Genomic DNA, 68408 nt, shown 5'->3' on the forward strand with positions numbered 1-68408 from the left:
AGTGCAGGGATGAGCATCTCACCTTGTGACTCCATCTAACTTGCAGAAAATCTTTTCAAACTCTTCCCAACCCATTACTTGCCTTTTTCCAAGTAATTAATTCAAAAAGATAAAGGACTGTGTAAATATAGGAGTACCGCTTTCAAAATTTCTAGAGAGTTTTACGTCTTGTGTAGTCATCCTTTGAAATCAAAACACCCTCCTGCACCCTCAAAGCATTTGGAGCTGTTCTTCTCGAACCGTGCAACTGAGCTCGTGGATATACACAAACACCTCAGTCTTGTTCAGAAGTAACTGGGGGCATTTCAGGCATAGCTGATTTTAATTTATTTGGTAATCATCTGTCTTCCACAGTCCATCTAGAATTTCCTGTGGAATTTCAATCCAGAATTGCAGTCAGAGACAGTAGTAATACCACCTTGAGTTAGTACGCTCAGGTAGTGCCAAGCAACGAGTTTTGCGGGAAGGTGAATTCAGCCGCATTTTCTCTGTCTACACTCCCTTCAGGCAGAAGGGACAGGACAAGAGGAAATGGCCTCAAGCTGTGCTGGAAAGAACAGGGCATTCTCCCAAGAAAGGCATTCTGGTTTCTTCCCTCCCCACAGCCCTGTAGCCTCCCTGCACAGTGCCACAGGGCACATCCCAAGGAGACTGGAAGTGCCCCGGGTTTACGGGAAAGGCAGACAGCGGGCACGTTCTGTGTCCCGTACACTTGCCGATGGCTGCCAAGGCACACGGGGCTGCAGAGAGACACGCCGTGTGCCAGGCGGGATTCGGTGTCGCCCAGGTGGCCTCAGCCCCAGGCCGGCAGGGTTCCCGACCCACGGCACCCGCCCCCGCCCCCTTTCCCGGCAGCGCTCCCGGCTCCGTGAGGGCCACAGGCCTTGCCCAGAGCCAGACGGCGCTGGCAGCTTTACGTACTGCTTTCCAGCATATTAAAACAGGGCTTTACGTGACTGGTTTTCAGCATTTTTCGCTTTCCTTTTCTTGAGTAGAAATGAAATAGCTCATTTAAAAGTAAGACAGAGATGTACCCGGCACTGGTTATGACCAAGCCCGTCATTTCTGGCAGTAATGCTTCTGGGATAGAATAGTCAAGGCAAAAAACCCAACAAGTGTGGCCCAGACGGCCTCCCGAAGAGAGACCACAGTGCCGAGAGAGAGTCTCGGGGAAGTTGCCCCCGCGGATGGATGTGGGGAGGCCAAGAAGCAGGAGCAGGACAGCAGCAGCAATTCCTCGCAGCAGCACAGCGAGCCGAGGGAGCCTCCTCACAAGAGCCGGGTGGCCAGAGCTCCTCAGGACACTCGTCCGCCTCCAAAGGGAACAGCCAGAAGCCTCCTGTGCACACCAAGGACACCTTTTCTTTACGTACTGCAAAGAGGCCAGGAGGAAATGCCCCTTCATCCTCCCAGGAACTCCAGCATTCAGCTCGGGCAAATGACACTCAGGAGTTGACGTCCTTTCAAACAAAACTTTCCAGAGGATGAAGCAGAAAACTTTGTCATCAAACCAAAAGCCAGGGGAAGCGAAATGAAAGCTGTGCTTTTATTCCCAGCGAGTGCAGCACTCCATCCCGAGCGATGGGGTTAGGTGGGAAGGAGGCCGGGCAATAGGCTGGTGTCCGAGTAAAGCCTTTCTCCCTGTCAGTCCTGAGGGCTCCCTGAGCGGCTCCTTCTCAGCTGCTGGGCAGGGCCCTCGGGGACAGCCCGCGTGCTGCCCCGGGGCAGGGCTGGCTTCCCGCAGGGCAGCAGGGGCTGCGGGCACAGGGCGCGCTCCAGCAGGGTCCCGCGCCCTCGGAGCCCCGCGGCAGCCGCACACCGGCCCGGCCGCGCTCGGGACGCTCCGTTGGCCCCCGGGCCCCGCCGACGGCACAACCGTCCTTGGGCAGCCCCGCGGGCCGCAGCAGCACGGAGCGCAGCGCAGCGCAGCAGCTCGGCTCGGGAGCAGCGCTCGGCCACACAGCCTGTTCGCGGCGCCTTTCCTGCCTCTGCCGAGGCATTCCTCGCCCGCAAGGCCGCCTCGGGCCAGGTAATTCTGCGCTTGGCCGCCGGGCTTGGGCACACGGGCCAGCCGCGGCTGTCCCCGCCGCCTTCCAGCGCTGGCCCCCCCCGGCGACAGCTTCAAAGCCGGGCTCCTGCTCCTGCCTCTGCCAGCGCTTTGCGGGGAAACAGTCGCTGCCCAGGGAGATCGCCTTCAAGGCCTCTCTCATGCAAAGAGTTAGCAGTGGCATCGCCCAGCCGGCAGTGGCACCGATTCATGTCAGCCGGAGAGGGCGAGGTTGCAGGAGGGCTGGCTGCTCATTCAGCTTGAAGCCTGAATGCCGCTGAGGAGCAGGAGAGCCAGGCAATCCCTGGCAAGGGAGGGGGACGTGGGAAGCACCAAGGGCCCTTGCCTCTGCCCCGTGTGCTGCCAGAAGGAGCCAGCACTGAGCAGGAGAGGCTTGAGGGCAGAGGCAGCAGCTGTGTGCCAGGGGGAGGGAAGTCCGGCCTTTTCCTGGGCTGCGCCTGCAGCAGCTGCTCCAGCTGGGGCCGGGATTGCCCCGTTGGGAGTGGGAGCAGCTGCCCGGGGCCGCTCTTCCAGTTGACCCGTCACAGGCAGGGACTCCCTCCCGAGGGAGGTGGCAAAGCCCCTGTGGAAACCCCCAGGTGCCAAAGTAAAGCCAAAGCTATGGAGGTGTTCTTTCTCCAGTCTTAGCAATCGAGGCCCTTCTAATTACAATGGCCTTGTCTGTATCTAGTGGTCTGTCGTATGTCTAGAAGTAAAGTGGCCAGCAGAATATTGGAACCATTCAAGGCCACGTTGGACAGGCCTTAGATTAGCCTGGGCTAGTGGAAAGTGTCCCTGCCCATGGCAGAGGGGCAGAACCTGGTGAAATCTAGGGCCCCTCCCAACCTCCAACGTTCCACGCTTCTGTGGTTTTATGGTGCTGTGGTTCTCCAAAGCCGGTGTTTTCTCTGACTGTATGTCGCGCTGTCCCTTCGAACAACGGAGTGTATGCAAACCAGCAAGCTTTGCCCACGAAAATATCCCGGGGAGCCTAGAGATAGCAACATTTCAAGGAAAAGCTCTTGAGATGGGGACACAAGGTTTACGTTTCCAATCAGCTTCCAAGCTTCCTTGCTCCATTAGAGCAGCTCTCTGCCTGCGGCTGGATGCAGAAGGCAGAATGTAGAGCAATGAGATATGTCCTGCTAAGGGCTGCAGAGACGAGCCTGGCCACATCCAGCAGTGTCAAAAGCCTGTTGGAATTGCCATCAGGGTCCCTTGTCTTCTGAATAAGGTGGAGCCATTGGCTCATGCAAACGAGGAGGAGTTATTAAGAAGGGGGGGGAGAAGCTCTGTTGGGGTCTGCAGTTCTTTTGACGCGTACTTTTGTAGTTCCAGTCTGGTTTTGAACCCTTTTCTGTTGTCCCCTCAATCCTCCCCTCTCCTCCTGTGGTTACTGCCTGGCAGCTCTGGCTGCCAGGGCTGTAAAAACGACTGGGGAAGGGCGTGTGCTTGTGGATCTGGGCAAGACCACGGAGTGTGGGAAGTGCTGGGAGGGCATCTAAGGGCTGCTCGTGAATATTGATGAGGGCGGTGCACTCTCATCCTAGAAAAGGCAGCGATGCCATTTTGTGGGCCTGAGCCGGGCTTTGAGTAGTTTACAACCCTTGGGTATCTGCTTTGCTCTCCGCAGTGAGGAAAGCACAGCTTGGTTCCGAGGTTCTGAGCACTGCTGTGTTCACAGGCACGGCTTGGTTGCAAGAGCATTTGTGCCTTGTGGGAATTGTGTCAGGTTAACGCCGCCTGTGCCGCCTCCAAGCCGCGGGGCGTCAGTGTGGGCAAAAACCTGGCCCGGTCAAGGGCATTTGCAAAACTTTTGGGCTGTTTCTTGAAGTGCAGATTTTCCTGCTGGCCACTTGTGTGCTTTGTGGCCGTGTTAAGGAGAAGTCGGTAACAGAGCAGGCTTCCCTGCCACGCTCTTTCCTCGCACGTGTGCGTGCACCTCTCTGTGTCCAAGTTATGCCAGTGCCAAGTCCATTCCAGAGAAGCTGGAAGGTTGTTGGAACGACTTCTCCCTGTGTGCACTTCTTCCTTCTCCCAGCTTTGTTTGTGTTTAAATCCAAGTGGGCACCTTGTTCTTCTAAGGCACTTAATTTCCCCGCCAACATTCTGGTTTTCATGATTGTGAGGAGGGAACAAAGCCGCAGTGTTTGTTTGCTTCCAGGTGTGTCCTCTGAGCCTAGTGTGAGTGTCTGTTCTTGAGCCTCCCAGCTGCAGGGGGAGGTGGGGTCTGACAGGATTCCCATCCCCAGTGGCCCCTGTCTCTCTGTGGCTTGCAGAATGGTTCCCTGCTGGTGCCTTCCCTGGTGTTAAAAGCCATGGCCTAGAGCTCAGCTGCCTCAGCTCTTCCCCCAGGTGTCCGTGCTCCTGTCTCATGCCAGTTGTCCTAAGTGGGGTGCTTCACAAGACTTCAGCCAATGCTCCTGTAGCCTCCTCCCCAGGGAGAAATCATTCTGCTCCCCAGGGAGAAATCGTTCTGCTCCCCAGGGAGAAATCATTCTGCTCCCTCCAGAGTGTGACATGCTGCGGATGAACGTCAGTAATTGAAACGTAAAGGTTTTCAGTCCTGTTTCCACCTGTTTGAGGTTGTTTTCCTCTGCCGAGAGAATCTTGCTACCTTTTCAACTGGAGTCGTCTTTTTAGGGCCTTTTTTGGCCCTCCTTATCTTTCCTTCCTCTTTCCGCAAATGCTGCCATTGATGTGAGGCCCATTTGGTTGTCTAAAGGCAGGGCTCCTAGGGCACTTTTGTCCTTAAAATTGAACCGGATCTCCTGGAGCGTGTAGCAGTGGCCTGGTTTGTCATGCTCCTGGCCAGATGTGGAGTTAAGGGCTGACCTGAACTGCAGCAGCAGTGCTGGCAAAAGGGGAAAATGGATCTCTTGCTTCTCCCATTCTCAGCTCCGTGTAATCCCCATGTTTGGGTGGTTTCTGTTTAGGAACACTGCCGTGACTCCCAGTCGGGCACTCCGGGCTCTGAGTGTAGCAAGGCCCTGCAGATCTTGACCCCTGCTTTGGGCATGACCTCGTGCAGATGGTGAATATCTGTTTGTTCTCTTCCAGAGAAGCTGACTCAGTCTGAGGCTTCGTCATGGAACCGACACACGACCAGAGCAGCGGCAATAGGTAGGAATTAATTGGATGCAGTCTCGGCTTCCCGGGTGCTGGGATGAATGTGGAGATCCATGCAATGTGCCCGCACGCTTTTCCTTCCCCAGTGTCCACAAATATCAGAGCCAGAGTATTCCTCCTTTTGCAGTAGTCTTCCACAGAGCAGGGACAGTTTCAAGAGATCTGGTATTCCATGACAGCTTTATTGGGGTTTTAGTGGGGAGCTGGTGGCATTGAGTACATGCCTGTGTTTCTGAGGAGGAACGGGGGGATTTGCCCTGGTGTTCTCTGAATGTCCGAGGTCTCATTTTTCATTCCATTTATGGGGCTGCTTTCAATGCAGCCACATGACAGATTTCAGTGTTTGAAAGTGGCAAAAGCCTCAAGACAGAGGATTCTCTTTTAGTCAGGGCTAGCAATCCCTGAGAAGGCTGGCTGCTGTCCCCTGTGTGTCATTGCGCTGGGGCACAGCACACGCTGGACAGAACTGATGTGTCCAGTGTCAGCATCCTGTGGATTTCACCACTGCTTTGCTCCTGGACACGTGGCCTTGTGGGAAAGCCCCAGTGTGTGCAGGGAGTATCAACAGGGCTTCAGGAGTTAACTCTCCTTTCTCCGTGTCTGTCTGACAGCTGCAACAACAACAGAGCCTTGCTCCGCATTCTGGAGCAAGAGAGGCGGAGGAGGCAGGTGGCTCCAGAAGAGAAATACCCGCTCTCGGAGAAGACTCCCCTCTTTGCCAGACCCTACAAGGTGATGGGAGTGGGGTGCAGGCTGGAAGGAGAGGACGAGGGAGGCTTGGGGTGGGCCAGGAGAGCTGTGTCTCCGCATGGGCTGTGGCAGACTTGAGCCCGACCCCTGCAAACACAGCAGCTTCCCATCTGCTCCGCTGAGCGTGCCAAGCTTCCCTTGTGGGGCTGCATGGAGATTCCAGGAAGATCCTGAGCAGTGTCTCTTGCTGGGCTGGATCTCTTGCTTGGGCTGTTTCTGCCATTTCCCCCTCTCTGTTCTTCTGCTGCAGACCCAGAAAGAAGATTGGCTGTCAAGGCGCATTAAGAACTTGCTGGGCGATGTGGACTCCAAGGTGCTCCTGAGCCACGAGTCCCCTCTGAATCCCGCATGGATTCCAGAAAAGCCCACATCCCAGTCAGAGAGCAGCAGTCACAGGCCGGCATCCAGACAGACAAACGCATGTGAGGACATAAGGAGAGGATCCTCAGCAGAAGCACGAGACCTCACGCTCAAACCGGGGCAAAATGATGTGGGCAGAGTTGGAGGTCCCTCAAATGAGAGGTCAGAAGGCAAAGCTCCACAGGCCAAAATCCATGCTGAGGCTGTCAGGGTGAGTGCAACGGTTGGGCCCCTCTGTTGCTGGCAGTGCCTCGAGGCCAAGGGAGCAGCACACGCGCCCTGCCTGGCTCGTGGCTCAGCCTGCCCAGAGCTCAAAGGCACTTGCATCCCAGGTGCATTGAAGACAAAGCTCAGCTGCTTCAAAGCACAATTCCATAAAGGGAGAAGACTGCACAAACATACTAAGATTATAAAAATAACAATAATGATAAGTAGCAGTAGAAGTAGTAGTAGTAGTAGCAGTAGCAGTAGTAGTAGTAGTTTAAGAATGGAAACAGTGTTTCCTGACTGCCAGGTCCAAAGGGAACACAGACATTTTTATCAGCAGAGGAGGTGGAAGTGACTGTGGGGATTTCAGCTGGTTTTCTACCTGGCCTCCCTTATTAACTCCCCTTCAGATGGGCCTTTTGATTAGCATTTCATTATTAATGGGCTTGCATGACACTTTTAGAGATGTTGGTAAGCAAATGCCGGCTGAGTGCATGCTTGTTTGCTATCGGTGAGTGAAATGGCCAAAGAAACTCACACTGCTTCCCTCTTTCTTGTTTCAGCGCATCCTGCACGTTAATGTGCACTCTGTTAAAGGAATATTGAAGGTGGGTGCTTTTCCATAGCAGATCTCCACGGGGAAGGCTCTAGAAATCCCTGAGGATTTCTGTCAGACTCTGGGAAGGGTGAAACTCCCTCTGTGTCCATCAGCAAAACTCCTGAGAGCTGCTTCTGCTCCTCTCTTTGCAGGAAATGAGCAGCCCACTGCCACCTCTCCTGTCACCTCTTCGGTCACCTCCTAGAAGAAAGACTTCCAAACTGCCATTGCAGGCAAAGGTAACCCAGCCCATTTTTGCCAGGGCTTCTGAACACTGACAAGAGATCTTTCTGCTGAGCACAAGTTCAGTCTTGGCAGAAGGAGCCTGCTTGGGGGCCAGCCCGAGTTCCCTGACCATAAAGAGCGTTGCTAGTTAGAAACCAAGCACACACTGCACAATGTGTGGCGTTGCATTATACCCAGGTGTCCTGGGTTTTTTCACTTCAGTACAACGAGGAGTCTGATTTTATTTGCATGAATGACAAATATTCCTGTCTCTCGGGAACTGGCTTAGAAGAATTGGAAACTCTTAATTCTAACTAATTTTTTTCTAACTAATGAGGCTTTGTGCGGAATTCTTACATGCAGAGGCAGCCTGTGCCTTTACAGGCAAGGCTCAGCTGCTTCAACAGCAACTTAGGGAAAGTGCGTTTCTATCAACTGAGCAGACTGCAGGAACACATTTATACAAAAATAATGATAATAAGGACAATGATGATGATGATGATGATGATCAAAATCAGAGTAATAAGGAGTAGATGTAGTAGGAGTAGTAGCAGTAGTTTAGAATTGGTAACAGTTTTCCCTGACTGCCAGTTTCCAATGGGAAGACAGACATCTCAGAGGAGAAGGAGTTGACAGTGGTGGCTTCAGCTCTCTCCAGGCCTGGTCTCCATGATTAACTCCTGTTCAGATGGGCTTTTTTAGTACTTACTCCCGTTTTACTTTTAATACATTTGCATGGCATTTATAGAGCTGTTGGTCAGCAAAGGCTTGCAGAGTACCTGCCGATCAGTAAAAATCCCCAACAAACTCCTTCTGTTTCCCTCATTCTTGTTTCAGGCACAGAAGCCCACTGATGTGCCATCAATTAAAAAAATATTGAGGGTAAGTGCTCCTAAATAGATCTCCGTGTTTGCTCATGTTTTGCATACACTAAGGAGATGGTTGGGGACAAAACACATTTAGAGAGCTGCTTCTCTCCCTCTCTTTGCAGGAAATGAGCAGCTCCCTGCCACCTCTCCTGTCACCTCTTCACACACCTCCAAGAGCAGAGACATCCAAACCGCCACTGGTCAAAAAGGTAAGGCAGCCCATTTTTGCCAGGGCTTCCGATAAATGACGAGAGAACTTTCTGTTCTGACAGACAAGTTCATCTCAGCTCTTTGGCAGCTCTGAGAATGCTTTAGAAATATCTATTCCAAAATGCTCATGGCCCTGACATGCCATTGAAGGCTTAGCTCTTTGCCACTGTCTGGTTTATGGAGTTTTATTCAGCACATCCCCGTCCATGGTGCTGGAGGAGCAAGTTAGTGCACGTGGCCTGTTTGTTTAGAGTCAGCTCTTCCCAGGCCAAAGGCCCGACTTTACAACCTCTGGGCAAGAGTCCCTGGGCTCTGGGGAGCTGTGCTAGGACAAAAAAGCCCACAAAGACATCAGTCTTGAATCCTTCTTTTCTCTTTTGCTTGGCAGCCTGAGCCATCAACTTCTAAAAAGCGGCGCCTTGACAACCTGGTGACCCAGACAAAGCGAGGAGCAGTGCCAAGAGAGGGTCCCAGGGGAATCGTCTGTGGGAATGGACGTGAGGAGGGTGAGAAGCAGAAGCAGGGCTCCAACAACAATTCATGCCAGAGGCCCTCCAAGGCAAGGGAGCGTCCTCACGAGAGCTGTGGCCAAGTGGCCAAGAAATCTCAGAAATTCTTTTGCCAAGTGGCCAAGGATCCTAAGAAGGGCTCTGGACAAGTGACCAAGGATCTTCACAAGAACTTTGCCCAAAAAGACAAGGGTTCTCAGAAGGGCTCTGCGCAAGCAGCCAAGCACTGTGAGAAGAGCTCTGGCCAGGTGACGAATCCATTGCCAAAGAGCTCTGTGCAGGTGGCCAAGGAATTTTGGAAGGTCTCTGGCCAGGCGGGCAAGGCTCCTCATGAATCTCAAGTTACAACTACACACAGCTCTCTGAAGCCAGCTGTGCACACCAAGGAGGCCTTGCTCAAAACAGCGGCGGATATGAAAAGGCTCACTGAGACTCTGGTGCACAAGAAATACAAAAGTGTCCCGATGAAGAGTGAGCCTGGTTCTTTGATGGTCACAGACCAGTTTTGCAAGGACAAGCAGAAAGTCCAGGAAGCAGAGAAACCAATATCTGCTTTCAAAGCAGACCTGAAGCTGGGAGTGCATGAGGTGTCTGAGAAGAGAAAGCACAAGAAGCCTGACAAGAACTGTGGCCAAATGGCCAGTCACTCCCAGAAGAGCTATGGCCAAGTGGCCAAGGATCCATGGGAAGCTCATCTTCCCACCAAACACAGCTGGCTGAAGCCTCTTGTGCTCCCCAAAGAGGCCGTGCCCAGGAACACTGTGGGAATCAAAAGGCCCGGGGAGCCCCTGGAGCACAACGAACCCAAGAGAGTGAGGAAGGTGGAGAGCGAGCCTGGTCCTTTGCAGGTCACAGCCCAGTTTTGCAAGGACCAGCTGAAAGTCAAAGCAGGGAAGCCAAAAGCCACAGAGAGTAAAGGCCTGAAGCTGGCACCTCACGAGCCCTCTGGGACGAGAAAGGACAAGGGCTCCCACCAGGCCAACGCCAAAGGCTTTGTGGACCCCAAGCTCCTGGGACATGCTCAGCAACGGGACACTCTCATCCCCAGTGGCCACAGGCCTGGGGATCCGCACAAGGAGAAGGTGCCCTTGCCTCCAGGGGAGAAGAAGTGGTTCTTGCCTGCAAGGAAGGCAGACTTGAAGAGGAAAGCCGTGAGGAGTCCTGAGGAGTCCCCTGGAAAGAAGAAGGTGAGAGGGGCAGGGGGAGATGGGTTTGGCCAATGATCAAGGGGGTGTTAGAAAAACCCATGTGAAGTTTCCCCTTCATACGTTGGCACTAGAGCCACGATCCTTCTCCTCGTAAAGTAATTTCAGTGTGTGATATTTTCTCTTTTCAACCAGAATCTCTCAATCTGAGCTGTACCGGTCTGCATTCTAGGTGAATTTTCAAGACCTGAGTGATTTTTTTTTCCCTGTTTTCTTTCTTCCTCTTAGAGGGAAGACAAGGGGGATAGTCCCAGGAAGAAAAAGGAATGAAAAAAAATGCCAAGAAAATAATTGCAGCTTTCAGGAAACAAAGGCTCCAGTAAACTGAAGTGAGTATGCAGTGCTGAGATGTCAGAAAGATGAGTAAATCTGTCTTCAGAAGGGCAAGACAAAGAACTGTATCTCCTGTCCTGACACTGGAGAGTTTGCTTCCAACATGGTGTGCCTCCTGCACCTTCACTGCTGCAGACTGGCCTTGACATGCTGGAAGCAAGCAGTTCAAAAGCAGCTCTGTAGGTGTAGCTGGGTGAGGGTGGCAGCCTTTCCCTGCTGACATCCTCTGAGAGCACAGAGGTGTTGGGGCTGATGTTTGCCTGGGGGAGGAGGGATGTTCCAATTGCAGTAGGAATGGAAGAGCTTTGATTGTGGAGTTCCTCCCTCCCTTTCCCTCAGGGAAAATGAGCAGCTGTCTTAGTCCTGTGCTGGCTTTCACAGTGGGAAGGGTAGGAGGTGTTTTGGGGCAGAGAGGGCTCTGGATCAGGTCGGGGATGGTGCTGTGCTCTGTGTCAAATCGTCCTCTGTGCAGCATCAGCTGTGCCAAGGCAGAGCAGGTGCAGAGCACGTGTGCAGTGAGTAGGGACCGAAGCACAGGAAAAGTGGGGGCTGAAGGAGGGGAGAGGACTGTGCCATGCACAGCAGAGTCAGGTGAGAAGTGCAGCCTCCCACCTGAGCCTTCTCACTGGGTTTAACTTCATTTCCTGCTCTGCTGGTGCTGCACTCCATGAGCTGGGATTCTCTGCTCGGTGTGTTCTCGGAACCTTGGAGAAGCTGACTAAAACGGGTGGAAATGAGCAGCGGCGAAACAACAGTGGTTGAGCGCTGTTTGGTGCTGCTATTTGCTGCCAGAGTTCCCCGCTCATCCTGATCTCAGATGCTCAGAAATGTGCTAGGCCACTCTGTTACGGAATGGGACAGTCTCGGCCCGTTAAAAGTCTCTCTCACTGAAGCCTCTCAGCTTTGGAAGTGTTGTCTTGTTGAGACACTGGCAAGATTTGTTGCAGGACATAGCCAAGTGTTTAAGAAAAGCCTACATTAGGTGCGCATCAAAATCCTGAATTTGCTTCTCTTGTCCAGAGCCATGAGAAGCTTCATTCCAAGCTGGGAGGAAAAATGTGGAGCTACCGGCCGTGACTGCTGCACAAGGTGCACCCAGCTGACCTTGAGAGCCAAAGGAGAGCCAGAGCCGAGAGTGACGACCCGGAGCTGCCTGCCATGGATAACCCTGCCAGGACCCAGGATCCTCAGAACCCAGGGGAGCTGTGTGATTGTCTTCAGAAACATCCTCTCAGATAAGTGACCATTTCTGTTTGTAGGCAACTGTGAATAGCAGACGGGTGTAGAAGGGATTGTGTTTGTAAAAATAAAGAGTAGTTTGTTTAAAAATAAGAAACAGGAAACCTGGGGGGGGGGGGGGGGAGCTGCAACCTGGGCCTAAGGTTTTACAGGACGCTGACAAAATTGTTGGCCCTTGCAGCTTTGCATTTCTGGGTTATAAAATTGGATTTCATTGGCTGTTCATATAGATTTGGTTGTTTACTGTTGGCTCAGGCTGTGGGGTCTAGGATGTTGAGGGGCAGGAAGGGCTGTGAGTTAGGCCAGACTGTGCACACTGTATTAGCTGACTTCTAATTGCTTTCTTTTTCTTGATCATTTTCCTGCTTCTAGCCCTCACTGCACTCCCAGCCCTCACGGAGCAAGGAAACCTGCTGCTGAATTTCTCGGTGCTTGGGAAGGGTTTCTAGGTACAAAACACTGTGAGCTGCCAGGTGAGAAGCCAAGGTTCCATTTCCATTATTGGAGGGCTTGCTGGGGAAGAAGGCGACAGGGGGAGAGCCTGGAGCATAGACTATGCCTGGGAGAAACGAACATGGTTTTCTGGGCATTTAGGAAAGCCGGGCTTTGGAATTCTGTAGGCATCTCTCTCTGACCAGCTTTCTCTCTGTGGTTTTCCGGGGATCTGCAGGGGATGAGAAGGATCCGTTCCAGTGACTCCTCTGCGAAATGAAGACAAGACAAGAAGACCCGAAGCTGGAAGAGTAAGTGCTCGTTTTACAGCCCTGCCTGTAGTTTCTGAAGACACCAAAGAGGGCTGGCCCTGCACCCATCCCAGTTTCTGCTTCCTCATGAGCACTTCTTTAGGGAGCAAAGAGAGAGGGAGAGATGGGAGAGAGCTGCCCTGTCAGGGCGGCACCTGCTAAGTAGCTTGGCTGCAGCTGAGCAGCACTTGAATTTTGACTCCCCAGTGGGCCTTTGACCAGTACTGGCCAGCAGAAATTCCTAGAGTTGCTGCTGCTTTTTTTGTTGTACATTTTAGTCATGACAAATGCTGTGTCATCCTGTGGTGCCACCAGTGGGGAATACTCAAAAGCTGTAACCTGCCATCCCACGGGACCTTGGCAGTGTCATTTCCCACAAACACAAAGTTTTGTGGGCCCCACTGGGCAAAGGGATGCACTGCCATGATCTGCTGGCAACCTTGCAAAAGCAAATAAGCACCATGTGCCTGGCAGAAGGGCTGGAAGGCTGTAAAAATCCTCCCCCTAAAGAGGCAGCTGCTGAAGCTGAAAAGGCTTTGCAGGTCCTCTTGGAGTAAAGTCACTCCAGTCATTGACTGTCCTCTGCCAGGTGTGCCTGTTGGATGAATCCAACCAAATGTTTTCTCTCTCCCTCCTTCTGTTCCAGAGTTTTCTGCTGAGGAACGCCAAGGAAGATGACCAGGAACTGAAGATGACCGGCCTGACTTTCCACCCCTAATGACACAGAATTTCCTGTGTCCCAGACTGGAACCCCAGTGCCTTAACTGGGTGTTCTGGATGTAAATAGTTCCAAGTTCTCTGTTCTTTTGTTTGTTTGGTTGTTTGTTTTTACTTTCTTGTTCAATGCAGAGATCCTGCATTTTGTTTGTTTGTTTGTTTGTTTGTTGTAAATACAGTTGTAAGTTCTTTTGGTTACCTTTGGAAAACGTTGTGGTTTTTGAGGGTGATGCTTTTCTACCTTGCAAAAGAAAAGATGGGGGGTGGCGGTGGTGGTACCTGCCGTTAAAATGAAACTGTGGGGAGAAGGATGGTATCCCAAAACACTTGTGATTACAAGAAAGAATTACCTCCCTTTTCCACATCACTTTATGATACAGGAACAGCTTAGCCAGGCAGTGAAATAAAGTTACTCTTTGCCACGGGTTTGTGGTTGCTCCAGTTGCCCGCCTGTGCCGACTCACACAGCCACATTTCCCAACAATCTTTTGGATACTGCCACGAACAAAGGCAAGGCTCACGTGGATGTTCCTCCTGAAGGGGAAAAACGAGAACTCTTATCTCTGAGGTGCAAGCATGTGGGGTGTCTGCCTGTATGTGTCACCCCGAGCCTTTCCAAAGCCCGGGCTGCAGAAACCCTCGGGGTTAACAAGCCCTGACAGTGATTCTGGCAGCCAACGCTGCTCTCCAGTGTGGCTAGTTTGCACTCCACTCTCCAGTGGCTTCCATTGGGAGTTGATAAATGCGTTTGGAGTGCAGGGATGAGCATCTCACCTTGTGACTCCATCTAACTTGCAGAAAATCTTTTCAAACTCTTCCCAACCCATTACTTGCCTTTTTCCAAGTAATTAATTCAAAAAGATAAAGGACTGTGTAAATATAGGAGTACCGCTTTCAAAATTTCTAGAGAGTTTTACGTCTTGTGTAGTCATCCTTTGAAATCAAAACACCCTCCTGCACCCTCAAAGCATTTGGAGCTGTTCTTCTCGAACCGTGCAATTGAGCCCCTGGATATACACAAACACCTCAGTCTTGTTCAGAAGTAACTGGGGGCATTTCAGGCATAGCTGATTTTAATTTATTTGGTAATCATCTGTCTTCCACAGTCCATCTAGAATTTCCTGTGGAATTTCAATCCAGAATTGCAATCAGAGACAGTAGTAATACCACCTTGAGTTAGTACGCTCAGGTAGTGCCAAGCAACGAGTTTTGCAGGAAGGTGAATTCAGCCGCATTTTCTCTGTCTACACTCCCTTCAGGCAGAAGGGACAGGACAAGAGGAAATAGCCTCAAGCTGTGCTGGAAAGAACAGGGCATTCTCCCAAGAAAGGCATTCTGGTTTCTTCCCTCCCCACAGCCCTGTAGCCTCCCTGCACTGTGCCACAGGGCACATCCCAAGGAGACTGGAAGTGCCCCGGGTTTACGGGAAAGGCAGACAGCGGGCACGTTCTGTGTCCCGTACACTTGCCGATGGCTGCCAAGGCACACGGGGCTGCAGAGAGACACGCCGCGTGCCAGGCGGGATTCGGTGTCGCCCAGGTGGCCTCAGCCCCAGGCCGGCAGGGTTCCCGACCCACAGCAGCCGCCCCCGCCCCCTTTCCCGGCAGCGCTCCCGGCTCCGTGAGGGCCACAGGCCTTGCCCAGAGCCAGACGGCGCTGGCAGCTTTACGTACTGCTTTCCAGCATATTAAAACAGGGCTTTACGTGACTGGTTTTCAGCATTTTTCGCTTTCCTTTTCTTGAGTAGAAATGAAATAGCTCATTTAAAAGTAAGACAGAGATGTACCCGGCACTGGTTATGACCAAGCCCGTCATTTCTGGCAGTAATGCTTCTGGGATAGAATAGTCAAGGCAAAAAACCCAACAAGTGTGGCCCAGATGGCCTCCCGAAGAGAGACCACGGTGCCGAGAGAGAGTCTCGGGGAAGTTGCCCCCGCGGATGGATGTGGGGAGGCCAAGAAGCAGGAGCAGGACAGCAGCAGCAATTCCTCGCAGCAGCACAGCGAGCCGAGGGAGCCTCCTCACAAGAGCCGGGTGGCCAGAGCTCCTCAGGACACTCGTCCGCCTCCAAAGGGAACAGCCAGAAGCCTCCTGTGCACACCAAGGACACCTTTTCTTTACGTACTGCAAAGAGGCCAGGAGGAAATGCCCCTTCATCCTCCCAGGAACTCCAGCATTCAGCTCGGGCAAATGACACTCAGGAGTTGACGTCCTTTCAAACAAAACTTTCCAGAGGATGAAGCAGAAAACTTTGTCATCAAACCAAAAGCCAGGGGAAGCGAAATGAAAGCTGTGCTTTTATTCCCAGCGAGTGCAGCACTCCATCCCGAGCGATGGGGTTAGGTGGGAAGGAGGCCGGGCAATAGGCTGGTGTCCGAGTAAAGCCTTTCTCCCTGTCAGTCCTGAGGGCTCCCTGAGCGGCTCCTTCTCAGCTGCTGGGCAGGGCCCTCGGGGACAGCCCGCGTGCTGCCCCGGGGCAGGGCTGGCTTCCCGCAGGGCAGCAGGGGCTGCGGGCACAGGGCGCGCTCCAGCAGGGTCCCGCGCCCTCGGAGCCCCGCGGCAGCCGCACACCGGCCCGGCCGCGCTCGGGACGCTCCGTTGGCCCCCGGGCCCCGCCGACGGCACAACCGTCCTTGGGCAGCCCCGCGGGCCGCAGCAGCACGGAGCGCAGCGCAGCGCAGCAGCTCGGCTCGGGAGCAGCGCTCGGCCACACAGCCTGTTCGCGGCGCCTTTCCTGCCTCTGCCGAGGCATTCCTCGCCCGCAAGGCCGCCTCGGGCCAGGTAATTCTGCGCTTGGCCGCCGGGCTTGGGCACACGGGCCAGCCGCGGCTGTCCCCGCCGCCTTCCAGCGCTGGCCCCCCCCGGCGACAGCTTCAAAGCCGGGCTCCTGCTCCTGCCTCTGCCAGCGCTTTGCGGGGAAACAGTCGCTGCCCAGGGAGATCGCCTTCAAGGCCTCTCTCATGCAAAGAGTTAGCAGTGGCATCGCCCAGCCGGCAGTGGCACCGATTCATGTCAGCCGGAGAGGGCGAGGTTGCAGGAGGGCTGGCTGCTCATTCAGCTTGAAGCCTGAATGCCGCTGAGGAGCAGGAGAGCCAGGCAATCCCTGGCAAGGGAGGGGGACGTGGGAAGCACCAAGGGCCCTTGCCTCTGCCCCGTGTGCTGCCAGGAGGAGCCAGCACTGAGCAGGAGAGGCTTGGGGGCAGAGGCAGCAGCTGTGTGCCAGGGGGAAGGAAGCCCGGCCTTTTCCTGGGCAGCGCCTGCAGCAGCTGCTCCAGCTGGGGCCGGGATTGCCCCGTTGGGAGTGGGAGCAGCTGCCCGGGGCCGCTCTTCCAGTTGACCCGTCACAGGCAGGGACTCCCTCCCGAGGGAGGTGGCAAAGCCCCTGTGGAAACCCCCAGGTGCCAAAGTAAAGCCAAAGCTATGGAGGTGTTCTTTCTCCAGTCTTAGCAATCGAGGCCCTTCTAATTACAATGGCCTTGTCTGTATCTAGTGGTCCGTCGTATGTCTAGAAGTAAAGTGGCCAGCAGAATATTGGAACCATTCAAGGCCACGTTGGACAGGCCTTAGATTAGCCTGGGCTAGTGGAAAGTGTCCCTGCCCATGGCAGAGGGGCAGAACCTGGTGAAATCTAGGGCCCCTCCCAACCTCCAACGTTCCACGCTTCTGTGGTTTTATGGTGCTGTGGTTCTCCAAAGCCGGTGTTTTCTCTGACTGTATGTCGCGCTGTCCCTTCGAACAACGGAATGTATGCAAACCAGCAAGCTTTGCCCACGAAAATATCCCGGGGAGCCTAGAGATAGCAACATTTCAAGGAAAAGCTCTTGAGATGGGGACACAAGGTTTACGTTTCCAATCAGCTTCCAAGCTTCCTTGCTCCATTAGAGCAGCTCCCTGCCTGCGGCTGGATGCAGAAGGCAGAATGTAGAGCAATGAGATATGTCCTGCTAAGGGCTGCAGAGATGAGCCTGGCCACATCCAGCAGTGTCAAAAGCCTGTTGGAATTGCCATCAGGGTCCCTTGTCTTCTGAATAAGGTGGAGCCATTGGCTCATGCAAACGAGGAGTTATTAAGAAGGGGGGGGAGAAGCTCTGTTGGGGTCTGCAGTTCTTTTGACGCGTACTTTTGTTGTTCCAGTCTGGTTTTGAACCCCTTTCTGTTGTCCCCTCAATCCTCCCCTCTCCTCCTGTGGTTACTGCCTGGCAGCTCTGGCTGCCAGGGCTGTAAAAACGACTGGGGAAGGGCGTGTGCTTGTGGATCTGGGCAAGACCACGGAGTGTGGGAAGTGCTGGGAGGGCATCTAAGGGCTGCTCGTGAATATTGATGAGGGCGGTGCACTCTCATCCTAGAAAAGGCAGCGATGCCATTTTGTGGGCCTGAGCCGGGCTTTGAGTAGTTTACAACCCTTGGGTATCTGCTTTGCTCTCCGCAGTGAGGAAAGCACAGCTTGGTTCAGAAGTTCTGAGCACTGCTGTGTTCACAGGCATGGCTTGGTTGCAAGAGCATTTGTGCCTTGTGGGAATTGTGTCAGGTTAACGCCGCCTGTGCCGCCTCCAAGCCGCGGGGCGTCAGTGTGGGCAAAAACCTGGCCCGGTCAAGGGCATTTGCAAAACTTTTGGGCTGTTTCTTGAAGTGCAGATTTTCCTGCTGGCCACTTGTGTGCTTTGTGGCCGTGTTAAGGAGAAGTCGGTGACAGAGCAGGCTTCCCTGCCACGCTCTTTTCTCGCACGTGTGCGTGCACCTCTCTGTGTCCAAGTTATGCCAGTGCCAAGTCCATTCCAGAGAAGCTGGAAGGTTGTTGGAACGACTTCTCCCTGTGTGCACTTCTTCCTTCTCCCAGCTTTGTTTGTGTTTAAATCCAAGTGGGCACCTTGTTCTTCTAAGGCACTTAATTTCCCCGCCAACATTCTGGTTTTCATGATTGTGAGGAGGGAACAAAGCCGCAGTGTTTGTTTGCTTCCAGGTGTGTCCTCTGAGCCTAGTGTGAGTGTCTGTTCTTGGGCCTCCCAGCTGCAGGGGGAGGTGGGGTCTGACAGGATTCCCATCCCCAGTGGCCCCTGTCTCTCTGTGGCTTGCAGAATGGTTCCCTGCTGGTGCCTTCCCTGGTGTTAAAAGCCATGGCCTAGAGCTCAGCTGCCTCAGCTCTTCCCCCAGGTGTCCGTGCTCCTGTCTCATGCCAGTTGTCCTAAGTGGGGTGCTTCACAAGACTTCAGCCAATGCTCCTGTAGCCTCCTCCCCAGGGAGAAATCATTCTGCTCCCTCCAGAGTGTGACATGCTGCGGATGAACGTCAGCAATTGAAACGTAAAGGTTTTCAGTCCTGTTTCCACCCGTTTGAGGTTGTTTTCCTCTGCCGAGAGAATCTTGTTACCTTTTCAACTGGAGTCGTCTTTTTAGGGCCTTTTTTGGCCCTCCTTATCTTTCCTTCCTCTTTCCGCAAATGCTGCCATTGATGTGAGGCCCATTTGGTTGTCTAAAGGCAGGGCTCCTAGGGCACTTTTGTCCTTAAAATTGAACCGGATCTCCTGGAGCGTGTAGCAGTGGCCTGGTTTGTCATGCTGCTGGCCAGATGTGGAGTTAAGGGCTGACCTGAACTGCAGCAGCAGTGCTGGCAAAAGGGGAAAATGGATCTCTTGCTTCTCCCATTCTCAGCTCCGTGTAATCCCCATGTTTGGGTGGTTTCTGTTTAGGAACACTGCCGTGACTCCCAGTCGGGCACTCCGGGCTCTGAGTGTAGCAAGGCCCTGCAGATCTTGACCCCTGCTTTGTGCGTGACCTCGTGCAGATGGTGAATATCTGTTTGTTCTCTTCCAGAGAAGCTGACTCAGTCTGAGGCTTCGTCATGGAACCGACACACGACCAGAGCAGCGGCAATAGGTAGGAATTAATTTGATGCAGTCTCGGCTTCCCGGGTGCTGGGATGAATGTGGAGATCCATGCAATGTGCCCGCACGCTTTTCCTTCCCCAGTGTCCACAAATATCAGAGCCAGAGTTTCCCCCCTTTTGCAGTAGTCTTCCACAGAGCAGGGACAGTTTCAAGAGATCTGGTATTCCATGACAGCTTTATTGGGGTTTTAGTGGGGGGCTGGTGGCATTGAGTACATGCCTGTGTGTCTGAGGAGGAACAGGGGGATTTGCCCTGGTGTTCTCTGAATGTCCGAGGTCTCATTTTTCATTCCATTTATGGGGCTGCTTTCAATGCAGCCGCATGACACAGTTCAGTGTTTGAAAGTGGCAAAAGCCTCAAGACAGAGGATTCTCTTTTAGTCAGGACTAGCAATCCCTGAGAAGGCTGGCTGCTGTCCCCTGTGTGTCATTGCCCTGGGGCACAGCACACGCTGGACAGAACTGATGTGTCCAGTGTCAGCATCCTGTGGATTTCACCACTGCTTTGCTCCTGGACACGTGGCCTTGTGGGAAAGCCCCAGTGTGTGCAGGGAGTATCAACAGGGCTTCAGGAGTTAACTCTCCTTTCTCCGTGTCTGTCTGACAGCTGCAACAACAACAGAGCCTTGCTCCGCATTCTGGAGCAAGAGAGGCGGAGGAGGCAGGTGGCTCCAGAAGAGAAATACCCGCTCTCGGAGAAGACTCCCCTCTTTGCCAGACCCTACAAGGTGATGGGAGTGGGGTGCAGGCTGGAAGGAGAGGACGAGGGAGGCTTGGGGTGGGCCAGGAGAGCTGTGTCTCCGCATGGGCTGTGGCAGACTTGAGCCCGACCCCTGCAAACACAGCAGCTTCCCATCTGCTCCGCTGAGCGTGCCAAGCTTCCCTTGTGGGGCTGCATGGAGATTCCAGGAAGATCCTGAGCAGTGTCTCTTGCTGGGCTGGATCTCTTGCTTGGGCTGTTTCTGCCATTTCCCCCTCTCTGTTCTTCTGCTGCAGACCCAGAAAGAAGATTGGCTCTCAAGGCGCATTAAGAACTTGCTGGGCGATGTGGACTCCAAGGTGCTCCTGAGCCACGAGTCCCCTCTGAATCCCGCATGGATTCCAGAAAAGCCCACATCCCAGTCAGAGAGCAGCAGTCACAGGCCGGCATCCAGACAGACAAACGTATGTGAGGACATAAGGAGAGGATCCTCAGCAGAAGCACGAGACCTCACGCTCAAACCTGGGCAAAATGATGTGGGCAGAGTTGGAGGTCCCTCAAATGAGAGGTCGGAAGGCAAAGCTCCACAGTCCAAAATCCATGCTGAGGCTGTCAGGGTGAGTGCAACGGTTGGGCCCCGCTGTTGCTGGCAGTGCCTCGAGGCCAAGGGAGCAGCACACGCGCCCTGCCTGGCTCGTGGCTCAGCCTCCCCAGAGCTCAAAGGCACTTGCATCCCAGGTGCATTGAAGACAAAGCTCAGCTGCTTCAAAGCACAATTCCATAAAGGGAGAAGACTGCACAAACATACTAAGATTATAAAAATAACAATAATGATAAGTAGCAGTAGAAGTAGTAGTAGTAGTAGCAGTAGCAGTAGTAGTAGTAGTTTAAGAATGGAAACAGTGTTTCCTGACTGCCAGGTCCAAAGGGAACACAGACATTTTTATCAGCAGAGGAGGAGGAAGTGACTGTGGGGATTTCAGCTGGTTTTCTACCTGGCCTCCCTTATTAACTCTGCTTCAGATGGGCCTTTTGATTAGCATTTCATTATTAATGGGCTTGCATGACACTTTTAGAGATGTTGGTAAGCAAATGCCGGCTGAGTGCATGCTTGTTTGCTATCGGTGAGTGAAATGGCCAAAGAAACTCACACTGCTTCCCTCTTTCTTGTTTCAGCGCATCCTGCACGTTAATGTGCACTCTGTTAAAGGAATATTGAAGGTGGGTGCTTTTCCATAGCAGATCTCCACGGGGAAGGCTCTAGAAATCCCTGAGGATTTCTGTCAGACTCTGGGAAGGGTGAAACTCCCTCTGTGTCCATCAGCAAAACTCCTGAGAGCTGCTTCTGCTCCTCTCTTTGCAGGAAATGAGCAGCCCACTGCCACCTCTCCTGTCACCTCTTCGGTCACCTCCTAGAAGAAAGACTTCCAAACTGCCATTGCAGGCAAAGGTAACCCAGCCCATTTTTGCCAGGGCTTCTGAACACTGACAAGAGATCTTTCTGCTGAGCACAAGTTCAGTCTTGGCAGAAGGAGCCTGCTTGGGGGCCAGCCCGAGTTCCCTGACCATAAAGAGCGTTGCTAGTTAGAAACCAAGCACACACTGCACAATGTGTGGCGTTGCATTATACCCAGGTGTCCTGGGTTTTTTCACTTCAGTACAACGAGGAGTCTGATTTTATTTGCGTGAATGACAAATATTCCTGTCTCTCGGGAACTGGCTTAGAAGAATTGGAAACTCTTAATTCTAACTAATTTTTTTCTAACTAATGAGGCTTTGTGCGGAATTCTTACATGCAGAGGCAGCCTGTGCCTTTACAGGCAAGGCTCAGCTGCTTCAACAGCAACTTAGGGAAAGTGCGTTTCTATCAACTGAGCAGACTGCAGGAACACATTTATACAAAAATACTGATAATAAGGACAATGATGATGATGATGATGATGATCAAAATCAGAGTAATAAGGAGTAGATGTAGTAGGAGTAGTAGCAGTAGTTTAGAATTGGTAACAGTTTTCCCTGACTGCCAGTTTCCAATGGGAAGACAGACATCTCAGAGGAGAAGGAGTTGACAGTGGTGGCTTCAGCTCTCTCCAGGCCTGGTCTCCATGATTAACTCCTGTTCAGATGGGCTTTTTTAGTACTTACTCCCGTTTTACTTTTAATACATTTGCATGGCATTTATAGAGCTGTTGGTCAGCAAAGGCTTGCAGAGTACCTGCCGATCAGTAAAAATCCCCAACAAACTCCTTCTGTTTCCCTCATTCTTGTTTCAGGCACAGAAGCCCACTGATGTGCCATCAATTAAAAAAATATTGAGGGTAAGTGCTCCTAAGTAGAAGATCTCCGTGTTTGCTCATGTTTTGCATACACTAAGGAGATGTTTGGGGACAAAACACATTTAGAGAGCTGCTTCTCTCCCCCTCTTTGCAGGAAATGAGCAGCTCCCTGCCACCTCTCCTGTCACCTCTTCACTCCCCTCCAAGAGCAGAGACATCCAAACCGCCACTGGTCAAAAAGGTAAGGCAGCCCATTTTTGCCCGGGCTTCCGATAAATGACGAGAGAACTTTCTGTTCTGACACACAAGTTCATCTCAGCTCTTTGGCAGCTCTGAGAATGCTTTAGAAATATCTATTCCAAAATGCTCATGGCCCTGACATGCCATTGAAGGCTTAGCTCTTTGCCACTGTCTGGTTTATGGAGTTTTATTCAGCACATCCCCGTCCATGGTGCTGGAGGAGCAAGTTAGTGCACGTGGCCTGTTTGTTTAGAGTCAGCTCTTCCCAGGCCAAAGGCCCGACTTTACAACCTCTGGGCAAGAGTCCCTGGGCTCTGGGGAGCTGTGCTAGGACAAAAAAGCCCACAAAGACATTAGTCTTGAATCCTTCTTTTCTCTTTTGCTTGGCAGCCTGAGCCATCAACTTCTAAAAAGCGGCGCCTTGACAACCTGGTGACCCAGACAAAGCGAGGAGCAGTGCCAAGAGAGGGTCCCAGGGGAATCGTCTGTGGGAATGGACGTGAGGAGGGTGAGAAGCAGAAGCAGGGCTCCAAGAGCAATTCCTGCCAGAGGCCCTCCAAGGCAAGGGAGCGTCCTCACGAGAGCTGTGGCCAAGTGGCCAAGAAATCTCAGAAAATCTTTTGCCAAGTGGCCAAGGATCCTAAGAAGGGCTCTGGACAAGTGACCAAAAATCTTCACAAGAACTTTGGCCAAAAAGACAAGGGGTCTCAGAAGGGCTCTGCGCAAGCAGCCAAGCACTGTGAGAAGAGCTCTGGCCAGGTGATGAATCCATTGCCAAAGAGCTCTGTGCAGGTGGCCAAGGAATTTTGGAAGGTCTCTGGCCAGGCGGGCAAGGCTCCTCATGAATCTCAAGTTACAACTACACACAGCTCTCTGAAGCCAGCTGTGCACACCAAGGAGGCCTTGCTCAAAACAGTTGCGGATATTAAAAGGCTCACTGAGACTCTGGTGCACAAGAGATACAAAAGTGTCCCGATGGAGAGTGAGCCTGGTTCTTTGATGGTCACAGACCAGTTTTGCAAGGACAAGCAGAAAGTCCAGGAAGCAGAGAAACCAATATCTGCTTTCAAAGCAGACCTGAAGCTGGGAGTGCATGAGGTGTCTGAGAAGAGAAAGCACAAGGAGCCTGACAAGAACTGTGGCCAAATGGCCAGTCACTCCCGGAAGAGCTATGGCCAAGTGGCCAAGGATCCATGGGAAGCTCATCTTCCCACCAAACACAGCTGGCTGAAGCCTCTTGTGCTCCCCAAAGAGGCCGTGCCCAGGAACACTGTGGGAATCAAAAGGCCCGGGGAGCCCCTGGAGCACAACGAACCCAAGAGAGTGAGGAAGGTGGAGAGCGAGCCTGGTCCTTTGCAGGTCACAGCCCAGTTTTGCAAGGACCAGCTGAAAGTCAAAGCAGGGAAGCCAAAAGCCACAGAGAGTAAAGGCCTGAAGCTGGCACCTCACGAGCCCTCTGGGACGAGAAAGGACAAGGGCTCCCACCAGGCCAACGCCAAAGGCTTTGTGGACCCCAAGCTCCTGGGACATGCTCAGCAACGGGACACTCTCATCCCCAGTGGCCACAGGCCTGGGGATCCGCACAAGGAGAAGGTGCCCTTGCCTCCAGGGGAGAAGAAGTGGTTCTTGCCTGCAAGGAAGGCAGACTTGAAGAGGAAAGCCGTGAGGAGTCCTGAGGAGTCCCCTGGAAAGAAGAAGGTGAGAGGGGCAGGGGGAGATGGGTTTGGCCAATGATCAAGGGGGTGTTAGAAAAACCCATGTGAAGTTTCCCCTTCATACGCTGGCACTAGAGCCACGATCCTTCTCCTCTTAAAGTAATTTCAGTGTGTGATATTTTCTCTTTTCAACCAGAATCTCTCAATCTGAGCTGTACCGGTCTGCATTCTAGGTGAATTTTCAAGACCTGAGTGATTTTTTTTTCCCTGTTTTCTTTCTTCCTGTTAGAGGGAAGACAAGGGGGATACTCCCAGGAAGAAAAAGGAATGAAAAAAAAAAGCCAAGAAAAGAATTGCAGCTTTCAGGAAACAAAGGCTCCAGTAAACTGAAGTGAGTATGCAGTGCTGAGATGTCAGAAAGATGAATAAATCTAAGTCTGTCTTCAGAAGACAACGAACTGTATCTCCTGTCCTGACACTGGAGAGTTTGCTTCCAACATGGTGTGCCTCCTGCACCTTCACTGCTGCAGACTGGCCTTGACATGCTGGAAGCAAGCAGTTCAAAAGCAGCTCTGTAGGTGTAGCTGGGTGAGGGTGGCAGCCTTTCCCTGCTGACATCCTCTGAGAGCACAGAGGTGTTGGGGCTGATGTTTGCCTGGGGGAGGAGGGATGTTCCAATTGCAGTAGGAATGGAAGAGCTTTGATTGTGGAGTTCCTCCCTCCCTTTCCCTCAGGGAAAATGAGCAGCTGTCTTAGTCCTGTGCTGGCTTTCACAGTGGGAAGGGTAGGAGGTGTTTTGGGGCAGAGAGGGCTCTGGATCAGGTCGGGGATGGTGCTGTGCTCTGTGTCGAATCGTCCTCTGTGCAGCATCAGCTGTGCCAAGGCAGAGCAGGTGCAGAGCACGTGTGCAGTGAGTAGGGACCGAAGCACAGGAAAAGTGGGGGCTGAAGGAGGGGAGAGGACTGTGCCATGCACAGCAGAGTCAGGTGAGAAGTGCAGCCTCCCACCTGAGCCTTCTCACTGGGTTTAACTTCATTTCCTGCTCTGCTGGTGCTGCACTCCATGAGCTGGGATTCTCTGCTCGGTGTGTTCTCGGAACCTTGGAGAAGCTGACTAAAACGGGTGGAAATGAGCAGCGGCGAAACAACAGTGGTTGAGCGCTGTTTGGTGCTGCTATTTGCTGCCAGAGTTCCCCGCTCATCCTGATCTCAGATGCTCAGAAATGTGCTAGGCCACTCTGTTACGGAATGGGACAGTCTCGGCCCGTTAAAAGTCTCTCTCACTGAAGCCTCTCAGCTCTGGAAGTGTTGTCTTGTTGAGACACTGGCAAGATTTGTTGCAGGACGTAGCCAAGTGTTTAAGAAAAGCCTACATTAGGTGCGCATCAAAGTCCTGAATTTGCTTCTCTTGTCCAGAGCCATGAGAAGCTTCATTCCAAGCTGGGAGGAATAATGTGGAGCACTGCCGGCCGTGACTGCTGCACAAGGTGCACCCAGCTGACCTTGAGAGCCAAAGGAGAGCCAGAGCCGAGAGTGACGACCCGGAGCTGCCTGCCATGGATAACCCAGCCAGGACCCAGGATCCTCAGAACCCAGGGGAGCTGTGTGATTGTCTTCAGAAACATCCTCTCAGATAAGTGACCATTTCTGTTTGTAGGCAACTGTGAATAGCAGACGGGTGTAGAAGGGATTGTGTTTGTAAAAATAAAGAGTAGTTTGTTTAAAAATAAGAAACAGGAAACCTGGGGGGGGGGGGGGGGGCTGCAACCTGGGCCTAAGGTTTTACAGGACGCTGACAAAATTGTTGGCCGTTGCAGCTTTGCATTTCCGGCTTATAAAATTGGATTTCATTGGCTGTTCATATAGATTTGGTTGTTTACTGTTGGCTCAGGCTGTGGGGTCTAGGATGTTGAGGGGCAGGAAGGGCTGTGAGTTAGGCCAGACTGTGCACACTGTATTAGCTGACTTCTAATTGCTTTCTTTTTCTTGATCATTTTCCTGCTTCTAGCCCTCACTGCACTCCCAGCCCTCACGGAGCAAGGAAACCAGCTGCTGAATTTCTCTGTGCTTGGGAAGGGTTTCTAGGTACAAAACACTGTGAGCTGCCAGGTGAGAAGCCAAGGTTCCATTTCCATTATTGGAGGGCTTGCTGGGGAAGAAGGCGACAGGGGGAGAGCCTGGAGCATAGACTATGCCTGGGAGAAACGAACATGTTTTTCTGGGCATTTAGGAAAGCCAGGCTTTGGAATTCTGTAGGCGTCTCTCTCTGACCAGCTTTCTCTCTGTGGTTTTCCGGGCATCTGCAGGGGATGAGAAGGATCCGTTCCAGTGACTCCTCTGCGAAATGAAGACAAGACAAGAAGACCCGAAGCTGGAAGAGTAAGTGCTCGTTTTACAGCCCTGCCTGTAGTTTCTGAAGACACCAAAGAGGGCTGGCCCTGCACCCATCCCAGTTTCTGCTTCCTCATGAGCACTTCTTTAGGGAGCAAAGAGAGAGGGAGAGATGGGAGAGAGCTGCCCTGTCAGGGCGGCACCTGCTAAGTAGCTTGGCTGCAGCTGAGCAGCACTTGAATTTTGACTCCCCAGTGGGCCTTTGACCAGTACTGGCCAGCAGAAATTCCTAGAGTTGCTGCTGCTTTTTTTATTGTACACTTTAGTCATGACAAATGCTGTGTCGTCCTGTGGTGCCACCAGTGGGGAATACTCAAAAGCTGTAACCTGCCATCCCACGGGACCTTGGCAGTGTCATTTCCCACAAACACAAAGTTTTGTGGGCCCCACTGGGCAAAGGGATGCACTGCCATGATCTGCTGGCAAACTTGCAAAAGCAAATAAGCACCATGTGCCTGGCAGAAGGGCTGGAAGGCTGTAAAAATCCTCCCCCTAAAGAGGCAGCTGCTGAAGCTGAAAAGGCTTTGCAGGTCCTCTTGGAGTAAAGTCACTCCAGTCATTGACTGTCCTCTGCCAGGTGTGCCTGTTGGATGAATCCAACCAAATGTTTTCTCTCTCCCTCCTTCTGTTCCAGAGTTTTCTGCTGAGGAACGCCAAGGAAGATGACCAGGAACTGATGATGACCGGCCTGACTTTCCACCCCTAATGACACAGAATTTCCTGTGTCCCAGACTGGAACCCCAGTGCCTTAACTGGGTGTTCCGGATGTAAATAGTTCCAAGTTCTCTGTTCTTTTCACGCCTTAGAAACTGTTTGTTTTCTTTTTATTTATTGTTCAGTGCAGAGATCCTGCAAATTTTTTTTGTCTGTTTGTTTGTTGTAAATACAGTTGTAAGTTCTTTTGGTTACCTTTGGAAAACGTTGTGGTTTTTGAGGGTGATGCTTTTCTACCTTGCAAAAGAAAAGATGGGGGGTGGTCCCTCCCTTTAAAACGACCACATGCAATGACTTGTCTGAATGGCCTCATGTGCTAATGGTCTATAAACGTGTCTATTGCGAATAACTAAGGATAATATTCACACCTATTGCTGACAAGGAAATCTTCACTCAGACTGTGTTTCTGAGGGGCTTTCTGAGTTTTAGTATTGCCGGACACAAGTTTGGGTGGCAAATTGACACCCAAAGTGTGGTTGGACACAGCTCTGCCTGTCTTCTGTGCTGGGGGAATGGGACTCACAGGGAAGATTCATCCTTCGACTGATTTTTGGCATTTGGGTTGGTGAGGGTGGAAAACTGCAATGGGTCCCTGGGATTGAGGGTGGAAAACTGCAATGGGTTCCTGGGATTGCTTGGCCATTGCTGTGAGTCTGAGAGCTTCCAGGGAGAGGAATCTCTTCTTACAAAGAAGGGATTAAGTGGCTGAATGTGGAACAGAAGGCATATTTTGCATTTGGATATTTGACCAGTGGGTGTGAATCAGCACCACAGACGTGCAGAGGGGTGACTTTTACCCTGATGCCAAGGGGCTGGAGATTGCAGTGCCCTGCTATCCACAGGGCTGTGCTGGCTGTTCCTGTGGCCATAGGCTTTACAGAGCTGTGCATGGATTTGCAATTTCTCCCAGCACTGAGTTAGGTGTGCTGATTTGCACTGTCCTATTTCTTTTTTTCTTTCTTGGAAAATGCATGCGGGGGAAGATAATGTACGAGCAATTCTTGGCCCGTGTTAAGTCTTGCCTGTCAATCAGATGTTTCTCACTGGCCCTGCTGTCACTCCCAGGAACAGCCAGAGCTGCACAGTGGCCTGCTTAGAGTGTAGTGGCATTAAAATGCCACAAAGCGGCAGCAACACCAGCCTCGCAGACTGAGCCAAGGCGGAAATAAAAATACAAGTTTCATCTCCTGGCTGCCTGTGCTTTATTTGCTGCCAGTTCCAGTACAGAAAACGTGCAAAGCTTTAGAAAACAAATACAGGTGTGGTAAAAGCAGCCAGAAAAAAAAAAAAAATTGAGTATCTGGAACAGAGTTCTTGGATTTGCAAAACTCTGCACTGCAGTGATGCTGAAAATAGTTCCAAGAACTAAATAAGGACAGAAAGCCCCATTTGATTGTGGCAACAATTTAGAGTTAAGAATTTCCCAGTAATTTGTTCTAGTTAAGCTTGAATGGGCTAATGGGCTGAATTTTTATCACCTGTTGACAACTTGTTTGTGAAATAAATCTCAGTCTCATTTGATGTGGGAGCCACAGGCCCACGACACAAGATTCTGCTGAGCATCCTGCAGCTGTCCCAGCAGACACAGCAGGCAAAGTGCTGCTTCTTGTTCTCATCCTGCTTTGGGGCAATTAGGTTGGGCTGGAGTTGGGAAACCCTGTAGTCCGTGTTGCATTCCTAGCACCTTGATTTTATCTTGGACAAACCTTTATTTACTCAGGAGTTTCCCTGAGTTAGTGGGGCCTGACCCCATTCCTCAGTGATTGCTGTTTGTAGAGTTTTTTTGCTTCTTGATGTGTGTTTCATGCAGCTTGTTTCCAACCTCTAGAAGAGATGGAAACACTCCACAATGAAAATGTTGTTGCAAGTGGAGGTAAGGACACAGAACTGAGCTCCTGCAGCCAGGACATAGGAAGGCACCCTGATTTTAAGTAACTGCACACAAAAAGTTCATGGCAGCAAAATGATCTCATAGAATCTGGTGCCTCAATAGCCTTAGAACTGCTGGACTGCTGAGTGTAGTGAGAAAGAGGCTGCTCACCCAAGTGCTGGTTTCAGAATCTGCTGCCAGCCCTGCTGTTATTTAATTAGCTTCCCACTTCTCTGTAAGAGTCTTACCAGACCACAGGCAAGGTTTCCTTGGTTGTGATGAATAAATTGTTTCTGACATGTTCAGTCTGCCCTATGGGCACAGTCTGTTAACCCTACAAGGGTTACTAACACTGACACTGCACTAACTGCTCCCAAATCCCACCGCATCTGAAAGATCCTGGAGACAGGCAGGGTGTCCCTCCCGGTTTGGGATCACTGTTGCCTCTCCTGCTGCTTCTCCCGTGCAGCATCCCCAGGTTGTGTGGATAAACACACGGTATGAGCAGAGCTCTGTGCCAGGGCAGGCCCGGTTTTCTGCAGGGCTGTATCCCCCTCTGAAGGCAGGCGTTTCTAGTTCAAGTCATTTTCCCAGCCGGTGTTCAAACAGGAGGGAAGTCTGCAGTCTCTCTGATAGGAGTGCACGCATGTATCTGGTCTGTATTTTAAAATATGCAAGTATCACATGCTTTGCCTTCTAAAATTTTCTGTTCTTAGCCGAGTATTTTAGTGGGATGTTGAATCCAAAGAGTTATTCTGCCAGCTTGGCTCTATTGGGAATGAGATTCCATTGGGAAAGAGGAGTATTAAATAGTATTTGAAGCTGGGAAGAGTATAACCAAATGGACCACAATCCCCTTAGAACATAAATAAATAAAGTGTGGGGGGTAGGGCCTCCTACCACTCTGTGGCTACTCTGTTCTGTAGCATGGAGGGGGGGTGGATATTCCTTTGTCATCACTGTCCCCTTGCCAGGACAGGTGTTGAATCACAACAGCTTTATGTGCAGGTAGGTCACTGCAGTTTGTCATCACCATAATCCTGTATTTTTATTTCTTGTTCTACTTTGTCGTCATTAGCACATTTCCAGCAATAGCGATTCTAAAACCAGTTCTGTATAAAATATATTTGGCTGTGGTGTCATCCAAGACTAACAGTGTGGGACACCTCTTTTCTGGGAACCGGGCTGTGCCTTGTAAACCTGCTTTGCAGTTTTCTCGCCAGTCCTTAGGGCTACATCTCCAGAGCCCCGAACGTGAGTGTTGGGGCGGGGGTGTGCATTGAAATACAAATGAGATGCCTGTTTTAGGATCCTGTTCAGAGCTAGTACCATGTGACTTCCAGCTCTTCCCACACGGCAGAGAATCACAGAGCTTTTGCTGTAACCTGATTTCCCTGCTGAACACTTCCCCTTTGGTGCCTGGCAGGTGCTGTGGTCAGTGTGGTGGAGGCACACGAGTCACCAACAGGCTGCACCCACGGGTGTCACACTTCCCCACCAAGAGGAGAAATGCATCAGCTGGCGACCTGCACTGCTGGGCTATCGGGTTTCACAGTCAGGGCCATTTGGTAGAAAAGTCAGGGGTTTTGTTAGCCAGGACATCCATTTGGTCCCAGAGAGGGAACATTTATCACTCCTTTCCACCCCTCAGAGTCAGGTCAAGAGCCACGAAGGTAAGCACATCCTTGTGAGGATGGCAGTGGGGTGGTGCAGCCCATGGCGGTAATGCAGGATTCTCTTTGCTAACAGAAGCTTTGTGTTGAGAAATACTCACTGCAGAAACAAAAAAATACTCAGTGCTGTAATGTTTCCCAGCACCAGTGTGCTCCAGACATACAACAAACGAGATGCTTTGTAGTACAAATGTTTTATTGCAATGTTTCATTATTTACAGTACTGTTCACTTTGTCCCTGGGTGCTACCAAAATGCAAAGCAATTTTGGGCAGGAAAGCCAAAGGATGGAAACTCAGCAGAAAAACACAACTGTGCCTCCTCACTCCCGCTTGTCCTGCCTCTTCCCAGTCCTGAATACAGAGAAGTTTGCTGCTCTCCCTGGGCATTTGGAACAACCTGCTAATTGTGAAACTTTGGTCACAAAGGATTTTCAGTTGTTGGTCTGTTCAAGGTGATGCAGGAACAGGAATCTGCAGTCTTTCCAGAAGGACTTTACTCAGGATTCAAGGTTTAGCAATGGCGTAACAAGACATCTTTGTATGCAGGGCTGTCACGTTGCTATCTCGATTTTTGATGGAAGTACTGGTTTATTCCAAATTGTCTTTCTTGCTGACTGTCTTTGGTTCATTTAAGGTTTTGAGGTTATTTATCTGCTCCCTTAAAAGAGCGAGTAACTCGAGAATGTTACCAGAGTTGCTACTGAATTCTGAAATCAGTCAAGCCTTCTAGAGTTGCACTTAAAAAGTTTTACAGAATACCACAAATTTTATTATGCATTTCCATTTCGTATAAAAATGGTGATTCAAACACCACTGAAACCTACATTTTCACACATTATCATCTCAAAATAGGACAAATTACACTGATTACTTCAGGAAGGACCTCTCAACAGAAACTCTCCTTTGGAGAGGGGGGTAGTAACTACAAATTTTATGGAAGCATTCCAGTGGAAACCGAGGCCAAGATTCTTTCCAGCTTCCTAACAAGTTTATTAGCTTGAGAAAGTACTTTGAACGAGTTTTCAGACAGAATCCCTGCAATTTCCACTGCTGCCAGCACTGCCTTGGGAGGTGAGCAGTGAACTTCTCTGCCTCAGTTATCTCAGTGTGCATCAGGGATGTCGTTACTTCTAAAACTTGAGACACCTTCTGTTACAAAGCTCTTGTGCAATTGGGAAACGTTTAAGACTCCATTCCAGAAAATAAGTTAAATGAAATGGCACTCGAGCCCTCCAGAGAATACGTAGCACGGCTGTTGGGGAAAGCTCAGCAGCAGGAGCTGCTGCTGCTCTCCTCACCACATGCCCGATTGACAGTTCAGGATTGAGTCCTTGCAACAGTTGCCTCAAATGATTCTGGAATTACAGCTTCTCAAAAATGGGATGATTGCAGTTCTTGGCAGGTTTGTTCCTGTGAGTCACACTTTTATTCCATGTTTTCACAGGCTTTTCTGCATCACTATTGATAGAAAGCCACCAAAAGCTTTACAGTTGCAGAAGATACCATTTTCACAAAGAAAACGTCCTGAATTCATTCCTTAACCTACCATACAAAACACAGTGTTTAGAAGCTCCGCCGTGACTCCCTTGTAGCATTCCTTTGGAATTTGGAGGAGGGGGCAGAGCTCACATGCAGTCCACAACGTTGCTGGATCCTTGGCCCACATCCCGGATCTGGCTGCTGAGACAGGAGCACACGGCCACGCCCGCCCCCGCCCTGCAGTGTGACACCGAGCCCACCAGCTCCCACCTACGGGAGAAAAGAAAATGAAGTTTTCCTGCCCTTTCTGAGCATCCTGGAAGTATTTTCTGTGCCTGAAATTCCATTACACTGCCTAGCTGTTCACTCTGCACAGAAATGCACCCTATTTAGTGCAAAATCAGACCGAAACAAGCAGAAGAATGTAGATTGTTACTGAATGAAAGGGCGACGACAAGGGATAGAGAGAAACAGAGGAGGAGGAGGTGCTTAAATATTTACAAGACTGCCCTAGTGATATAAGCAGCAGTCCTGCATTGATAGTCATGGATATTACTCAATTATTACCAGGAAACAACAGCTAGGCTCCTCCTGCACACTGTTTCTGTGCTGCCGTGTTCTCACACAGGCAGATTTCCTTGTCTTATTAGGACAAATAAAACATTTGAAATTACCTGTTCACTATGGGATCAAATGCTTCCACTGTATTCAGGTACACGTTGCCATTATGACCTCCAACTGCAAAAATTTTTCCCATCAGTGTTGCTATGCCAACACCACCCCTTGGAGTTGTGAGCTCTGCCACGTATTCCCATTTGTTACAGCGTGGGTCAAAACGCTCCACCGAGCTCAGGGGCGAGTTGTCATCAAAGCCACCTGCAAACAACCATCACAGGGTCAGCTTTTGGCACTTGTGCAGAGGATATCCAAGACTGACATTATCAGATCATTCTCAGCATTCAGGGGTCCTGTCCAGCTCTCTGTTTACCAGAACTTGTCAAGTTCCTAAATATTAATCCAACAGTTCATGCTCTTCTCACTGCACAAGCATCACCCAGAGCGATAATTTTCTTCTACTGAAGTTGCAATGATTCTAATTTGATTATTTTTCTCCCTGAGTTCATCATACTTCAAATGAAACAGCTTCCCATTTGAAAAACAAAGCAAAAGGATGGTCTCAATCTTGAACTTATTTTACTTTATGCAAAACACACTCTAGCAGTGTTCTCAAATTACAGCATTGGCAAATATTTGAGTAGGGAAAAAAAAATTTCATATAAGACTCAGTGACACATTCCCCTTGCTGGGGAAGCTGTCAGAGGAGCATTTTGGTTAAAACCTATTTAAACGCTCAGGATAATATACAAGTCGGAGCTTTTTAAACTATCACTGTGGCACACCTACCTGGCATCTTCCCCTCTCAGGAAAGCAGGTAAATACAAGGTAGCACACAAGACAAGAAGCTGTGGAATAAGTGCAAAAAAAGCTACTGTTGTCTACACTCAGAACACCACTGGAGTGCTTTGAAAGCATGTGAACTTAAGAATCGTTTCCTAAAAGGAAACTCAGGAGTAGTGAGTCTTGAGAGGGTTTTCTAAAACAGATAGATCGTCCTGAACAGATCAGCCCTCCTGAAATGTGGGTTCAGAGCTGCTTTTCACTTCTTTGCTAACGTACCTTCGTTTAAGCGTGCCCTGGTTGTGCTTGCATTCTTCTCCTGCCCAAGAACACCAAGTACAGGTCAGCTCTATCTGTTCCCCGTTCCTCTAGCAACAACAGCCTCTTCCAAAGCCCAGCACTTGGCAGCAGCAGCAGCACTACAAAATGCCACATCTTTACTCACCCACAACATATAAGCAGCCGTGGAGCTCGCTGACACCGTTCCCAGCCCTTCGCTGACCCATCTCTTTCACTTCTATCCACTTATCCAAGTGGGGATCGTATTTCTCCACACTGGAAAGAGATGCTACACCATCATTGCCACCCACAGCGTAAACATGGTTCTGGAATACAGTTGTGCAAGGATTATTTGTGATGTAGTTGCCTTTACTCAGCTTTTCTTAAGCAGCGTTATAATTACAGGAAAATGTGATATATCCACTTTCATTTAAGAATTCCAACAACAGATTTAATTACCTAACATAAATGCTATCTCTTCCAATGAAAGAAGTGCAACAGTTTTGTAGTGTTGCAGCTGTTTTTCAGAGCTGATTTAATCCCAGAGGGATTAAAGTAGAGCATGCATTTGGTACCTTTAAACATAGTGACCATGACAAACCAGTCAGCTGAGTGAGACAGGAAGCAAGGACATGACTATCCGTGTCATACACAAACTACTCCTCCCAGTACCTCAAATACTGTTGAAACAGCTCAATTTGCTATGAGCATTATCCTAAACACGCTCACTTTTTGCGCAGAATTTTGATGACCAGAGGTGCTCAGACCCACCAGCTGTGTTTTGTCTCAGACCCTGTGAAGGCAGCTGTGCAAAGCAGGGTTCACCAGGTGGCCCCAGCCCGGGAGGAAGCCCAGACTCACCACCAGGGCTACGGAGCCGACGCCTCCGCGGGGCGTGTTCATGGAGGCCACGGTGCTCCAGCGGTCCGAGTCGATGTCGTAGCGCTCGGCATCGCTGAAGCACGTGTTGTCATCCAGGCCCCCGATCGCGTAAATGGGGCCCCCCAGGGACGCCAGGGCGATGCCTCTCCTGGGGAAACACGGCAGCAACACCTCAGTGCCAGGCCTTAACCAGAGGGAGACACGCAGCAGGTGCCATGGTAGAGGAATGGCAGCTGCTTCAAACTGGGGGGGAAAGAGTAATGGAAATTTTGGAAGTGGCGTTTATAGTAAATCATGTCACTGGCCCTCTGCAAGCCTGTGTCCTTCTGACTGAATATCAACTCTGAGGCCAAGTCCTCTGCTCACAGACTTGGACACATGACAATGTCTTAGATATGATTTCTCTATTTCATTAAATCTGAGGAGGAACCAAAACCTGCTGGTTTTAACTGCGTTGGTATAAATGGTTGCCACCATTTGAGAATGACTGGGGGTGATGCTAACACACATTAAAAGGCAAACCTGCGCTGGTTTTAAATAGCTGAACTCTAGCAAGATTTAATTGCAGTTTCTTCCATTCTGGTGTTTTTAAATTAAGTTTTAAAATGGTTGTCAAATTTGTTTCTACTAAATCTACCAATATGAGAGTACAATCAGTACTATAAAATTAAAAGTACGGCCTAGAATGTGAGCATTAAGTTTCTGCTTTAACCACCAAGAGAGGTGATTTACCATGTTACTGACAATATTCTCGTCTCACTAAAGAGGGCAGGTTCAGAGATACAGAGGCAGGAGCAAGGGTGGCACAATCTTTCTACAGAACAAACATTGTGGCAATATTATGGCCTCATCTTTAATTGCCTCAGCAGATAACGCGGACACCACTTAATGGTGGCAGTTTTTTTCTCTACTAAGTATTCCAAGAGCTCAGTGAATGGGAGGAGTGGAGCTGGGAGGTAGCCAAGGCACAGCAGCCCTTTCATTTCCCAGCTACTCGGCAATAAATGTCACAGAAATCTAGGGCTGATTGTTGCTGAGATTATGCCCTGGGGTGGTGGCAGGAGGGAGGAAGTAGAGCCAGCCACTTCTAGGAGTCTGGGTCTTCTACTTTAATTAGGTCACAGCTACAAATAGCTTTTGGACTGAAGCCATACTTGATATTTCACTCCTACTCCATGATGCTTTGAAAAACAACAAACAACAAAATGGAATGCAGAATTAGGGACACTGATTTAAGTAACAGCAGAAACAAAATATTACACATCTCGGAGTCTAGTAATTCCCTTAAAGAATCTTAAATGTCAAGGCAAAAAAAGTCCTCAATCTGACTTTCAGATTGTGTGCTTCTGGCCTTTTGTGTGAAAAACATAGGCAGCTATTTGTTTCCTTGTGAAGTATTTTCACTTTTTTAAAAATTTTAACTCTGAACTATTTCACTTCTCATGTTACACTGGCAGTTACCTTGCTCATTCTTAAAAAGAGCAAAAACCCCGCAGAACCAGTTCATCAGTTCCGAGTTGTTTACTGGGCACATCAGAAAGGCCCTGGATAGCAGAATGCAAGCATAGCTGGAGTACCAGAGGTCCCTGGTCCAGAAGCCAGCTCCTCCAAAATAAGGACAGAAGGGTAGTATATTCATAGCATAAAGTTCCAAAATAGGGGAAAGAAATTCCTAGAAATAGAACAGTTTGACACCCCCCCAAAAGAGGCAGGACAGACACAATGTTTTCCAGCACCAGCAAGAAATAGCACATCACAGACTAGGACTTGGAGCATGGGACACGCATACCTCTTTGTGTTCATTGATGCCTTCATCATCCATTTGTTTGTGAGAGGATCAAATACTTCCATGCTTCCTAAGTGTTCATTTCCATCATGTCCACCTACTGCGTAGACTTTACCTGAACACACAGACATCTTTAGATACAGAGACTGCTTGGCAACGTTTCAGTTTTCATTTATACAATATCCCTGCCTATGTGGAGACAGAGGTCAAATAAAGGTTAGAGGTTTAAAATGTTTTCATATCAGCGTTTTATATGCTGTACTCAACCAGGAATCTGTTCTAATGTGAACTTTTACAAAAAGCCCGAGATTATGTAGACAAAAAAGTCTTTCCATTATTTAAGTACTGCAGGTCAAAACAGTTTGGACACATGTACCAGTCTCTGCAGATTTTCTATGGAGAAAAATTCTCTCTGTTCTGCTGCAGCAACAGAGGGGCTGCCACATAAAAGAGAAAGCTGCAATATTGGTGCTAAGCTGTTCTGGACTGCACAGACCTGTTTTCAGAAGATGGAGACCCAAAAATAAAGTTAAGTCTGCTCTTGGAAAAGTTATGGTCTTGGTAACTTTCCAGGATGGATTTAAATAGGAAGGGAGCTGGTATGCGTACTAGCAAATTCTGAGTGACTGCTGTGTAAGGCCATTTCTTTATAATGGATTTTTAAAAAGTAAATCACCTACTTAAGACAAGAGGCTACATACAGTTCAGTTGGGCTGGGAGGAACCTTTAAAGGTCATCTAGTCCAGCCCCACTGCAATGAGCAAGGACATTCTCATTTTCAGGTTTCTCAGAGCACCATCCAGTCTGACCTCGAACACTGCCAGAGATGGGACATTTACCACATCTCTGTTCCAGGTTTTCACCAACCTCACTGTGAAAAAAAACAAACCAAAAAAAAACAACAAAAAAAACTTCTGCTTCATACCGAGTCTAAATCTACCCTCTTTTAGTTTAAAAGCACTACCTCTTGTCCTGTTACAACAGGCCCCACTAAAAAGCCTATCTTCATCTTTCTGGTAAGCTCCCTTTAAAGTACAGAAAGGCCACAACAGGATCTCCATGGAGCCTTCCCAAGTCTGAACAGCCCAACTCTGTCAGTTCCCAGTAATGTCTTTTCCATAAGCACAGTCTCAGACTGGCTCAGGACCAAACACTCCTTCAAGAGGGAGAAACTTTACTAAATTGAAGACTATCCAACAATTAAGCAGTGAGTTTACTTCTTGTACAGCTAGTAAAGTACCAACTCAGCAAAAGGAGCAAACAAGTGCCTTTTGCCTGGGGTTGCTTGAATAGGCTTACTGACCTCCCACGGAGATCACACCCACGTGCCTCCTCCTGCTGTTCATTTCGGGGCCAAAGAACCAGCTGTTCCTACTGATGGAGTAACACTCGATGCTGCGGAAGGGGTCACCCGATCCACCTCTGCCACCGACACAGAACAGCACACCTGCAGAACACACAACAGGTTTCCAGAGAACTAGCAAGGAGGATGGGCAGAAACAGCTGTACAGCAGAGCAAACTGAAAATTACGTAGTTGGGGGAAGTTGTATTTCACTTCAAGGAGCACAGTCATTGCCCTTCATAACTGGATACTGGATTTTGGCCTTTGCTTGACATGCTGCTATGGCAATCAGCTATCTATGCTCTTGTAAAAACAATGCATATTTTAAATATGCTTTTTGTGATTTGGCTTAAGGAGATAAACCCATTGTTTGTTAAATATAATGATGTAGAAATTATGATCTGTGGTCAACATTCATCATTCACTTTTGGTGAAGGTTAGTCAAAGACTTTAGAAGTTAGCTCAACCTTCAACACCAAAAAGTAACTGTCCACTGTTTTCAGTACAGCTTTGAACAGATTGCCTGGTCATAACACACGTAATAGCTCTGGCTTTAATACAGATAGAGCCAATCAGGATAAATTATTAATGTTTTAAAGAAAAAAAAATGACTGCTAAAGTTCTGCTAGGAAAATGCAGCACATCACCGAAATACCAGAGAGGTACATAATGGCTTTCCCAATTTTGCATTATGTCATGAACAGCCCTCGATATCAAGCTACACCTGCCTGATATCAAGACACCTGCACAGATGTGCTGCTTTCCTCCACACCACTCCCTACTGGGTAACCAGACACACATTTAATTACCAGCAGTCTGCTTCCTTGGTGTTGTGCGAATGGAGTACTCAAAGTCAGGCACTGCCCTGCTGCTCAGGTGAAGGTGGTAGTTCCTTGCTTCATCCAGCAAATCCCTACATTTTAGATTCTGCTTGACAATCTCTTCCTTTGCCACAACACCCATAAGGAAACAAATGGGCAAGAGAGGCAGCCGTACCTGACACAGAAACGAACACAGTTGGAGACAGTGGCTGAACTGCTGAGTGTCACCATGCAGCGCTGCGCATGCACCGGCTGGCAGCTCCGGAGCCCGCCGGCAGCCCCACGCTCCTCAGTAAAGAGAGCAGCTCTCAGAGCTGTTCCAGACAACGGCAACATGAACAGTTCTTTTTGATGGTAATGTTTGCTACAACCATTTGCATTTCAGCCACAGTGGAGAAGTAAGTGTCCCTGGCCCAGGCTGTGCTGAGGAAGGAGACAAGCTGCTGCCCGCGCTGCATGCGCACCTGCCTGGTGTGATGCAGGCAGCACCTGTGGCTTTACCAGGACTTTATCAGGCTAGTGTGCTGTTGGCTGTGAATCTCCAGGTCACTGCTGTGCCAGTGCAAGGGGGCTCGTGCTAAAATGGTTCCTTTTCTTTGGGTGGCAAGTCAAAAAGGAAACACTTAGTGACCATGAACTAAGTGTCCACGAAGGAGGTACTGCTGGTGCAGTAAGACCTTTCTCTAAGGCAGACTCGACAGACTTCAAGCTTAAAGAAAAAGTAATAAATATTGAGAGCAAATTGTTTCTTCTCTAAATCCTTCCTGCCATTTATTTCAGCAAACCTTTCATCCTCCTTTCTAAGACAAACAGTGCAGAATAAAAAGTACAATCAGAGGCAAAGGTGGGACACATGTTAGTGGGGGGAACCGAAGCAAATCTCCACCTGACTTCCTAAGGTTTGGAGTCAACACAGCCAAGCAGCTCTCAGCTGGCTGACAGCAATGGTGCAGAAGTCCAGTAGCTCCAGTGCTTCTCAGAGGAGCAGGACAGGGCTGTTACAGCACTGACAAAGCGTCCCTGTCTTGAAGCAACCAACGTGTCTCTACTCGCTCTTCCTCACCTCCTTGCTTTCAGTCCCACTTCTTCCTTTATTTTGGCCCTGCTTACTTGAGGCTACTTTAAAGCACCACTGTAGCCCTGCTGACAGGCCCCTAAGGTTAGTGATGTGGTAAGAACTCCAGGCTGTTAAATTCAGAACCTCATTATAACAGTGAAACCCATTAGGCTGAATATGACATGGATAATTACTGTCTAGAAGTCCAGGCATGTTTTATGCTAGCAGTAGTGTCCAAGTCAACTGATGACTCCATATGCTCTGGCAAATAACCCAGATTTACAAGAAGGGGTTTACTTTTTCTTTGCTTAAATCTGGTGTCTGATTTCCATCACCAGAATAAAACTGGTAATCTCATCTGCTAGCACAACTGAGAAATAAATATAAATTTCTTTTAAAAAATCTTTAATCATATTGCCTGTAATCTAAGTATAGCATAATAAAGAAGGATTTTTTGTACCAAAAACCTCATGCTGGTCTAGATGAAACTGAAGGTTTTTGGAAGACAGCTAATAGACCATTGTGATCTTTTCCTAGGAAATGTGAAAAATTATTCATGAAGACAATGAAAGCAGCATCTCAGTGGACCTCTCCTTATTTATATAATGTCAATATTATCAATTCAGCCAAATGAAAAATAATCAAGTTGGAGTTTAGTGACAACTACAACTGCACAGCCAATCCTACCTTTAAGACACATGGAATGTTTTGCAGCACATGGCATGCAAATCCTTCCCAGTACAGGCTCTCCACACCTGTCTCAAATACTGTGACACAACTTGATGTGACACATCTCTCTGAGTTTCCCTTCCTAGCCTTGGAAGAAAACTCAACAGCTTTGCCTCCTTTCTTGAGTACAAATACATAACAGCAAGGGCAGCGAGCATATCAGGCTGTTGCAATGGCAAGCCAAGTGAAGTGATGGCTTTATATTCTCCCTGATTTGTGTCAGTATAACACATTTCTGCTCAACCACAGATGTAGCTTATTGTTGGTTCCCCACTTCCCAGCCACAAGCACAAAGTGAATACTCTTCTCTCTACAGGAACAGGAGAATATCACTTCCCTGATATTTCTGAACTCTAACTTGCTTCCACTGTCAACTCCTAACCCTGAATACTGGCTGAGGTACCGAAAGCTAAGAACATTTTTCACCTTGAGATCTACCCAAGCACAAAAAGCTGAGTACACAACTAAACCAGTGATGAGACAGGCAGTGATGCCTCGGCCTGCCCTACCTGTGCAAGGATCTCATCCAGCCACGTAGCATGATGCTGTGGATTGGCCAGCAGCCACTTGATAGCAGCATTGTAAACTTGCTTTTCATTTTCAATATTCAGGTCACTGGAGGACAGGAGTTTATGGAGGTGCTGTGGTGACACACTCACAAAGTCCTCGCACTCCATCACTTCTGTGAAATGCTCGCAAGCAAACTGATCGGCCATGTCCATCAGGTCGATGCGGTTGTGGCTCTCGGCGAAGGCCCTGACTGCCAGGCAGTTGGAGGGGTGGAAGTGCAGCTTCATGTACTCACAGCAGGCCTTTGCCACCAGTTCCACCTGCAGGATGCAGGCGGCGTAGAGCAGGGGCTGCACGTTGTCCACCGTCAGCGTGAGCCGCGAGCAGTACGCGAACTTCACCAGGTCCTCGATGGCATCGCCGTCAAAGTCCCGGATCTCGATCAGCTTCTGCTTGGCCTCAGCCATCTCCGAAAGAAACATGGCTCGGAAGTACGGGATAACGCAAGCCAGCACCAGCTTGTGGCAGGAGATTAGCTTGGAACCAACCTGAAAGAGGAAAGAACAAGAAAAACCTCCAATGTTTTACTGGAATGACAGTTTTGGCTGTGATAGCAAGAACGGTGAACCTGAAGTAAGAATTCTGGATTCCATGTGTTTTGTCTGTGTTTTGTCCACACAAATTAACCCCATTTGTCCTGTACTTCTGACATTACATCCAAGTATCCCAAGGAATTCTAAGCTGTAGCTTGGCCATGAGAGTAGAGGAAAGCTGTAACACAAGGAAGCAACAGCACTGATGCACTGAACTTGCCTTTCTTTAAAAGCCTTATGAAGCATCCTCAGAAATATCCTAGATTCACCTTGGAGACAGGAGGAGACACTTCTAGACACTTGTTTTATATATACTCAGAGACTTTAAGGGGCCGGGGGGGGGAATAGAAAGAGACATTTTTAGACTACTTTAGATTTCTGGACTTTTACTACTGTCAAGGAATTGATGTATAGAAGCAAATTTATGTAAAAGTGTAAGAATAACAGCTATTTCAGGGTTTATTAAAAGTTACCAATCACTTCAATATTTTTAGAATGTTTACCCACAAAAGACAGAGTATTCCCCGTAAAGAAAAGCTATTTCTCAAAATTCTGATCAGAAAATGTAAAACAAGCTTTTCATGTACAAAATTCTAGATTTCCACTACATTAAAAAAACAATCTAAGTATTGAAGGAAAATGAACAATCCACTGTTTATTTGTGTTCCAGGAGTGCTTTCTTACAGCCTTTGTCACTCTGCACTAACATGAAGGGATGGCTGGCTGACATAAGCAACCAGTTTCCCTGACAGACTCAAATTACATGCTCATTTTCAGATGAAGGTGTTACAGAGACCTGTGGTGCACTTAAAACATAAAAAAAACTAAATTACACAGGATATTTTGGATTTTTTTTTTTCTAGCTCTGATTCCATACCTAAAAGCTCTATTTTTTTAGAATATGATCAACATCAACAAGTGTCACCCACCTGGGTGAGCAGCGAATTGAGTACAGAAAGCAAAGACACATGCAAGAGAATGCAGATTAAAAAAGAGGAAAAGATGGATGGTTCAGTGTGATTACTTCAGATCACCTCAGAAGGAACAATTCAGAATTACCAAATGAACAAAAAGCAAACCACCAGGAGAAAAGCAGATGGTATTCATCTGCCACTCTCTACCTTCTAACAGCCTTCTGAGACTGTTCACATGACAGCAGCAGGAGAGTAGGTGAAATTCCTGAATTTAACTCTTTGGAGCAGAGGGAGTCTTCCAGTGTGCTCCTAAGGCTTATCACTCTTACAGCATCAGCACATCAACTAACTACAGTAGTGATACAGAAAGATGCTACCAGCCGTCTGCTGGATCAGGGAAAGCTCCCAGGCCATTTTTACCTTCACACACTTTTATTCTGCCCATCATCCCACTCTCTAATTAAACCTTTCTTTTGAATTAAGTGGCTTTATATGTTACTCAAATCCGCTTAATTTTAAATTACAGAATGGTTTGGGTTGGAAGGAACCTTAAAGGTCATCTCATTACACCCCCTGCCATGGGCAGGGACATCTTCCACCAGTTATCTAGCATGTTCTTGCTATTTTGAAAACATAGTTCCCCTCCAGTTACTAACTATCATATTTTAGGAGCCAGCAGTTAAACCAGCAATTGGTCTGAGGACAGCAATGCCAGAATTTCTCACTAACTCAGGTCACACACAAAAAACAGAAGTTCAGTAGAGATCTGATTATTCTTATAACATGAGTGAGGCCTGAGCACTACAGGAAGAAAAATCAAGCCCCCCCTGAAAATTCTAATTCAAGTACATAGTTAGCAGTTACTTGAAAACCCCTGATTTCGGAAGCCATACAATAAGACATCCATGGATTGCTCTAGCCTTCACTGGAAGCCAAGTCATGCCATCGAATATTCTTAAATTACCAAAATAGCTCCACACAGATCATACAAATGAACATTAATACAAGCCTAACTTAGGGAAAGTTAAACTGCAGCCCCAGTAAAATGTTTTTTCTAAGGCAAGTTTCCCTAGCAGGAATATGCATTTAACTATGTTTATAAAGTAAGACTTTCTGCCTTTTTTTTTTTTTTTTCAAGGGTAGGTGGAAAGGAAGGAAGGTATGAACGAGGCAACAAGAAAAGGGATGAGGAGGGTTGGTAACAGCAGGGACATACATCTTTTGAGGATTCTCCCTGTCCATATCCAACAGTCAAAGTAGCAGGCTAACAACTTCTAATGACATCTGTCATTTGTTCTTCGTTCAGGAACTGTGTTTCATCACCATTCCTTAAATAAGTATCTTGCACTAATAAGTTGTGTAGCTAAAAAAAACCCTTAATATTCAAAGGTGCTGACACCCACTTCTATGCATGCTAAATACAAATTTATTGTAGTCAGGATATAAGTAATATACAGCTGAGTTACAAATAAAGCATAAAAGTAATGCTATGCAAGAATCATAAAATTTGCTTCCTCCCTCTCTTCCTTTGTTCTTTGACCAGCTATAGAACACAACTGTCTGGGGTTTTTTTTTTTTTCTTTCTCTCTTTGAAGACTGCCAGAAGTTAGATTTATTCCAGAAATCCTGTTTGCTGAGAAGAATCTAGAAGAACACCACAAAATACAGACATGGAGGTAAAACTGGGGGTGAAAGTATATTGAGAACAAAGAGGCTACAAGGAGCTGGAATTGCACAGTAATTAGTGACCAACTGTGGGAACTTGCTTAGAAGGTAAGCTGGATGAGGACAAAGTCATGTACTGCCTCTCTCAGACTGTCATTATTTTAAGTGTTTAAATTTCAGCTGTAAACTTCCTAAATAAGGAAAAAAAAAAAAAAAAGCATCACTAGAGATGCCTCAGATCCAAGAGGTATTCTGTGGCTTCCACACCCCTGCCAACATTCACAGCCACCTCCCAACACATTTATCAGCAGCTTAATCCCCTTCAGACTGATACATGCAATGGAAACGTGACAAGTATCACCTTCAGTGTAACATCACAGAGCTCTCCAGCTTCAAAGAAGTGAAGAAGAGAGCTGTGAAAATCCTTCCAAGCCTCATTTGCCTCAAACACGAAGACATCCTCATCCCCATCACTGTTGGAAGGCCGAGGTTGCTGCTGCTGCCGCCTTTTTCCCTTTACAAGATGTTGTTTTGCCTGCTCAGGGACCATGGATTCTGAAGCCATTGGCTGTTTCTTCTCTCACTGCACCAATCTTCAAAAACTCCTGCCAAGATAAAATCCAGCCCATTCAGGAATTAGGTCCTAAAATTCAGGTCTGTTCATCTTCCTGTTTAAAAACACACACACACAAAAAGAAAATAAGACATTAGGTAATGCTAGTACATAACACTTCGATTATGTTACAATACTACCTATGATCTTACTTGGGGAAGGTGAGAGGAGTAGGGACAAAAAGAAGAGGCTCACAGCTAAGAATCCCAGGAAAAGCCATTATTCATGAACTTGTCCACACTTCTTGATAAAGACATGAAACAGAAAAGGCAAATATGTACCACAGAATTGTTTGGGTTGGAAAGGACCTTAAAGATGATGTATTTCCAATCTTCCATTAGACCAGGTTGCTCAGAGCCCCATTCAGCCTGGCCTTGAACACTTCCAGGGATGGGGCATCTGCAGCTTCTCTGGACATTTTCCAGCGTCTCACCACCCTCACAGCAAAGAACCTCTTCCTAACATCTAATCTAAATCTCTTTTCATCAGAACTATTCCCATTTATCCTATGACCACCTGCCTGTGTAAAAAAGTAGCTCCCCCTGGTTTTCAGAAACCACCTTTAAGTGCTGGAAGGTACTCCAGAGTATACTGAGAAGCATGTTCCTCTTCCACTGATTACCTTTGGTTTCATGGTTTTTTAGTTAATTTATGATGCATTCATTCTTCATTCTATGCTAAGAGTTGATGACTGCTATAATTCAGGGATTTCTGCTCGTGGACTCTGGTGTTGGAGGAAGCAGACTGGCCAAAAGAAGAAAAAATTCTTCTGCAATAAAAATCTAAGTCACGTGTCTGGGAGCAGAACCGATTTTCCTTTCGGAGATTTTGAAAGTGTCCATGCCTCTTACTAAATTTACAGCTCCTCATACATCAGTACTGGAGAAAAAGAAGGAAGTGACCTGAGGCAACCGTACTTGTTTCTGCTGCAGGTCACAGGGTTGCTGCCAGCTCCACATCCTGTGTGGTGTGACAGAGGTGGTGGCTGCACTGGGCCAGGCAGGTTAAAGTGAGATCAAACAGGGAATATTTGCCTGTGGTGCTTTAAGCGAGGTTAAGTGTCCTTCCTTTCAAAGGTATGTAAGAGAAAGATCTTAATTCTTCCAAAACCACACACTAGCTCAAAGACATTCTGGATCATGGGATCTTTACACAGTTCATAGCAATGAATACCTTTCTTTGCTGAAAGCTTAGCTTCATTATGCCAGGTTTGACAAATTACTAAGATATTTTTCTAGTTCATCATATTTTGGTTCTCAAATTAATCCTCCATGACTGGTACTCACGTTTAACACGCCCTACAAAGAGGTCACTGAGATCTGAAGCTGACACTGAGCTTCAGACACAATCTCCTGAGGTTATAAAAATTAACATAGACAAACAAGAGGCAAAAGACTGATGTTGAAATGCCGTACAGGGATGTTGAAAGGCATCATGTGTTATTCATTCACATGATAATATAGGTTAGATATAGCATCTCTAGCCCACACTTGTAGGGAACTCATGGTTATTTTGGTCTTTGACTGACACTCGTTTCACCACTCCCTGCTCACTCACACCCAACAACTGCCACAGCGAGTAGAGATGCTGCTTTCACACAGAACTGCCACTGACTGCTAAATTAAAGTTCACAGCTCCCAAGTCATAAGGTTGTTCCATCTGACACACATGCTACATTTATCTTCCTGCTTTAACTGCAGCTGCACACAGACTTTGCTCATCTATTCTGTGTCTCAAGGTAAAAAAAGGCTGATGTGTACATTTTACCTATTCTGGATAGGCCACTGTAAACAGCAACATAAAACCCATGAGTCTTAAGAAAATATCAGTGCTGTTGGGGTGAATTTTTTATGCTACAAATGAACTAAGCAATAATACAAACGCCAGACATAACTGCTTTTAAGCAATGCTCTTCATCCATATCTCGTGCTCATAGCAAATAAAGGTCATGGAGATGTGCTGAGCTTTTGCCTGTAAGAAAAGAAGTCGAGTGCATACTTGGATTTATATATTTGATACATACTGAGTTCCCACTTGATATTGTAGGGGAAGAAACTAGAAATGACACCAGAGGAGACCAATGGCATTACTCGGACACACAGCCATAGATAAGAAAATCACATCTATGAGGGAGTGCCCAATATTGTGACATGAAACATGTGTATGGGAACATGAGAACAAGTCAATTATTGTTCCTTCAGGTAAGGAGAATGTTAAAAATTAAACGTTAAAAATTAACATACGTAATATAACCTTCAGAAATATTCAGACAGATAAAGACTGACATACTTCAGCTTTCTTCTGATGAGACTTGGTGGCAGGTAGATTTTTATTCTTCCCCCAAGTCACCAATTCAGGAGCATCTTGTTTCTATCATACACCTAGGTCATGCAAATCTTTTTTGACATCTATCCCCAAATACTCCACTGGTCTTAATTACAGGATCTTGCAATTTGAGTCTTCAAACAAATCATCATCTGCTATAGAAAGTACCAGCTGCAGCCACGTTTCATTGGCAGAAAATACTGGCTTGGGCTCATCTTCAGCCATAAGCCTTCTCTGTTCTCAGATTTTAAACAAAAAAGAAATTTATTTTAGTAGCACTTGACTCAAGATACTAAGTTCTGAAAATCTGAAGATCATGAAGGTCAGTATATTTCAACGCCACAAACTAAGAGAAGAGTCATTACAGATTTACTCCCCAGATCAACAGTAATTCAATAATAACATCCATCTACTTGAGGTTAGTTTAGTCCTGGGTGAATGCCACACACACACAGAGAATCTTTCCTCTCTAGAACAAAACACTGCCATGGCCATTCAGAACTTCAATAACATGCTCCCTTTTCCACCTTGGCAATTAAGTCTTCCAGCCTCCATACAGTCTAATATTTTGAAGACATAAAGGGTGTAAGTGACTTCCTCTAAGGAAACTAAAGGAAGCACCTCATTCATAACATAATCTGTCACTCCTTGTAAACAGTTACTTGACACTTTCCATGAAGAAGTAGCTGTCTGAATAAAAAAACCCAAACAAACAAACTCCACACATGTTTACAGCTCACCATCGTTCGCTGAGAGCCAGTCAGCAATTTCCTTGTTCAAGTTAAATATTTAGAAATACTGAAGATGTCTGCTGTTCTCAAGAGTGCCACTGTTCCAGACCCCAAAGTCTGTGCTCTGGTCACCAATGCTAGCCCTCAGGCAAGGGACTGAGGATCCCCTCCTAGCTGTTCCTCAAACTTATAAAAGTAGGAAAGGACGGGAGGTCAGAGCACAAACAGGCTATCTTACAACTGCTCTGATTCAGATAACATCTGAATTCAGGAACATCTCAAAGTGACATGATTTTGATTCAGACATTCTAGCTAAATCTTCAACTGAATAAAGTGTAAAATTTCTCAAGTCACATTGAGTACTTATGTTCAGTAGAGACAAAATACCTCCATTTTAAAGCAAAAAGGAATTGAAGACAATAGGCAGTGGTAGGACATGAATAACACTGCTCTGTTTTCCCCCATTATGAAATGAAATCCCAGGAACCCTGGCCGACAAGCCAATCTAGACGTTGGAGTATACACGGCCTCCTTTCCCCTGTGGAGAACCTCGAGATGGTGTCCCAGAAAGAAAGGATCATCCTTATTCTTTCTCTGACACATGGAAGGAAGACACTTCAGTGATATAAAACAAAAAAACCCACCATTGCCACTGAAACAAAAACTAGGCAGTGTTCAGATAAGAGGTATTATGATACCTGTAAATCCAAGGCTCCTTATGATCAGTGGAACTGAAGCTGGAAAAAAGGTGGCAGAAGTGCAGGAGAAATAAAGATATAGATGAAGTTCCCCCAGGTATCCTGTATGTAATTCTGACTACCCAGCCCCAAGATGAACTAAAATCACATCATGATCTGTTCAAAGAAGAGTGGTGTGCCTCCCTCAGGAAACAAAAAGGCCTTTTAATTGAAGGAGACAAGAGATTTGCCTTTGTACGTGTGGCGGTGTAAAACTAACTTGTGTAACACAGAGCCTGGTTCGTCTCTGTGGGTAACGAAATGCTCTCACTGCTGCCCACAAGATCAGAACAGCAGAGGCAGCAACATGCTCTTATCCAGTTTAATCCAGAGCAAAAGGAGCAATTGGAGTTGTTGTCTTGTGTTGTGCTAAGAAAACTTGAACGTTTGGAGAAAGGACAGCTGGCAGATCTAAGGAAGACACAGAGGGAACGAAGTGGGAAGGGCAGGAGGCAGCTGCAGTGCAAACTGCAGACAAGCAGCAGCTTTGGCAGGGACTGTGCCAGCAGCTGTTTCACTGCTCAGTCTGGCTACAGCTGCACCATCGAGAAGGAACACGGGGGGAAAATACTGACAGACAAAATAGGGTAGAAAATCCTCAGTTCTCTCCCATTCTCCCCTCTCATCTTTAATTCCATTAAATATGATGTGGAAACTTTATGCAAAACTGTTCAGACGCCCACGCTAATTAGGTCAAATTAGACAAGGCTGGAAAACATGGGAACATTCAAACTACACGCTGTATTACAACCCTAAGCTTACAGCACTTTTCAGCAAACGTTATTTAACAGAAAGGAAAAAAAATAGCCAGAAACCACCCATCTAACTGGTTTAGCTTGTTTAAAACCACCGGGATTGCTTTTGCAGAAACACACAGAAAAGTTTCTTACACAACACTAATATACAATTACTAAATCCTTTCAGCATTTCCAAGGTTCTTTGCAGCAAAATGTTACATTGTTGTTGTGTGTTACTTGTCACACAGGTAGCTCAGCAACAGTGAAATGGGTACAGCTGGCAGCATCTCTCATCTGTTGGCATAATGAAAACTCCATCAGTGTTGCAGACACACAAGCCGTGAATGAAGACTGCTCTTCCTTGGAAAAATGCAACAGAAAAGTTGTTTTGAAGAGCATGAAAAGCATAGTCAGATAAAATTTCATTTTGGAAATAATTCTTCCTGGCAGCCCCTTCATGCCATTTTGAGACACTCCTTCCCAGCTCCCTTGGATTCAATGCTCAGTGAAGTTCTCCTGAGGTTTAATCCCAGTTTCCGTGAAACATCAGAAAGGCTACCTGTCTCCTGGGATTTATTAAATGACATGTTGACAATTCTGTTCAATTTTGCATCATAAAAAACAAACAAAAACCTCTTTTGCCATGATTTATTTACGCTTCGTTTGCTTTTTCTTCAGAACAACCAGCAAAATCCCTCAGAAGTCACAAAACAGCAAAGCAGGGCTCTGCTTTGCAGATACAGGGGTAACTAAGGTGTGGTTTATTTACGCAGTGTAAACTTGGGAAGACCTAAAAAGTAGAACACAAAATAAAAACCACTGAAAAACAGTGCAGTGGGAGCATAGTGAAGTGCTGATGGATAGATACAAAAATTTAACTAGCTTACTACATTCACAAGAACAAAGAACAGTCCCTTACCAAGGAGAGGCACTATTGTCTTCTCTGATAGACCATATTGAAAATAACAATAGTTTAACAGTCTCCACAGCAGCATTGAGTCCAGCCATTCCCGGGAAGTTTTAACAGAGAGTAAAATTATTTCTTAGTCATTTGGCACCTTCCTTTATCCTTGACATGTAAATCAAGGCATGGTGCCCACCAGAGCATTCCAGAACTGTAGCCAAACAATGCACACACATGCACACACCAGTCCCTTCCTCCCAGGACTCTCTGCCTTAGCTGCCAACCAACATCACATTCTCTCATTCAGAGCTGAGATTCAAAAGACAAATGGCTCAAACCATAAAGCAGCATCACCTTCCTTTTGTCCCAGAACTGTAAGGCTCCTTCAAAATCTGAAATCAAGAGGTGGCAGAGGTAATACAAGACAAAAAGGCTTCACAACCCAAGATGCTACAACCATTATTACAAAATCTGTTTGATGAAACCTGCTGGGGAAGAACTAAAGCAATGGCTAATGTGGTACGGTGCTGCCTTGCATCAAATTACTGGCAGACATTACACAATGATCCCGTCTTCGTGTGACCACACTACATTTGCCTTTACAAACAAACGGCCAACTAGGAAACTGGATGCCAGGCTACTGACATCCTACTGACAACTAATAAAATAAATGAGGTCATGAGCACACGGCAGAAACCCCAGGCACAACCTCGCCGTGTAACAACGCAGCCACGCTTCTTTCACAGCACAAGAGTTTGCACAGAGATTACAGGGGACTCAGCCCAAACTAACTCAAAAACCTCAGACCGCATTGCTTGAAGGCGGCTGAACATTTTGCAGCTTAACCTCCATTTCCAGCAAAGACGTACGAGACACATCTGTTGTGGTTTTAATTTGACACCACTTGATGGGCTATTCTACTTGTTGTGGTACTTCTTCTCTATGGTGTGATTTGTTGATTATCCTTGCAGAAGCCTTTGCAATCAGCACAGAAACCACAGAAAGCCAGGTTTCCCCGAGTTTCGTAACTTTTACAAGTGTAGGATATATAGGAATGACCTGGGCAAAGGAGGAAACACAGACACACTTCCCAGTGGCGGGTAAGCAATTGCCTTGAGTGGAGATGGGAAGGGGGAACCAAGCTATCAAAGGAGGAAGGAAAGCCAAGCAGGCTGTTTCAAGAGCTGGGGGAGCTGTGACACCTTAAATTCTTATTTATTTGAGAAGGAAGAAGCTAGGAACTCCTGAGGCTCTCTCCAGTAGCGACGGGCAACTTCATGCTGGCTTTTTTTTAACACAAAGATTTGTTTTGGAGTAAGCTGGCTACTCGTCATCCTTTACAAGATGCCGACAGCGAGCCGGCTGAGGCACTATCTTTGGCTACGGTCTCCACACGGAGCATCCTGAAACGCGTGGAATCCCGGCTCAGTGAATTTTTAGTTAGCATTTATCTCTCCTCGAACGGTGCGGCTGCCGGGGCTCTCTCTGCGGATGCGTCCGCAGCACAAGCCCCCGATGCCGAGCCCGGGCACGGTGCCGCCTCTGCGCTCTCCGCGCACAGCCCAGCCCCGGTAACCATTCGCACCGACTCCACCTTAATTCCCCGCACACCGGCTCTAGCCCGGCTCCCCGGCTGCGATCGCGGGCGAGGAGGGAGCCGGGCCGGCCCCGCGGCCCTCCCGGGAACGGCTCCGGGGGTGCCCCGCGGGAAGGAGCCCACGGCGGAGCCGCGAGCGGGGGAGACCGCGGCCCCGCCCGCCCCGCCGCGCCCGGGACACCTGAGCGGAACCGGGGGCGGGGGGCGCGTTACATAAGGGCGGGGGAGCCGCCATGGCGGCACGGGCGCGGTACGAGGGCGCGGGACGGCGGGGAAAGGGCGCGGAATGGGAGCGGAATGGGATGGAGCCCTCCGGCCGCGGGGGAAGGGGAGGCGTGAGGCCGGAGCCGGGGTGAGCCCCGCGGTGCCCGCCCGGTGCCCGCCCCGCTCACCTGCGCTGCCGCTGCCGCCGCGGCGGGTCCGGCGGAGCGCCCGCCGCCCGCCAGGGGGCGCGCGGCGCGCATGCGCGGAGGGGCGGGGGCAAGGCGGGAGGCCGGCTGCGCTTCCCGCGCTCCCGCCCCCTGGGATGCCCGCGGGAGAGAGAGGCGTCTGTCCCTGCCCTCGGCGGGGCTGTGGCGAGTAGGTTTTCCAGCGTCTTGGGGCATGAAAGGGCTGACCTTCAGCGGGAAGCAGAAGCAAGCAGTGCAACTCCTGAGAAATACCATCGTCTTGTCCCCCCCACCCCCCCGTTAGTGCAATCTCCGCTGGAATAATCTACCCCCTGCTTGGGGGGAAGCCGTGTGAGGAGTGGCTGAGATCACTCGGTCTTTTCAGCCTGGAAGAGAGGAGACTGCAGTTGCAGCTTCCTCGTGAAGGGGAGCGGAGGGGCAGGCACTGAGCTCCTCACCCTCCTGAGCAGGGACAGGACCCGAGGAAACAGCCTGAAGCTGTGTCCGAGGAGGTTTAGGTTGGATGTTCTACCCCCAGAGAGTGGTTGGGCACTGGAATAGGCTCCCCAGGAAAGTGGTCACAGCACCAAGCCCGACAGAGTTCAAGAAGCATCTGCACGATGCTGTCAGGCACAGGGTGTGACTCTAAGGGATGTCCTGTGCAGGACCCGGAGTTGGACTCGATGATCCTTGTGGGTCCCTTCCACATCAGCGTGCTCTGTGATTCTTTGATATTGTAATACAGATCAAAGTAATCCTGCTTCGGATGTTGGAGTAACTGCTGTCCATGAGTTCAGAGAGAGAAGGATATAATACAGGGAGGAAAAGGCTGTACCAGCTCCTTCCTCTCCACCTGACCACCAGCTCTGGTCTCTACAGGAATATTTTTTATATATATTCATATCTCATACAGAGAGATAGATGGAGCCTCTCCAGTGTAGGAATACATCTCCCCAATACACGCTTTCCCCCTGGTTTGATTCAGTCTCTGTTAGTAGTACCCTTCTCTGCCTGTGGAATAATAAAAGTAAGTCTTGGTCCCATTTGGTCAAAGCTTGACTTCAGAACTTGAAAAGAATTGGCCAGGAAAGTTTTGCAGGCTATTAGAACTAAAGAAAGATCTTATGAAAGAAATAGATGCCCTGGGGAGTATGGAGTCCTGCTTTCAAAAAAGGAGGCGCAGCTTGCCGAGTGAAAATGCCCGTCACCTCCAGCCCCACAGATTAAAAGCCCAGTAAATTTCCCAGTTCCATACTGCAGAGCTGAAAGCTGGACTCACACTGGATGCCAAGTTCACCTCTACAGATGTGCATAATAATTCTAGGATTTCCTTTTTGCCTGAACCCAACACAATTCTGCTGAAAAGCAGGAAGGTGTTTTATAAATCCATGTTTATCTGAGAATGAGTGGCTGGAGCCTTGCAGTTCCACACAGAGTACATATATACTGTTTTTAGGAGGAGATGTACGTCTATTTAGGAATCTTTAAAGGCCAAAATGTCCAACTAAATAACACTTCTATTTGAGGTGGCCTGTTTGACAAAGACACAAAACACTGTCCATCAAAACCTGCGGATCATTGTTATTCTCTCTAATATATCTGATGGGTTTGGGCTGCTATTCCACACCCCTGTGCCATTTATTCCACAGAGGTCAGAGGCAGTGAAAATTAAGTCTCAAACAGCTGAATTGATTATATGACATGCTTATCAAAAAGTTGCACTAGTTGTGATCAACCCAGCACATTTTAGGTTTTGCATAAACACATCATAGAAAATTCCTGTTCAGCAATGCCTTTTTTCTGTGTTTTTGTTTGTTTGTTTGTTTAGGGGGTGTTTGTTTGCTTTTTTAAACATAAAAACCTCAAGCAATCCTCCCCAAGTTCATCCATGTTTTTGGAAAGTACTAACCTGAATGTATGTGGCAGAGATGCTGCTGTCCATGTGGAGTTTCCAGAAGGCTGGAATGGGACAGAGTGACCTGTACAGACCTGTGTTTTGCGGATTTCCCCTCCCCTTCTATCACAGTGTACACTTATATTCCCTGTTGGCCTCAGAGCTTCTACATCATATATCCACAATGTCCAGCCTGGCAGCTGCTTTATTTCTCCAGGCTGCTTGTCTTCAAGATGAAAGCCTGACACTAAAGAAGTGCCAAGGCAGGAAATATTACCACCCAGCTTCCTCAGATGTGTGCTGGGGGTTGAAGAAAGGTCTGTGAAAAGGTAGAAGTCATCAGTGGGCAGACTGCTGTTCTAAATGAGGAACTTTGTGCTCTTATTTCTGGCTTTGAGTGTGAGTGATACTGCTTTTAATGTATTGTGGCTCTCATCCAGTGCCCCTGGAAACCACCCAAAAGGCTCAGATTGACTTCAGTCGTAGTTTGATCATGCCTTCAACCCACAGAGATGCCATTGTTTGGTTTTACTGCCATTGCAGTGCTTGGCATAGAGCTGCTCCTGCTCTCACACTTAGATGCATCCACTAAGTCCTCACAAGCAGTGCTTTGCAGGGATGAGGTATGATCCCTGATGACAGAAAGAGATTACCTTTTCCTGGATGTGGGCAGACTTTGAGGCTGGATTCCTGGTGGTCTATTGTTACTGTTCTGGTAAAAGCTTTACCTCTGTTCTCTTAGTAAATGTAAAGTAAGTGTTTGTCTGGATTCTCTTAAAGCCTTGAGTTTAAAACTGTAGTAGCTTTTTGAATTAACAATTGTAGAGATCTGTAAGACTTCCATAGTTTATCTTGCTGCTCTAAAGGCAGAAAATTTAAAAATATTGCTATTCCCTGATAGTAACAATTCTCAAAAGAAAAAAGAAAGAGCCAACTGTGAAAACTTAAATAGCTGGGGGGTTTTTTGTGTGTGGTTTTGTTTTGTTTTTTCAGCTATTTCAGAGGGGAAAAAAGGAAGTTCACTTGGTCCAAAAGACAAATCATGACCTGGCAGCTCTGAGACAGGGCATAACCTTGGGTGATAAAGATCTTTGGGTGTTGAGTGACTGTGGCTTTTTGTGCTAATCTCAGCTACATCAGCATATGACAGATATGCCTACAAAGTGAAAACCCACAGGAGCATAAACACCTTCCTTGAGGAGGCTTCAAAGTGAAAATGAATGCCAGGTAGCTGTGTCTTGCCAAGAAGGTGTCATGCACGGGGTATAGCTTTGCACCACATCACTTGACATCTTCCAGAGATCCTGGATTAGCTACTGGATGAAGAACAATCCCTTTCCCAGACTTGTTAGTCCACAACAGGACTTACACAGCCATACCCACTGCCAGACTCCAAGGTAGCAGGTAATCATGGGGCTACACATACATGCAAAACATCTCTTTCTTAGTGCCTTTGAGCTGGTGCTGAGGTAGCTCAGCACTGCACAGCACAGGCATTATCTAAAATGGCCTTTACACTATAGAGGATCATGCTTCAGGATTTGTCTGCCTGTGATCCATATTTGTAAGCACTTGGGAAGATCTGTGTTTAATGTAACTGTGTATGGAGCGTCCCAAGTTTCATGACTCCAAAGGCTTCAGGTGTGTTGTGTGTGACAAGGCAAAATTGAAACAATCCGTGTCTTGAAAAATAACTACCTGAAAAAGCTGTGCTGCTGCTTCCTTATCTGTAGGCCTGTGGTATACATGGACTTTCATCATCCTGCTGAAGGAGAGTACGCCTCTGTTTGGCACGTTTCTTCCCTTTTATCTGTTCCCTGCCCCTGAGGAGAGAGAGCATGGAGTGAGCTACAGCCTCTCCTGCCCCTAAATTGGTTACTGATTAACCATATGGACTAGGCACAAATCCTTGTGAGTCAGGAATTCTTTATCTAGAAAATGAACATGTGAACAGTGAGCGTAAGCTGTGTTCATAAAATGTTGCATTTTAATGATTCTCAGTACTCATATCCTAGTGTCATGTCCATTACAACTGACCCTTATAAAAGGAGTCTCCTTTCCAAGGTGTCTCCATAGTCCTGTGCAGAAAATCTCAGTATCTCAGAAGTTGTTAGCTGTAGCTGTCTCTCTGTTAATTAGTATCCTGATTGATTTTGATTGGTTGGGTTTGGGTTGGTTTGGAGAGGTTTTTTTGGCTGAAAGTATTCATTAAATACACAAGAACTGACCATAGCTCTGAGTGACCTAAAAGGGCACTTGTAAGGAAATAACTAATTAATCTAAATTTTTTTAGGTTTTTCTGGCCCATACTACATTGCCTGCTATAAATCGTGATGTAGCCTTCTTCCAGACAAGTTCATTAAAATCTCCTTAAAATTGTACTTGTGTTTAAAAGGGCTTTTGGTACAATTCAATGTCTAAGAGAGAGAGGAGGATGGAAGTGGAAATGTGCCACATGAGCAGATGTTCAGTTGGGAAGATAACATTAATGATCAGGCTGTGCAGCCAGAACTGTTGTTAACAGCACATGCATGCTTTAAGGACTTAGAGAACTGAGCTACACATAAATACTTGGTGAAAAACCCTTCCTTGTTTGTCATGCCAGAGAAACCTGGATCTTGTCTTTTATACTTGCCAGTATAATTCCAGTGTAACTACACAGAAATCATTAAATGAAAATAAATGCAGAACACCACATCTGCATAATGCTATAGTCAGCTATTACACGATTTTCAATTTTTCACCTCTCTTACAGTGCAGGTGTCAGTTCTGTGAGGCTCAAAATGGTCCTTATGTACTGTATTCCAGGTCAGTGCTTCAGAGGGAAGCAGCAACACCTCATCATGGAAAAGCTATGTGGCCATCAAAGGATTAGTGCAAGCTCCTGCTCAGGGTTTGGGTTTTTCTCCCATTAGAGATTACCTCATGATTAGCAAGCTGGGAGGCACTGGTGAACATGAGTGTCTGGAATTCTTTTATATAAAAATACTGCCACAATTGTCACCAGATTATTTTTGAGCATTGAGTCCATCTTCCTGTTGCAGCACTGGTTTAACTAAAATGTTTCTTGAAAATCATTTTAATTGTGATGTTTTAGAAAATGAGCTACTAGCTGTGAACATTAAAGGGCTGAGAGCACAGAGAGGAAATAGTATGCACAAGAACAAGTTTAATCCTAGAAACACCTGGCCTCTTGGATAAATGTAAGCTTATTCATACTCTGGTAGAAGTTCTGCAGTAAAGCTAGAATCCTCTTGGTGATGAACTCAAACAAAGCAAGAGACCTGCTTGGAAAAGGAAAAAATGCATGGTCAAATACTAGATGCAGAATGAAAGAATCTGAGAGATTGAAGGTACCAAAAAGTTGAGTCAGAATTTTTTGCAGAGAGTTTCGCAACACTGTGAACCACCGGTGATCTCAGATGCTTAATTCCAGTGGAGAAGTAGCAAAAAACCACAAAACAATGCAAAACCCCCTTCCTGAACTGCTGGATTCAGGAGATTCTGTGCATTTAGGAATCCATGTTCTGAAATGCTGCCTGAAATTGCCTGGATTTTTACGCATACTGGTACTACCTGCAAGCATTAAAAAGTATTGCCCCAGTCATGATGCTGGGGCCTTGGTGCTAGCAGACAGTGGCACTAAGGGGAACAGCCCTGATTTTCTCTTGTAAGTGGCCTAGGTTTGTGCCAAGAAATGACAGATGATTCCCTGACATTGAGTAGGATTCAAGGACTTTGGAAAAATGTGGCAGAGCTACTCTCTGAAGAAGTACCCTGAGACTTTGCTAAAGGGACAGGCCAGTTGGCAGTGCTGTGGGGAGCTTTAATCCATGCCATCAGAGATTCTCTAAGTAGTTCATCTTCATGCCTCTTGCTCTGGGGACCAGAGCCCCTGTCACCGGGCAGGGCAGTCCCAGCAGAGGAAATTCCCTACTGGCTGCAGCCCCTCAGGGAGGACACAGAGCACCTGGCACATGAAATCCCTGTGGGATCCTCACTCTCCTGTGCTCTCTTAAAGCAGAACAGCTGGAAAAGCTGAGGAAGGAGCTCCACAGACCCCTAGCCAACATCATGGTGCTTTTCACTGAGCTGTTGCTCATCCTTTCTGCAGGAGACTGGGCTGACTGCAGCATGAAGATTAAGAACTAGGCTCTTCCTACTTTTCTCTTGGAACTTGGTTCTCTGCCTAATTAACACATCAGTGTTTGGGCCAGACCCCAATTGCACGGCTCAGCAGTGCTGTCATTTTCCTGGCACAGGGCTCCAGTCAGTGCTGGGGCCAAGGAAGAGGAGGCAGGGAGGGCATGGAAGCACCAGCTCCCAGAGACGCCTCAGCAGGAGGCAGAGCACAGGGCCACAGTCCCTAACCTGACTCATGAGGAGTCCTAGACCAGGGTGTGAGGCACTGCTCTTCAAACTTGGGACTCAGCTGTAGGTGGCTGCATGAAAGCTGCTCACGTGGGCTCCTGCTGGGCACCCACGTGTGACCAGAGTTTGGGCTAAACTTCAGCCGAGTGCTGTGGCCAGAAAGAGAACTGAGGAGCCTGGGGGGCTTGGTGACTCAATTCTCTCACTGGTGATCAGGAGGTGAAGGCTTAAGTCCCTGGTTTTTATCCAGTTCTTATGGCAAGCGGAAGACTTGGAAACTCAAGCAACGTGGAAAAGAGCACGTAGCTCAATTGTGACAGGCCTGTCCTCTCAGAAGGAGCTGAATATGTAGTTCAAATAGAAGCAGGAAAAAACAATTTCTTTCAGAGTAGACAAAAATCACTAAGTCACTCTTCTCAGATTTAGGGGATGCCACTGAGGCAGGGAAAACAGACTTAAAAAAATAGCTTACTGAAAATGCGTACAAACTGTACTCCTTTATCTTTCAGGACTCACAGCATGCTTCTCAAATGGTTTGAGGGCTGGAGAGTTTTTTTTAAATACTAACCATATCTAACACTCCTTAATTGACTTTTAACGTTTTGGATTTTTAAAACTCTCTGAATTTTGCTTACCCTTTCTTTCTTTCTTGTCTTTTTGCTTTCTCTATGAAGCTAAAAATCTAGAGCTGGGAACTTGAGCTTCACTCACCCTGAGTGTCCTGTTACATGAATGTTCCATGAGCAAAAAGGAAACTATTTTTGTGTCATTTAGCTCATCTAGCAACTATTTGTGCTGAGGGCAGCAAAACATTTCCTGGTTGCCAGCTAAGAGCAGGAGGAGCTGGGTGGTGAGTGCTCTCTCTTTTCTGAAGAAAAAGAACCTTGGTTTACAGAACAACTTGAAAGGCTCAGGTGAACAGGACAGACTCCAACTGTGCCTGCCTGGGATGGCTGGAGGCTGGCAGTGCCTGCAGCAGGTGGGAATTGCACAAGGGGGTGCACAGATCCTCTGTGCTCTGGAGGGGTCTTTGACCCGTGTGTCAGCAGCTGCTGCTCTCTTGGAGACCAGGCCAAAGACCTTTAGGGGTGTCACCTCCTGTGCCATCAGAGCAGGCTCCTGGCTTGTGATGAGGAGCTGTGTGGAGGCTCGTCTGGAGCCTTCCCCTGCACCTGCACCCTTCCCCCAGTCTTGGCCCTGTGCCTGCATGGGCTGCACTTGTGGCACCAAGTCATTTGTAGAGGAATACTGCACTGTTTTCATGAGAAGGTGTTTTAAAGATGTCTGGAAAGTGTAGAGGAGCAGTGTGAGAAATGATACGGGAAAACTGCATTCCTTGATACCGGACCTTAAATGCATCTCTAGGACTTGATTATGACTTTCACTGCCAACAGACATTGTTCTTTGTGTTAAAGAACTGTATTTATTCATACAAAGGCATAAATTGATGGTGCAAATGATGTAATTGATAATCAAAGTAATTAAGTATATTACAAATACACCTGTATTATTTCAGGTATTTCCTACAAAAACGTGGGAAATTTAGTGTTCATTAGAGCATTTTATAATTCAAAAATGTAAATTGAGGTGAAAACAGGCCACCCACCTTTGTGGGCATTCCTGCCTGCCTCAGCACAACGAGATAGAGGTGATGGGATGTACATTCAGTGCAGCCCTTCTAGAGCTGCATCACTGCTTTGCTAACACTCCCTGTTATGCAGGTATGTTCCAGCTGCAGGTGTAGGATTAGCCCTTAGGTGTGCCTGGGAATGGTGGCCTGGAAGCACCTGCCTGAGCTCTGTTTGAATCAAGCCAGCTGAACTATGCTCAGCACATGTTCTGTTTTCACTGGTGCCTCTGGGAAGTGAGAATCAGTCCTTGCTTTTCACTGGGTGCTCCTCTGCCCAATGACTGCATCAAATTTGACCTCAGACATCTTCTTCAGGAGGTTCAGAGCACGTTCTGGGAACACCCTGAAAGAGACAATGACATGAAATTGAAAGTAGGATCAAAGCTTAAATTATGTGAAAAAGTGGCACTGCAGGTGAGGGAAGAGCTCATCTGGGACAGAATGCATGTTCACACGTGGACTGAGACTAAGGTTGAAACAGTCTTAAACTGGGCATTATTTCCCAAGGACATGTAGCCCTCATCAATCTCTGACCAGTCTTAAATCCAATCCCACCCAACTCTTTTTATGACAGTTCCAGGGCAGGAATGTACCAACCATAATTTAGGCTGCAATATTGCTGCAGAATCCAGAAAGTTTTCATACTGAACATAGACACAAGCATTTGCTTTCTCTTTGCAAGAGGCCTTTTAAAGCAATTTTCCAGCCTCCATGGCCTGCATCTTTGGCATTGACATGGAGAAACAAACACTCAGGTCCTCATCTCATTCTGGGACTATGCTGGAGCTGCTGTTTTAGAGGTTGTGGTGGCCTGTAGAGCAGTGGAGCTCTGCACTGACACCAGTCAGCTGCAGCAAGTGGTTCGACGCAAGGGCCTGTGAGAGAGCTCAAAAATATTTCTGGATGATGTCAGCTGTTGTCACTGGAAAGAACCACGGCATTATTAACTACTTTGTGATACGTTCTAAAATAAAACTTAATCTTGAATCAGATTTTACAAGTTTGAGGGGTGGTACACTCAGCAGGTTACAGCTGATACATTTTTTTGCCCTACTCACCTTTCAAGCAGTAAAGCGACGCTCTGATTTGGTGGAACAAAAACCATTTTCTGGTTGGTCACTATTCCTTCCATTAGAGTCTCTACAACTTCTTCAATCTCCAAAATCTTTCCAAGCCTACACAGGAAAGCAAACACATAAGAGCTGCAGTGGAAAAAAGGGGTGGTACCAGCTGATCTAGAAGGCACAAATTCAGGTAATTCAAAGGCAAGAATTACATGGCTTAAAGGACACTGCAGAATTTCTTTAGCCAATGATACACACTGTTGTTCCACAGCCACTTGGAACAGAGGCCTAAAGCTGGGGATTATATGCAGTGCCCTGATGCAAAGAAGGGAGCACAGGAATGCAGAGTATTGAGAGTTACCTTGTACTGGGGTTTTTGACAAATCCAGTGTTTATAAAAACCGGACAAAGGCACGTTGTTTTTATTCCATCCTTTCCCAGGGCAGACAGCTCCTCTGTCAGAGCTTTATGGAATCCAACTGCAGCAAACTTGCTTGAGCTGCAGGAGGGGAAAAAGTACAAATGAGAAGGCAGATATCCTATTTCCACCTTTCTACCACTGAAAATGGCCTAAACAATACATGTGAAGTAAAGGCTAGGCTGCAAAAATATCCAAATAATATAATCCAGCTGAGAGGAAGAGCAAGGACTATACTAACCTTGCCTGTGCCAGAGTGTAGTGGTGTATTAGATATTGAAACTTGTGAAGTAATTGTGGGAAGCAGACAGGGTATGAACAGGCAGACAAAACAGACAGGAAAACATCAGGAAAACACAGAAAACATGAACTGTGTGTATCAATCAAAGCACATCCTATTTTTCCCACGAGAGAAGATTCTTGGAAGGAATGCATCCTGAATGTCTGAAATTAAGAATGGGCAGGGAAATGAAGAATAATCTTCAACTATTTATTATACCACACAAGAGCATCTCAAATCAATTGTGTGTGCTTTGAAATAGAAGGACAATATGCAAACAAAACTGAGGAAAAATCTGCCACGGAAATAAATATGAACCTTAAGTCTAAATGAATTCCAAAGAAAATAGATATCACATGACTATTCTTTCATACAAACATTGCTAAGGATTCAGTCAGACCTAGTAACTCGGTACTTTCGGATGGGAATGACAATTTTTTTTTTTTTTTAAATGAAGCAAGCTGATTTCAAAATCACTTACCAATAAGTGACCATGTAAGGAACCACAAAATGACCTGCTGCTGAAGCCACTGTGACAATGTGCCCATAGTTGTTGTCCATCATGACTGGCAGAAAAGCTCTCGTGGTCTTGGAAGTCATTTAAACCAGGAGGCAAAATGCAGGGGGCAGGAAGGAGGAAAAGAACATTGTTTTCTTAGGCATACTTAGCACTGACCCTCAATGTCATTCACTAGGTGACCAAAGCTATCCCTAAAGCTACGAACTGCACAGCTCAAATGCAGATTCCCAGAGCCACAGGGAGACCTGCTCTCTGACCAGTGGTGCAGCTGGCAACCTGCTCTCCAAAGGTTTCAGCAGCTGGCTAGAAACAGGAGTTGGTTTCCACTTCTCTCCTTTGCAGGTTTTAAGGTTTCAGGTGTCAGCAGAAATGCTGGCAGAGTCTCACCCCCAGCACATACAATAAACCACTTGTCAACCTATGGCTTCTCTTTTCTTCTGCCACAAACAAGTATTGCTGAAACCCTCCCACCCTGTCAGCCCCAGGACACCTCTGACAGAGGCCAGTGTGTGCTGCAGATGAGGCTGTCACCAGCCAGCTCACACCTGCCAGAGGCCACTCCAGTTTCCCAGCACACAGTCTGCAGTCTGCTTAGGTGCCCCTGGGCTATACAGTTCATTTGGTAATTCACTGCTAATAATGGTTGGTCTGAATATGCCTCCTCAATGACACTCCCAACAAACTGTAGCTATGGAGATTGTAGTGGCCCTTACCCACATGTGACCCAGAATGTTGACTTCAAACATCCTTTCTATCTGGTGATCCTGAGTCGAGAGAAAGTCAGCAGCTGTAATCACACCAGCATTGTTCACCAGGATGGTCACATCCCCAATATCCTTCTTCACCTTTTGGAGAGAAGAAAAAAGCCCAAAATTGTGTCTGTCACTCAGGGAGAAAAAAACAAGATGTGCAAAGGGTGGGGAAGATGAGCCATAACTAATTAAATTTTTAACACTGCATCTTTAAGGGAGAAGGAGCTCATGCCACATTTCCAGACGTGACAGGAACTTTGCCATAATAGAGCCACGTAATCTGGTTTAGATCTGGTTCTCTTCCTTTAATTAATTCCAGTATTTACTGTGTTCCACAAACCGTGCACCGTTTGGACTGGGTAGTCACAGCTGGGACCATGGAGGTCCAGACTGTTTTGAGGCAGCTGGACCACAGCCATTACAATAAAATGTTCCAGATGTCCTCAGTGCTGTCTATGTTCCTTCAGAGGCTGGAACAGTAGAGAGCAAACTTGGCAATAGGAGGTGATGTGCTGGAGCCTCTCAAATAGGATGGGACTGGCTGTGATGTTGGAAGTGCTGCAGCACTCTGTGTCCAGAGAGCTGCGAGGAGTGGGGAGCTTCCAAGGGCTTGCAGGATTTGTGCACCACACCTCTTGTCTAGTTTTCCTGCCTTCTCGGGGAATCAAGCATGGCTGAGAAAGCCTTTGGCCGTGCCCCTGCTGCCCCACCTTGTCTGCAGTGCTGTAGATCTCCTCCCGTTTGCTGCAGTCCACCACAAAGGTTTGAACAGTGGCTCCCAGCTTCTGGCATTCTGCTGCCGTCTCCTCAACGCCGTGCTGAAAGAGGCAAAGGGAAAGACACCATGCACAGCTGTCCCCTCACCATGGCTGAGCAGCAGGGGCTGAAGATGTCCCTGGATTGGGCAACCACTGCCCAGCCCCAGAGCAGTTCATGGCTACCCAGGGAAAGAGCTGTAGGTGGGGTCGTTGAGAGTATAGGTATTACAGCTGGAAAATTTGGACCTGTGCAGAGTGACTACCAGAAAGGAAATCGCAGAATCATGGAGTGGTTTGGGTTGGAAGGGAACCTAAAGATTATACAGTTCCAATCCCTCCTTGCAATGGGCAGGATAGACCAAGTTCTCAGAGCTCCATTCAATCTGTCCTTGAACATTTCCAGGGATGAGGCATCTATAACTTCTCTGGGCAACCTGTTCTAGTACCTTACCTCCCTCACAGTAAAGAATTTCTTCCTAATATCTAATCTAAACCTCCTCTCTTTCGATTTGAAATCATTTCCCTCTGTACTGCCACCACACGCTCTTGGAAATGCTATCTCTCCATCTTTTTGTAAGCCTCCTTCACGTACTCAAAGGTTGCAATTAGGTCACTTTGAAGCCATCAGTTTTCCAGGCTGAACAATCCCAATTCTCTTTGCCTCAGGAATGTGGCAACAAGAGTGAGTTTGGCTTGGTAAGGCACATGTAGCAGCAGACAGAGGGCACACGGTGCGTATCACAGCACAGCAGGCAGCACTGCGAGTGCAAACAGAGCTTGTGCTGTAAACAGGCCTGGCTGACACCCTGAGATGTGGAGAGTGGCTCTATGTGTTTCTGCATTCACATGCTGGCTGTGAGAAGAGCCACAGTTTGTATGGGGTCTGGCTGAGCTGGAATTAATTTCCCCATAGCATCCTCACAGTGCTGTACTTTGCACTTTGTTCACTAGGAAGGGGTTGATAACACATCCGTTTTTTGGCTGCTGCTGAGCGGTGCTGGCACAGCACCAGCACTGTGTTCCCAACATTCCCCACCTCATCAGTAGAGCCTGGGAGGGGACACAATTAGGAAAGCAGACCCAAATTGACCCAAGGCATATTTCATATCATATGATGACAGTTCAGATATAAAAGCCACGAAAAGGAGGAAGAAGAGGAGGGGCATCCGGTATTTACAATGTTTGCCTTCCAGAGCAAGCACTTCCCATCACATGGGCGGTCATCTCTTGCTGATGGGAAGTAGAGAATAAAATTTTTTAAAATATTTTTTTGTCTCTTTGCTTCTGTGTGCACAGCCTTTCAGCTTTGCTTTAGCAAACTGCTTTATCTTAACCTACAAGTCATTGTTTCCCATGTTATTTCCTCTACCCAGTCCAGCTGCGAAGAGGGGGTGACAGAGCAGCTTGGTGGGCACTGGCATGCAGCCAAGGTCAATCCACCACAACAGTGCACAGTGCAGAGAGATTTTCCTTACAGAATTGCACTTGACAAGAAGAACAGAAGCTTCCCTCTGTCACTGTATCAGCTCACTAAGCCAGGGCAGGAGTGGTTTTGCTGTTGTCTCTTCCCCAGGTGCCAGAAGGCAGTGCCAGTGGGGCCCTGTGCTGGGGGCTATTTTGCAACTTCAGTATGACACAATTAACTTCTTTACTGACCCAGGGTGTAAGAAACAGAAAGCCCAGCCTTTCACCCTCCCTGCTGCCCCTACACTCGGCACTTTGTCCTTGATCCCTTCTGAATGCCATGCTGCATGTTTTATCTGCCCACCCTCTACTTGCCCAGGTCCTTTAGACGTGCAGCTGCCCAGAGGGCAGCGGAGCTCACATACAGCCCGGCACAGCGATGCTGCTGATGGGAGCGCAGAGAAAACGCATCTCCCAGCAAGGCACACAGAACACCCGAGGCCACAGAGAGAACAAGTGAAGGCACACCCGCTCCTCTCTGCAAACAGCCTTCTGGTCTCCGCGGGCTTTCTCTGCCAGCCCAGGCAGCGGCTCCAGCAGCAGTTTCCTGAGCACTCCTTTCCCCCTCGCAGGTGCCCTGCCGCCTGCTGCCTGCTCCCTCCCGAGTAGCACCGAGTGCCCGTGGGGCCAGAGCCCCGCATCCTCTGCTGCCAGTGGGGCCAAAGCCTCTCCTGGCGCTCAGCATCCCAGCCCGAGGAGCCGAGCGGGAGCCGGCGGCAGCGGGCTGGAAGGAGCCGATGGGGGTGCGGTGGGGTGCTGCCCTTCTTCCGCCCCTAAATGCCCCGTGCACTGGGAGGTCGCGGAGTGCGGACACGAGTGTGTCCTTACTGATGTTCCCAATTACCTTATTGATGTCCCACAGAACCAGCCTGCTCTGGCGCTTGGCGAACTCCAAGGCGGTCGCTCTCCCGACGCCATGGCCAGCGCCCGTGATGAGCACCAGCTCCCCGCTGAGAGACTTTCTCCTCACAGGCACGAAGAGCTTCACAAAAGCCTCCAGGTAGGAGTAGAGAAGCGTGACCAAGAACAGGAGAAGCTCCAGGAATAGATTCATTGTTTTCCCAGAGTTCTTTTGAGGACCGAACTGAACTTTAATCTCTTTTGAGGGGACGCGGGTTGCTGATTTATCGCTGCCGGTCTCAGTGCGCGCCGCTCGTCCCGTTCGCTCCCGCAGGATCCACCCCCGCACCGGCGGCTGCTCCGCCCAGCTGTCCCACCCCGAGCTCCTGCTGTCCCCGTGCTGGTGTCCCCGTGCTGGTGTCCCCGTGCTGGTGTCCCCGGGCTGGTGTCCCTGGGCTGGTGTCCCTGGGCTGGCGCTGGGTGAGCAGTGCGGAGAGCTGCGGTCTGCACGCCAACCTGTCCTCGTAGAACCGTGTTCGCCCTGCAGCTGAAAGGAGCTGCCGGGCGTGGATAAAGAAATGTGGCTTTTAGGGTGTTTTCTGTGCCTTCCTGTCCCTCTCTCAGGCCCTTGTGTCAACGAAGCAGCAAAACGTGTTCTTGTCATTTGCTGCAGGTTGAAAAGGGACGGAAGTAGCAATAAAATTGCTCGTCCACTTACAAAAGCATATCAAGATCCATTCAACTCTGTATTGTAATTCTTTTCATTTTTTGTGCTTCGTTCCTGTCGAGTTGCTCAGTGCCATGAGGTCCTTGAGCAGTTTTCTTCATGGTTCTTCCTTCCATTGCATCTCTCTGCATTGTCAGCAAGTTTTGTCCCCCACCATCCTCTTTCAGGTCCTCAAAGGGAAGCTGAATGCAATAAGTTCTTTCAACTTCTGGAACTCTACAGGTAAGCTCTTGCCTAGCTGTTTGTCTTACTATGTCTTTTATTTAGTTATCCATACTCAGACCTTCCATCTTATGCAGCAGCTGCTTAGTTACCATAAGTCCTTTGAAAAATGCCATTAAATTGCATGAATTTTGTCATTTTTATCAAATTTAGTCAAAATCACCCAACTCACACTTAGACTTACTTGTATGCAATGGAGTATCCAGAACCTTAAGAAGAACAGGAATGCTTATAGGAAATAGGAGAAATGTACTTTCAGGTGTTCTTCCAGCTCTATCAGTGTAACTGCATGGCCTTTCCTGGAAAGGATTGCTGTCCTTCCTCCTTTGTTTTTCAGTTAGAAAAACTGATGTACCACAGTCATGTTCATGATTGAGCTGCCTGGGGACATGTGAAGGTTCACAAACATCTAACAACTGACCAAAATCGTGTCCAGTTAAGATTACAGTTTTTGAAAAGTATTATTTTTGTCCTGGTGGTTTGACTGCATCTCACCTTGTCCATGAGAGGCTGGGTCAGTTCCAGCACAGAGATTCCGACTTGGCATTCCTACTTTTCCTTTTTCTCTTGGAACTTGGTTCTCTGCCTAATTAACACATCAGTGTTTGGGCCAGACCCCAATTGCACGGCTCAGCAGTGCTGTCATTTTCCTGGCACAGGGCTCCAGTCAGTGCTGGGGCCAAGGAAGAGGAGGCAGGGAGGGCATGGAAGCACCAGCTCCCAGAGACGCCTCAGCAGGAGGCAGAGCACAGGGCCACAGTCCCTAACCTGACTCATGAGGAGTCCTAGACCAGGGTGTGAGGCACTGCTCTTCAAACTTGGGATTCAGCTGTAGGTGGCTGCATGAAAGCTGCTCACATGGGCTCCTGCTGGGCACCCACGTGTGACCAGAGTTTGGGCTAAACTTCAGCCGAGTGCTGTGGCCAGAAAGAGAACTGAGGAGCCTGGGGGGCTTGGTGGCTCAATTCTCTCACTGGTGATCAGGAGGTGAAGGCTGAAATCCTTGCTTTTGCGTAAGTTTCTTGATGCCAAGCAGATTTGCAGCCATGGAAGACACAGAACAGAACCACAGCCACACACAGAGTACTGCACAAGTTACCTTGCCCAGTAATTCTTCTGGGCTCTGAGACCCTGGACTAGATCTGGAAAAGCAGGAATCAACAGTCTCCCCTTCCTTTGCAGCAAGTGTGCTAAGAAACAGACTCTGCAGAAGAGTGCTGTCATCCCCTGGATGGATTTTTGACTTCCAGTTTAATGCTGCCATCAGAATCTGAATGATACACAGGACTAGTGGGAATGGTGTGCCAGGAGAAGCTAAGCATCTTGTCTCGTGTGTCCTACTGAAGCCAGCTCTTCCCCAGTCTAAGAAAAGGGCCAAGTCATCCAATGTTGACTTTCCTCCAGGGTCTTTTTAAGATTTTTTTTCTGTGGAGTCA

At 48.1% G+C, this 68408-nt stretch overlaps 3 protein-coding genes and 3 long non-coding RNA genes across 7 annotated transcripts; 4 read left to right on the top strand and 2 right to left on the bottom strand.

The window, feature by feature from the left end:
• The first annotated feature begins 9620 nt into the window (after positions 1–9620).
• LOC136290695 (uncharacterized) lies at positions 9621–11566 on the top strand. The gene is made up of 3 exons (XR_010721318.1): positions 9621–10091; positions 10338–10438; positions 11463–11566. It is a non-coding gene; the product is annotated as an uncharacterized lncRNA (long non-coding RNA).
• A 533-nt stretch (positions 11567–12099) lies between these two features.
• Positions 12100–13148, top strand: LOC136290696 (uncharacterized). Its single transcript, XR_010721319.1, has 3 exons — positions 12100–12154; positions 12352–12424; positions 13071–13148. It is a non-coding gene; the product is annotated as an uncharacterized lncRNA (long non-coding RNA).
• A 10025-nt stretch (positions 13149–23173) lies between these two features.
• LOC136290697 (uncharacterized) lies at positions 23174–24253 on the top strand. The gene is made up of 2 exons (XM_066185020.1): positions 23174–23938; positions 24185–24253. Exons 1-2 carry the CDS (start codon positions 23216–23218, stop codon positions 24224–24226), a joined length of 765 nt encoding a protein of 254 aa, XP_066041117.1. The 5' UTR covers positions 23174–23215; the 3' UTR covers positions 24227–24253.
• A 1513-nt stretch (positions 24254–25766) lies between these two features.
• On the top strand, positions 25767–27078 carry LOC136290698 (uncharacterized). Its single transcript, XR_010721320.1, has 3 exons — positions 25767–26003; positions 26201–26273; positions 26920–27078. It is a non-coding gene; the product is annotated as an uncharacterized lncRNA (long non-coding RNA).
• Positions 27079–30725: 3647 nt separating this feature from the next.
• KLHL8 (kelch like family member 8) lies at positions 30726–44648 on the bottom strand. 2 transcript variants are annotated; one of them, XR_010721526.1, is made up of 10 exons: positions 44361–44648; positions 40827–41375; positions 38520–38706; positions 37671–37814; positions 36371–36482; positions 34561–34729; positions 33866–34025; positions 32697–32898; positions 32090–32292; positions 30726–32001 (listed from the first exon to the last, which is right to left on the bottom strand). XR_010721526.1 is itself a non-coding variant. In XM_066186457.1 (9 exons), the coding sequence occupies exons 1-9, from the start codon at positions 44562–44564 to the stop codon at positions 32169–32171; spliced, it is 1851 nt and encodes a 616-aa protein (XP_066042554.1). In that variant the 5' UTR covers positions 44565–44648; the 3' UTR covers positions 30726–32168. The 2 variants fall into 2 exon arrangements, 1 of the variants encoding a protein (XP_066042554.1); XM_066186457.1 differs by having other exon boundaries at positions 30726–32292.
• A 15038-nt stretch (positions 44649–59686) lies between these two features.
• Positions 59687–66354, bottom strand: LOC136291412 (17-beta-hydroxysteroid dehydrogenase 13-like). Its single transcript, XM_066186458.1, has 7 exons — positions 66028–66354; positions 63672–63779; positions 62923–63054; positions 62171–62277; positions 61353–61490; positions 60986–61102; positions 59687–60270 (listed from the first exon to the last, which is right to left on the bottom strand). Exons 1-7 carry the CDS (start codon positions 66235–66237, stop codon positions 60183–60185), a joined length of 900 nt encoding a protein of 299 aa, XP_066042555.1. The 5' UTR covers positions 66238–66354; the 3' UTR covers positions 59687–60182.
• Positions 66355–68408: the final 2054 nt, after the last annotated feature.

Source organism: Chamaea fasciata, unplaced genomic scaffold (genome assembly GCF_029207755.1).
Source record: "Chamaea fasciata isolate MVZ Bird 193981 ecotype frontalis unplaced genomic scaffold, bChaFas1.0.hap1 SCAF_6, whole genome shotgun sequence".
NCBI classification, from domain to species: domain Eukaryota; kingdom Metazoa; phylum Chordata; class Aves; order Passeriformes; family Sylviidae; genus Chamaea; species Chamaea fasciata.

Bases quoted from the DNA above. Each gene is read 5' to 3' on its own strand.
- LOC136291412 (XM_066186458.1), bottom strand. From the start codon at position 66,237: ATGAATCTATTCCTGGAGCTTCTCCTGTTCTTGGTCACGCTTCTCTAC. The intron at 63,055-63,671 runs GTGGGGCAGCAG...TCTCTCCAAAAG, and splicing joins TCTACAGCACTGCAGACAAG to GTGAAGAAGGATATTGGGGA. The intron at 60,271-60,985 runs GTGAGTAGGGCA...TGTCTCTTTCAG, and splicing joins GTCGCTTTACTGCTTGAAAG to GGTGTTCCCAGAACGTGCTC.
- KLHL8 (XM_066186457.1), bottom strand. From the start codon at position 44,564: ATGGCTTCAGAATCCATGGTCCCTGAGCAGGCAAAACAACATCTTGTA. The intron at 41,376-44,360 runs GTGATACTTGTC...TTCCTCTTTCAG, and splicing joins TCTGTGATGTTACACTGAAG to GTTGGTTCCAAGCTAATCTC. The intron at 34,730-36,370 runs GTATGCGTGTCC...GTGTTTCCCCAG, and splicing joins GCATCAATGAACACAAAGAG to GAGAGGCATCGCCCTGGCGT.
- LOC136290697 (XM_066185020.1), top strand. From the start codon at position 23,216: ATGGAGAGTGAGCCTGGTTCTTTGATGGTCACAGACCAGTTTTGCAAG. The intron at 23,939-24,184 runs GTGAGAGGGGCA...TCTTCCTGTTAG, and splicing joins AGTCCCCTGGAAAGAAGAAG to AGGGAAGACAAGGGGGATAC.